The 72,089-nt window shown below is 40.0% G+C and overlaps 1 pseudogene and 1 gene segment (V, D, J or C); both read right to left on the reverse strand.

Moving 5' to 3' along the window:
- Positions 1 to 18,939: 18,939 nt before the first annotated feature.
- Positions 18,940 to 32,944, reverse strand: LOC131837290 (Ig heavy chain V region 5A-like; annotated as a pseudogene).
- A 2,179-nt stretch (positions 32,945 to 35,123) lies between these two features.
- Positions 35,124 to 38,923, reverse strand: LOC131837291 (immunoglobulin heavy variable 3-23-like). The segment is given in 3 exon segments: positions 35,124 to 35,212; positions 38,383 to 38,709; positions 38,811 to 38,923. Coding segments are annotated over 3 exon segments (462 nt in total).
- Between the last annotated feature and the right edge of the window lie 33,166 nt (positions 38,924 to 72,089).

Below are 72,089 nucleotides of genomic sequence, written 5' to 3' on the forward strand. Positions count from 1 at the left end.
GCAATTGCACTATTGGGTATTTACCCTAAAGATTCAAACGTAGTGATCCAAAGGGGCACATGCACCCGAATGTATATAGCAGCAATGTCCACAATAGCCAAACTATGGAAAGAACCTAGATGTCCATCAACAGATGAATGGATCAAGAAGATGTGGTATATATACACAATGGAATACTATGCAGCCATCAAAAGAAATGAAATCTTGCCATTTGCGAAAACATGGATGGAACTAGAGCATATCATGCTTAGCGAAATAAGTCAAGCAGAGAAAGACAACTATCATATGATCTCCCTGATATGAGGAAGTGGTCATGCAACATGGGGGCTTAAGTGGGTACGAGAAGAATCAATGAAACAAGATGGGATTGGGAGGGAGACAAACCATAAATGACTCTTAATCTCACAAAACAAACTGAGAGTTGCTGGGGGGAGGGGGTTTGGGAGAAGGGGGTGGGATTATGGACATTGGGGAGGGTATGTGCTTTGGTGAGTGCTGTGAAGTGTGTAAACCTGGTGATTTACAGACCTGTACCCCTGGGGATAAAAATATATGTTTATAAAAAATTAAAAAAATAAAATAACAATAAAAATAAAATACCAAAATGAGCAAAAGAAAAAAAAAACACTTCATAATACTGGCTTAGAGAGGACATTCCTGAACTTCATAAAATCTATCTATGAAAGACCCACAGCAAATATCATCCTCAATGGGAAAAAAGCTTGCAGTCTTCCCATTGAGATCAGGAACATGACAAGGATGCCCACTCACACCACTCTTCTTCAACATAGTATTAGAAGTTCTAGCAACAGCAATCAGACAACAAAGAGAAATAAAAGGTATCCAAATTGGCAATGAAGAAGTCAAACTCTCTCTCTTTGCAGATGACATGATTCTTTATATGGAAAACCCAAAAGACTCCACCCCCAAACTACTAGAACTCATACAATTCAGCAACGTAGCAGGATACAAAGTCAATGTGCAGAAATCAGTGGCTTTCTTATACACTAATAATGAAAATACAGAAAGGGAAATTAGAGAATAGATTGCATTTACTATAGCACCAAGAACCATAAGATACCTGGGAATAAACCTAACCAAAGAGGTAAAGGATCTGTACTTGAGGAACTACAAGACACTCAGGAAAGAAATTGAAGAAGACACAAAAAGATGGAAGACCATTCCATGCTCTTGAATTGGAAGAATAAATATTGTTAAAATGTCTATACTGCCTAGAACAATCTATACTTTTAATGCCATTCCCATCAATATTCCACCAGTATTCATCAAAGAGCTGGAGCAAATAATCCAAAAATTTGTATGGAATGTGAAGAGACCCCGAATTGCTAAGGAAATGTTGAAAAATAAAAAGAAAACGGGGGGCATCACGTTACCTGATTTCGAGCTTTACTACAAAGCTGTGATCACCAAGAAAGCATGGTACTGGCATAAAAACATAGACCAGTGGAACAGAGTAGAGAGCCCATATATGGACCCTCAACTCTATGGTTAATTAATCTTCAACAAACAGGAAAAAACATACAGTAGAAAAAAGACAGTGGGAAAAAAAAATGGTGCTGGGAAAACTGGGCAGCTATATGTAAAAGGATGAAACACGACCATTCTCTTATACCGTACACAAAGAATATCTCAAAATGGATAAAAGACCTCAATGTGAGACAGGAATCCATCAGAATCCTAGAGGAGAACATAGGCAGTAATCTCTTCGATATCAGCCACAGCAACTTCTTTCAATATATGTCCCCAAGGCAAAGGAAAGAAAAGCGAAAATGAACTTTTGGGACTTCATCAAAATCAAAAGCTTCTGCATAGCAAAGGAAACAGTCAAGAAAACAAAGAGGCAACCCACGGAATGGGAGAAGATATTTGCAAATGACAGTATAGACAAAAGGTTGATATCCAGGATCTACAATGAACTCCTCAAACTCAACACACACAAAACACACAATCCTATCAAAAAAATCGGCAGAAGATATAAACAGACACTTCTCCAGTGAAGACATGCAAATGGCTATCAGACACATGAAAACATGTTCATCATCACTAGCCATCAGGGAGATTCAAATTAAAACCATATTGAGATATCACCTTAAAACCGTTAGAATGGCCAAAATTAGCAAGACAGGAAACAACATGTGTTGGAGGGGATGTGGAGAAAGGGGAACCCTCTTCCACTGTTGGTGGGAATGCAAGTTGGTGCAGGCTCTTTGGAGAACAGTGTGGAGATTCCTCAAGAATTTAAAAATACAACTTCCCTATGAACCTGCCATTGCACTCCTGGGTATTTACCCAAAGTTACAGATGTCGTGAAAAGAAGGGCCATCTGTACCCCAGTGTTTACAGCAGCAATGGCCATGGTCGCCAAACTGTGGAAAGAACTAAGATGCCCTTCAACGGACAAATGGATAAGGAAGATGTGGTCCATATACACTATGGAGTATTATGCTTCCATCAGAAAGGACGAATAACCAACTTTTGTAGCAACATGGATGGGACTGGAAGAGATTATGCTGAGTGAAATAAGTCAAGCAAAGAGAGTCAATTATCATATGGTTTCACTTATTTGTGGAGCATAACAAATAGCATGGATGACATGGAGATATAGAGAGAAGGTAATTGGGGGAAATTGGAAGGGGTGGTGAACCATGAGAGACTATGGACTCTGAAAAACAGTCTGAGGCTTTTGAAGGGGTTGGGGTGGGAGTTCGGGGTACCAGGTGGTGGGTATTATAGAGGGCATGGATTTCATGGAGCCCTGGGTGTGGTGCAAAAATAATTAATTCTGTTATGCTGAAAATAAATTAAAAAATAAATTAAAAAAAAAAAGAAATGCAACAGGGCAATAGGAGTGTGCATGCACAGACAAATCATCATGTAAAAATACAGTGAGAAACAGCCATCTAAAAACCAAAAAGAACGTTCTCAGTAGAAACCAACCCTGCTGACACCTTGATCTCAGATTTCCAGCCTCCATAATTGTGCAAAAATAAATTTCTGTTGTTTAAGTTACCCAGTCGATAGTATGCTTTTAGGACAGTACTAGCAGACTAATACAGAGACATAGACATATTATTTTCTAAAAAAAGAATATGAAAAACTCTAATAGATGGACAAATATATGGGAAGAATAAATTCTAACTTACTTTAATAAAAGTATGAAGATGTTACAAAATAAAAAATAAATAAATAAAATAAATTAAAGTTATGGATGTATTGCTGAAGACAGTGGATGGTATTGAATAAGCATTTAGAGTGATTATTCATATATATATATATATATATATATATATATATATATATGAGTTTGTCATAAATCAGTGATATTTTTCTGATCAAAAAAGATATATTTAATCTGAAACATTTTTAAAATATATTGCTCATTATTCTTATAAGTTTGGTTATTCACAGTAGTCAAGACATGGAAACAACCTAAATGTTCATTAGTGGATGAATCCATAAAGACAATGTACCGTATACATAAAATTAATACTATTCAGCCTTAAAGAAGGAGGAAATGGGAGCACCTGGGTGGCTAAAAAAATTTAAAAAATTTAAAATTTTTTTTAATAAACACATAATGTATTTTTATCCCCAGGGGTACAGGTCTATGAATGCCAGGTTTACACACTTCACAGCACTCACCATAGCACATATCCTCCCCAATGTCCATAACCCCACCCCCAATACTACGCACTCCTGGGTATTTAACCCAAAGATACAGATGTCGTGAAAAGAAGGGCCATCTGTACCCCAGTGTTTACAGCAGCAATGGCCATGGTCGCCAAACTGTGAAAGAACCAAGATGCCCTTCAACGGACGAATGAATAAGGAAGATGTGGTCCATATACACTATGGAGTATTATGCCTCCATCAGAAAGGATGAATACCCAACTTTTGTAGCAAAATGGATGGGACTGGAAGAGATTATCCTGAGTGAAATAACTTAAGCAGAGAGAGTCAATTATCATATGGTTTCACTTATTTGTGGAGCATAACAAATAGCATGGAGGACAAGGGGTGTTAGAGAGGAGAAGGGAGTTGGGGGAAATTGCAAGGGGAGGTGAACCATGAGAGACTATGATCTCTGAAAAACAATCTGAGGGGTTTGAAGTGGCGGGGGGATGGGAGGTTGGGGTACCAGGTGGTGGGTATTATAGAGGGCACAGATTGCATGGAGCACTGGGTGTGGTGAAAAAATAATGAATACTGTTTTTCTGAAAATAAATTAATTAATTAAAAAAAGAACTCTTAATTGTATATCATAATAGCTCAGTTACAGTTCATTGAGGAGAAGAGCAAACATCACAAAAGAGCCTGACCTAATCCTCTGGAAAGGGGTTTCACGTTTTTGTTTATATGCAGGATATTTATTTCATATAAGGTGGAATTACGACCATGTTATTTTCTCTATATTCAGAATAAGTTTGATTTAAGAAGACGCATACTGATGCCCACATTTATAGAAGGCTAATATGTGATGGTGAAGTCTATATGTCAAAGTGACTGGGTCATGGATGCTCAGATTAAACATTACTTCTGTGGGTTCCTATAATGTTGTTCCAGAAGAGACTGGTATTTGCAGCCATGGTCTCTGGCCAGTGGGCTGCATCCAATCTATTAAGGTTCTGAAAAGAATAAAATGCATAGGGAGGAATTCTCTCATTCTTCTTTCCTATATTCTGGATCTGGAACATGCTTGATCTAGAAAAGGAATGGTCCTGTTCTTCTGCCTTTGGAGACAATTATTCTTTCATATCTCCAGGTTCTCCAACTTAGGCTATTTCAACAAAGCTAATATATTCGACCAATGCATCCCTTTCCCTGAAGCTTGGCAGACCCTGCTCATCCTGTACCTACTGAAGGTGAAGCCACAGCTTGCACAAGAATGTTTCAGGGACTCCAACGATTTCAGCAGGTCTCCTGTCCCCCAGACTCCACCAACCACACTTCACATGGACACCTGCAGACACGAGATATCCACTGTTTCTCTCCCTCATATCCAGTCAAATACTCACTGTCTCTTGTTCATTATAAATTAGCTTTTAAAATAGTAACTAGGGAAACCCAGCCAAACACAAATTCCAGGGTGAGTTGTTTGTGTTCTGCCTTAATCACTGCATGGGATCACCTTGGATTCCTGGACTTGGTGCTTCTCTCTCATTTTTAGCATCAGGGCTGGGCTGCTTTAATCAGCAGAAGGAGGGCCTTATTTTCATGTATTCTGCCTATACAGCTAGCTTAGGATCTGTGTTTACAGAGTTGGCAACGACCAGATCAGATGTGATTGCTTTTGACTTGGTGGTATTGACAACATTTGCAAAGTAGGATTTTTGATTAAATGATTTTCCAGAGTACACACTTGGGGTTCATGTGATATGTAGTTTTTACATATTCACAGAAATCTTGGTGCATAGACATCATGTTAACACATAAAGAGATGTGAACCTACATCCAGAATTGTAGAGGGTTTTTGAGACGTCCAAGAGCACATATGGTGTGAGAGTGAGCCTCAGGGTGTGTACCTGTGCTCCTCCCTATGGGACCTCCTGCCTTTTTGAAACAATTGCAAAACAAAATAGCAGGGTCATGAGGAATGTGGAACCCATCCTGTATGGGGCAAGGTGGTTTTGCTTACTCTAGAGTTTCTCTGAAATAGAGTGAATCAGGTTCTGAGGAGTGTTTTCAAGTCTCTGGCATTGCACTATCTCTGCTTTCCTCCTGAGTCATCTCTGGGATTATCTGTATTAGCTGTGGTGTGTGTATTTGACCCAGTGTGTAGTATGTGATATGGGAAACACTGCGGTCTAAGTCAACATTCTCAAGAGTGAGAAGGTCATGTGCCCTTAGAATTTTCCCTGGAAATACTCCTCCTTCTCTTCCTTTCTTCACCCTGTCCCCACATAACTATTGATCTTTCTCATGTTACCGTACACTAGGTTCAATTTTCTAGAATGTAAAAATGTTAGTTTTACTTTCTCTCCTTTTATTTTTAGGACTTACTTTTCTCAGCATCAATCCTTGGGAATATATCCATGTGGTTGCATATAGCAAAAATCATCAGTTTTATTTATTGGCAGCATTTCAGACAATGAACACAGAAGAATTTTATTTTTTCATAAGGTTTTTGAATTGGGATCATTTCCAGTTTCAGTTATTTGAATAGATTTGCTTCCTAGCCTAGACTTGAAGGTGGAGTGTTCAGAGAATGTGTTATTTATACACTTTCCACCACAGCTAACTGGAAGTAGTGTGGAGGTGCACATTTTCTTCAATGTGGGAGTTTATCTGACTGGGGAGGGATTTCTTATTATTTAGTTGATCTTCTGAAAATTAATTTAAAAATTTTCAGTGTTCCAGAATTCATTGTTTATGCATCACACCCAGTGCTCCATGCAATATGTGCCCTCCTTAATACCAAGCATCAGAGTCAACTAACCTCTGCCCCATCCCTTCCTAAACCCTGTTTGTTTCTCAGAATCCAGTCTTTCATTGTTCAAGTCCCTCTCCGATTTCCCCAATTCACTTTTCCTTTCCATCTCCTAATAACCTCCAAGTTATTCCTTATGTCCAAAACTAAGTGAAAACACATGATAATTAATTCTCTCTGCTTGATTTATTTCACTCAAAATAATTTCCTCCACTCCTTCCATGTTGATACAAAGGTTAGGTATTCATCCTTTCTGATGGAGGCATAATACACCGTAGTATATATGGACCACATCATCTTTATCTATCTATCTATCTATCTATCTATCTATTTATTTATTTATTTTTAATTTATTATTTTTTAATTTCAGCATAACAGTGTTCATTATTTTTGAACTACACCCAGTGCTCCATGCAATCCGTGCCCTCTATAATACCCACCACCTGGTACCTGAACGTCTAACCCCTGCCCCTTCAAAACCCTCAGATTGTTTTTCAGAGTCCATAGTCTCTCATGGTTCAAGTCCCCTTCCAATTTCCCCCAACTCTGTTTTTCTCTCTATCTCCCCATGTCCTCTATGCTATTTGTTATGCTCCACAATTAAGTGAAACCATATGATAACTGACTCTCTCTGCTTGACTTATTTCACTCAGCATCATCTCTCCCAGTCCTATCCATGTTGCTACAAAGGTTGGGTATTCGTCCTTTCTGATGGAGGCATAGTACTCCATGGTGTATATGGACGACATCTTCCTTATCCATTTGTCCGTTGAAGGGCATCTTGGTTCTTTCCACAATTTGGCGACCATGGCCATTGCTGCTATAAACATTGGGGGTACAGATGGCCCTTCTTTTCACGACATCTGTATCTTTGGGTAAATACCCAGGAGTGCAATTGCAGGTCATAGGGAAGTTCTATTTTTAAATTCTTGAGGAATCTCCACACTGTTCTCCAAAGAGGCTGCACCAACTTGCATTCCCACCAACAGTAGAAGAGAGTTCCCCTTTCTCCACATCCCCTCCAACACATGTTTCCTGTCTTGCTAATTTTAGCCATTATATCTGGTGTAAGGTGTTATCTCAATGTAGTTTTAATTTGAATCTCCCTGATGGCTAGTTATGATGAACAATTTTTCATGTTTTTGCTAGCCATTTGTATGTCTTGATTGGAGGAGTGTCTGTTCATATCTTCTGCCCATGTTTTGATATGATTCTCTGTTTTTTTGTGTTGAGTTTGAAGAGTTCTTTATAGATCATGGATATCAACCTTTTGTTTGTATTGTCATTTGCAAATATCTTCTCCCATTCCATGGGTTGCCTGTTTGTTTTCGTGACTGTTCCCTTTCCTGTGCAGAAGCTTTTGATTTTGATGAAGTCCCAAAAGTTTATTTTCACTTTTGTTTCATTTGCCTTTGAAGACCTATCTTGAAAGAAGTTTCTGTTGCTGATATCGAAGAGATTACTGCCTATGTTCTCTTCTAGGATTCTGATGGATTCCTGTCTCACGTTGAGGACTTTTATCCATTTTGAGTTTATCTTTGTTTACGGTGTAAGAGAATGGTCGAGTTTCATTCTTCTACTTATAGCCTCCCAGTTTTCCCAGCACCATTTATTGAAGAGACTGTCTTTTTTCCACTGTATATTTTTGCTGTTTTGTCGAAGTTTATTTGACCATAGACTTGAGGATCCATAGCTGGGCTCTCTACTCCGTTCCACTGGTCGATGTGTCTGTTTTTATGCCAGTACCATGCTGTTTGGTGATTACAGCTTTGTAGTAAAGCTTTTAATCAGGTAATGTGATGCCCCCCCCATTTTATTTTTATTTTTCAACATTTCCATAGCAATTCGGGGTCTCTTCTGATTCCATACAAATTTTTGGATTATTTGCTCCAGCTCTTTGAAGAATACCAGTAGAATTTTAATCGGAATGGCATTAAAAGTATAGATTGCTCTAGGCAGTTTAGACATTTTAACCATGTTTATTCTTCCAATCCAAGAGCATGGAATGGTCTTCCATCTTTTTGTGTCTTCTTCAATTTCTTTCCTGAGTGTTTTGTAGTTCCTCAAGTACAGATCCTTTACCTCTTTGGTTAGGTTTATTCCCAGGTATCTTATGGTTCTTGGTGCTATAGTAAATGGAATCGATTCTCTAATTTCCCTTTCTGTATTTTCATTATTAGTGTATAGGAAAGCCACTGATTTCTGCACATTGACTTTGTATCCTGCCATGTTGCTGAATTGTTGTATGAGTTCTAGTAGTTTGGGCGTTGACTCTTTTGGGTTTTCCATATAAAGGATCATGTCATCTGCAAAAAGAGAGAGTTTGACTTCTTCATTGCCAATTTGGATACCTTTTATTTCTCTTTGTTGTCTGATTGCTTTTGCTAGGACTTCTATTACTATGTTGAACAAGAGTGGTGAGAGTAGGTATCCTTGTCGTGTTCCTGATCTCAATGCAAAGGTTGCAAGCTTTTTCACATTGAGGATGATATTTGCTGTTGGTGTTTCATAGATAAATTTCATGAAGTTCAGTAATGTACCCTCTATCCCTATACTTTGAAGCGTTTTAATCAGGAATGGAAGCTGGATATTGTCAAATGCTTTTTCTGCATCAATTGAGAGGACCATGTGGTTCTTCTCTCTTCTCATATTAATTTTTTCTATCACGTTGATTGATTTGCAAATGTTGAACCATCATTGTAGCCCAGGGATGAATCCCACCTGGTCATGGTGGATAATTATTTATTTTTTTAGTTATTTTTATAAACATAGAATATATTTTTATCCCCAGGGTTACAGGTCTGTGATTCGCCAGGTTTACTCATTCACAGCACTCACCATAGCACATACCTTCCCCAATGTCCATAACCCCACCCCGTTTCCTCCAGGCCCCCTCGCCCCAGCAACTCTCAGTTTGTTTTGTGAGATTAAGAGTCACTTATGGTTTGTCTCCTCCCCAATACCATCTTGTTTCATTCATTCTTCTCTTAACCCCTTAAACCCCTATGTTGCATCTCCACTTCCTCATATCATGGAGATCATATGTTAGTTGTCTTACTCTGATTGACTTTTTCAGTAACCATGATACCCTCTAATTTTATCTATGTCATCACAAATGGCAAAATTTAATTTCTTTTGATGACTGCATAGTATTTCTTTGTATATATATACCACATCTTCTTTATCCATTCATCTGTTGATGGACATCTAGGTTCTTTCCATAGTTTGGCTATTGTAGACATTGCTGCATAAACATTCGGGTTCACATGCCCCTTCAGATCACTACGTTTGTATCTTTAGGGTAAATACCCAGTAGTGCAATTGCTGGGTCATAGGTAGTTCTATTTTGAACATTTTGAGGAACCTCCATGCTGTTTTCCAGAGTGGTTGCACCAGCTTGCATTCCCCCCAACAGTGTAGAAGGGTTTCCCTTTCTCTGCATCCTCACCAGCATCTGACATTTCCCGAGTTGTTAATTTTAGCCATTCTGACTGGTGTGAGGTGATATCTCATTGTGGTTTGATTTGTATTTCCTTGATGCCGAGTGATGTGAAGGACTTTTTCATATGTCTGTTGGCCATCTGGATATCTTCTTTGCAGAAATGTCTGTTCATGTATTCTACCCATTTCTGGATTGGATTATTTGTTCTTTGGTTGTTGAGTTTGCTAAGTTATTTATAGAGTTTGGACACTAGCCCTTTATCTGATATGTCATTTGCCAATATCTTCTCCCATTCTGTGAGTTGTCTTTTGGTTTTGTCAACTGTTTCCTTTGCTGTGCAAAAGTTCTTGATTTTTTTTTTTTACATTAAATTTATTTATTTTCAGCACAACAGTATTCATTATTTTTTCACCCCACCCAGTGCTCCACGCAATCTGTGCCCTCAATAATACCCACCACCTTGATCTTGATGAAATCCCCATAATTCATTTTTGTCCTTGCTTCCCTTGCCTTTGGTGATGTTCCTAGAAAGATGTTGCTGTGGCTGAGGTCAAAGAGGTTGCTGCCTGTGTTCTTCTCAAGGATTTTGATAGATTCTTTTCTCACATTGACGTCCTTCATCCATTTTGAATCTATTTTCATGTGTGGCGTAAGGAAATGTTCCAATTTCATTTTTCTGCATGTGGCTGTCCAATTTTGCCAACACCATTTGTTGAAGAGGCTGTCTTTTTTACATTGGATATTCTTTCCTGATTTGTCAAAGGTTAGTTGACCATAGAGTTAAGGATCTATGTCTGGGCTCCCTATTCTGTTCCATTGATCTGTGTGTCTGTTTTTGTACCAGTACCATGCTGTTTTGATGATGACAGCTTTGTAATAGAGCTTGATGTCCGGAATTGTGATACCACTGACTTTGTCTTTCTTTTTCAACATTCCTTTGGTTATTCGAGGTCTTTTCTGGTTCCATATAAATTTTAGAATTATTTGTTCCATTTCTTTGAAAAAAAAATGGATGCTATTTTGATAGGAATTGCATTAAATGTGTAGATTGCTTTGGATAGCATAGACATTTTCACAATATTTATTCTTCCGATCCAGGAGCATGGAACGATTTTCCATTTCTTTGTATCTTTCTCAATTTCTTTCATGAGTACTTTACAGTTTTCTGAGTATAGATTCTTAACCTCTTTGGTTAGGTTTATTCCTAGGTATCTTATAGTTTTGGGTGCAATTGTAAATGGGATTGACTCCGTAATTTCTCTTTCTTCTGTCTTGCTGTTGGTGTAGAGAAATATAACTGATTTTTTGCATTGATTTTATATCCTGACACTTTACTGAACTCCTGTACAAGTACTAGCAGTTTTGGAGTGGAGTCTTTTGAGTTTTCCACATATAGTATCATATCATTTGTGAAGAGTGATAGTTTGACTTCTTCTTTGCCTATTTGGATGCCTATAATTTCCTTTTATATATGATTGCTGAGGCTAGGACTTCTAGTACTATGTTGAATAGCAGTGGTGATAATGGACATCCCTGTCGTGTTCTTGACCTTAGCAGAAAAACTTTAAGTTTTTCTCCATTGAGAATAATTGCAGTAGGTTTTTCATAGATGGTTTTTATAATATTGAGGTATGTGCCCTCTATCCCTACACTTTGAAGAGTTTTGATCAGGAAGGGATGCTGTACTTTGTCAAATGCTTTTTCAGCATCTATTGAGGGTATCATATGGCTCTTGTTTTTCCTTTATTGATGTGCAAATGTTCATTGATTGATTTGCAAATGTTGAACCAACCTTGCAGAACTGGAGTAAATCCCACTTGGTCATGGTGAATAATCCTTTTAATATACTGTTGAATCCTATTGGCTAGTATTTTGGTGAAAATTTTCACATTTGTGTTCATCAAGGATATTGGTCTATAGCTCTCTTTTTTGATGGGATCCTTGTCTGGTTTTTGGATCAAGGTGATGCTGGCCTCATAAAATAAGTTTGGAAGTTTTCCTTCCATTTCTATTTTTTGGAACAGTTTCAGGAGAATAGGAATTAGTTCTTCTTTAAATGTTTGGTAGAATTCCCCCGGGAAGTCGTATGGCCATGGGCTTCTGTTTGTTTGGAGATTTTTGATGACTGTTTCAATCTCCTTACTGGTTGTGGGTCTGTTCAGGTTTTCTATTTCTTCCTGGTTGAGTTGTGGTAGTTTATATTTCTCTAGGAATGCATCCATTTCTCCAGATTGTCAAATTTGTTGGCGTAGATTTGCTCACAGATTGTTCCTATAATTGTCTGTATTTCTTTGGTGTTAGATGTGATCTCTCCTCTTTCACCCATGATTTTATTTATTTGGGTCCTTTCTCTTTTCTTTTTGATAAGCCGGGTCAGAGGTTTATCAATCTTATTAATTCTTTCAAAGAACCAGATCCGAGTTTCGTTGATTTGCTCTATTGTTTTTTGTTGTTGTTGTTGTTGTTTGTTTGTTTGTTTGTTTTTTATTGATTTCTTCTCTGATCTTTATTATTTCTCTTCTCCTGCTGGGTTTAGGCTTTCTTTCTTGTTCTTTCTCCAGTTCCTTTAGGTGTACGGTTAGTTTTTGTACCTGAGACCTTTCTTGTTTCTTGAGAAAGGCTTGTACCACTATATATTTTCCTCTCAGGATTTCCTTTGTTGTGTCCCACAGGTTTTGAACCGTTGTGTTTTCATTATCATTTGTTTCCATGATTTTTTTCAATTCTTCTTTAATTTCCTGGTTGACCCATTCATATTTAAGAAGATTCCCGTTTAGTCTCCATGTATTTGGGTTTTTTCCAAATTTTCTCTTGTGATTGAGGTGTAGCTTCAGAGCATTGTCGTCTGAAAATATGCAGGGAATGATCCCAATCTTTTGATACCGGTTGAGACCTGATTTAGGACCAAGGATGTGAACTATTCTGGAGAATGTTCCAGGTGCACTAGAGAGGAATGTGTTTTCTGCTGCTTTGGGTTGAAATGATCTGAATATATCTGTGATGTCCATCTGGTCCAGTGTGTCATTTAAGGCCTTTATTTCCTTGCTGATCTTTTGCTTGGATGATCTGTCCATTTTAGTGAGGGGATTGTTAAAGTCCCCTACTATTATTGTATTATTGTTGATGTGTTTCTTTGATTTTGTTATTAATTAGTTTATATAGTTAGGTGCTCCCACGTTGGGAGCATAGATATTTAAAATTGATAGATCTTCTTGTTGGACAGACCCTTTGAGTATGATATAGTGTCCTTCCGCATCTCTTCTTATAGTCTTTGTCTTATAATCTAATTGATCTAAGTATTGCCAATCCTGCTTTCTTCTGATGTCCATTACCATGGTAAATTATTTTCCACCCCCTCACCTTTAATCTGGAGTTGTCTTCGGGTTTAAAATGAGGTTCTTGTAGGCAACATATAGATGGGTTTGTTTTTTATCCATTCTGATATCCTGTGTCTTTAGATTGGCGAATTTAGCCCATTAGTATTCAGGGTAACTATTGAGAGATATGAATTTAGTGCCATTGTATTGACTGTAAGATGACTGTTACTGTATATTGTCTCTATTCCTTTCTGATCTACCACTTGTAGGCTCTCTCTTTGCTTAGAGGATCCCTTTAAATATTTCCTGTAGAGCTGGTTTGGTGTTTGCAAATTCTTTCAGTTTTTGTTTGTCCTGGAAGCTTTTAATTTCTCCTTCTATTTTCAATGATAGCCTAGCTGGATATAGTATTCTTGCCTGTATGTTTTTCTCGTTTAGTGTTCTGAATATATCATGCCAGCTCTTTCTGGCCTGCCAAGTTTCTGTGGAAAAGTCTGCTGCCAATCTAATATTTTTACTATTGTATGTTACAGACTTCTTTTCCTGGGCTGCTTTCAGGATTTTCTATTTATCACTAAGACTTTTAAATTTTACTATTAGGTGATGGGTTGTGGATCTATTCTTGTTGATTTTGAAGAGGGCTCTCTGCACCTCCTGGATTTTGATGCTTGTTCCCTTTGCCATATTGTGGAAATTCTCTCCAATAATTCTCTCCAGTGTACCTTCTGTTCCCCTCTCTCTTTATTCTTCTTCTGGAATCCCAATTATTCTAATGTTGTTTCATCTTCTGGTGTCACTTGTCTCAAATTCTGCCTTCGTGGTCCAGTAGCTGTTCCTCTTTTGCTTAGCTTCTTTATTCTCTGTCATTTTGTCTTCTATATTGCTAATTCTTTCTTCTGCCTCATTTTTCCTAGCAGTGAGAGCCTCCATTTTTTATTTAACCTCATTAATACCTTTTCTGGTTTCAACTTGGTTAGGTTTTAGTTCTGAAATTTCTCCTGAAAGGGCTTTTATATCTCCCGAGAGGGTTTCTCTAATATCTTCCATGCCTTTTTTGAGCCTGGCTAGAACCTTGAGAATTATAATTCAGAACTATAGATATGACACATTACCAATATCTGTATTGACTAGGTCCCTAGCCTTCGGCAATGCCTCTTGTTCTTTTTTTGTGGTGAATTTTTCTGCCTTGTCATTTTGTCCAGAAAAGAGTATAATGAAGGAGCAAGTAAAATACTGAAACGGTGGCAATGACCCCAGAAAAACACGCTTTAACCAAATCAGAAGATATCCCAAATTGTGAGGGGGAAGAAAGGGGATAAAAAGAGGTTCAGACACACACAGAACAGACAATCATAAAAAATGGGCAGAAGATATGAAAAGTCACCTCTCCAATGAAGACATACAAATGGCTATCAGACACATGAAAAAATGTTCATCATCACTAGCCATCAGGGAGATTCAAATTAAAACTACATTGAGATATCACCTTACACCAGTTAGAATGGCCAAAATTAGCAAGACAGTAAACAACATGTGTTGGAGGAGATGTGGAGAAATGGGAACCCTCTTCCACTGTTGGTGGTAATGCAAGTTGGTGCAGCCTCTTTGGAGAACAGTGCAGAGATCCCTCAAGAATTTAAAAATAGAACTTCCCTATGACCCTGCCATTGCACTCCTGGGTATTTACCCCAAAGATACAGATGTCATGAAAAGAAGGGCCATCTGTACCCCAATGTTTATAGCAGCAATGGCCATGGTCGTCAAACTGTGGAAAGAACCAAGATGCCCTTCAACAGATGAATGGATAAGAAATATGTGGTCCATATACACTATGGAGTATTATCCCTCCATCAGAAAGGACGAATACCTAACTTTTGTAGCAACATGGTCGGGCCTGAAAGAGATTATGCTTACTGAAATAAGTCAAGCAGAGAGAGTCAATTATCATATGGTTTCACTTATTTGTGGAGCATAACAAATAGCATGGATGACATGGGGAGATAGAGAGGAGAAGGGAGTTGTGGGAAATTGGAAGGGGTGATGAATCATCAGAGACTATGGACTCTGAAAAACAATCTTAGGGTTTTGAAGGGGGCATCGGAGGTCGGGATACCAGGTGGTGGGTATTATAGAGGGCACGGATTGCATGGAGCAATGGGTGTGGTGAAAACATAATGAATACTGTTATGCTGAAAATAAGTAAAATATTTAAAAAATGAATAAAGAAAAATATAAAAAAGAAAAAATAGATATATATTAGATAAAATTTTTTTAAAAACCTTAAAAAATGAAAAGGGTAAATGTTAAAAAAATTAAGCAGAAAAAGAAAAAATTGAAAAAGAAAAAAAAAATTAAAGTAACTGCAAGACTAAATAATCATTGGGAGAAAGCCATGAGTTCAGTACTTTGCTTTCTCCTCCTCTGGAATTCTGCTGCTCTCCTTGGTATTTAACCTGGACTCCTTGGTAAGTGAAATTGATCCTGACTGTATTTTTTATTGATCTGGGGGAGGGGCCTGGTATAGTGATTCTCAAGTGCCTTTGCCCCAGGTGGAATTGCACTGCTCTTACCAGGGCTGGGCTGAGTAATCCATTCGCATTTGCTTTTGGGAGCTTTTGTTCCCTGAGCACTTTCCGTAGAGTTCTGGAGGACAGGAATGAATTTGGCGGCCTCCTGGTCTCTGGCCCAGAGGAAGCAAAAGCTTAGGCCCCACTCCTCAGTGCGTCTTCGGAGAACAGCCCCCATTTACTCCCATCTGCCTGGGCTCTGGCCATGCTCAAAGCTCACCAAGCCTGAGACTGGCTCAAGGTAACTTCAAGCTGTGAGCTCACTCCTCGTCTCCGTCTCTGTAACCGGCTTCCCCATTCTAATACCTGCAAGCTATGTGACACTCAGCCACCCCTGATCCTTCTGTGACCCTGAGGGACCTGAGGCCATGCTGACCCCACGTGGGCTTCACTCCTGCTTAGCCTCTAGAGCGATGTCCCTCAGCCTAACAGACTTTTAAAAGTACCGATTTTGTGCTCCGTTTCTCCTCCGCTTGCTGGGACCCGGCCCATCCCCAGTGGTCTATCTTCCTGTCAGTTTGGATTCACTTCTCTGCTAGTCCTACCTTTCAGAAAGTGGGTGATTTTCTATTTCTAGAATTGCTGTTCTTCTTCTCTTCGATCTTCCATTGGATTTGTAGGTGTTTGCAATGTTTAGATAAGCTATCTAGCTGATCTCCTGTACCTGAAGTAGTCTAAGCCTGCTACTTCTCCACCATCTTGACTCCTCCCGGGCCACATCATCTTTATCCATTTATCTGTTGAATGGCATCTCAGTACTTTCCACAGTTTGGCAACTGTGGCCATGTGGCCAACTGATATGAACATTGGGATTATGTAGTTGTTTTTTGAAGCTTAGTTTCACAGATGGGAATTAGTATTTATTTATTCATTTCCTTAAGAGTGTTATGTTTAAGTATTAGTGTTTGAGTTAGGTTTAGATTACAGGATTAGGGGATAGGGACTAAGAGTTAGGGCTCAGTACAAGTTCCGGGTATTTTGAAGTTTAGAACATCCCTAGAAAATAAATATCAACCTTTCTTAAGATAAGAATGGTCCTATAAGCCATCTACTGAACTGAGTAAGAAGGGGATTTGGTACTCTACATGTTTTTAAAAATGTTGATTCTAGAGGGGGGCAAGATGGCAGAGGTATAGGGGACCTTATTTAAATTGGTCCCCTGAATTGAGCTGGTGACATACCAGAGCATTCTGAACACCCACAAAATCAATCTGAGATGTAAGAGGATATATCAGGATCTATACCTACAGAATACCTACGGTTGCTGGTTTTGAGATATGAAGTGTGGAGCCATGATTCTGTGGGTAGATAACAGAAGATAAATGGTAGGGGGAGGAAGCTTCCAAGGTCTTGCAACCCTGGAGTGCAAAATTTTCCTGTGCTGCTGGTAGCGCACAGACTTACAGACAAGTAGTAGCAGAAAAAGGACTTTAGGGTAGGCACTTCTCTGAAATATGGAGCTTCAGTGTCTGACATGCAAACTTGGGATGACTGGTTGTTTTAGAAGCACAATGGGTAGAGATGTTCCTGGACTTTGTAGCAAGAGCTAGGAATGCAGGTATGGTGTGCACAACCCACAGAAGACCCGCTAATGAGTTTCCCTCTTCTTGGGAATGACCATCCCAAGATGCTTCATGCTGAGGTGAGGAGTGGGCCTGACCCTCCTCCAGCTACAGGCAAATAGACTCACCTCAGACACAGAAGATGCATTCCATGCAGACCCTCCCACAATGTTACAAGAATAGAATGACTCTGAGTGGAAGGGCCATTCCTGTGACTCCTCTGATGTGTGGAGATCAGTACTGGTTTCACAGGAAATCAAGAGAGCAAACAGCCCAAAAGATATTTATGAGTTATCTAGGGGAAATCCTGGCCAGTTCAATGGGACAAATGCAGGGATATGAGAGGAATTGACAGTATTGTCTCATATAGTACCTGCTATATTATTTTATTTCTGGATCATGATTTGAGCCATATATCCCCATTCCAGCCCCACTTTAGAGCCCTCCCATCATGGTAGACATTTATTATTGAACCTTTCTCCATATGACACTTGGTGAAGATCTGGACAGTGTAACAGGACACCAGTTCCATGGGGCTCAGGATACAGGACAGGTTGAGGGAGAAGTCAGAAGAAGGAGAGAATGAGGTTGGGGGGTGGTTTCTGATGGATATTCAAAGGATAGCACAGGGAGGGTAGGGATCTGGGACCTGCAAGCTGGACCTCAGGATTCTCATAAATTCCCTGTGTGGAAGCCAGGAAACATGTCTCAAACACAGTCACCAAAGACGCTCTCATGGACTCTCCCCACCAGAACAGGACCCAGCAGTAAAGGGATGGGTTTCCTTCTCTGAATTGTCATCCCACCAGTTTCATGGGGAAATCTGAGCGTCCCTCATAGCAGGTGGACTCCTTTTCCATTTAGGAAATGGAGCAGTGCCTACAGAAGGGCAGTTCCTGATCACCTGTGTCCGCCTACATGTACAATGAGCCAGAGGATACACTGGAGCCAGGAGGACTAGAACTGACTTGGGCAGTCATCCTGGGAAAAGCTCATAAACATGTGGGGACAGTGTGTGCCCCGCTGAGGGCAGAGAACAGGCATGCAGCATGCAGAGAGCCTGGGCTGTGCAGGTGTTTCTCAAGGACAATGGGAATTTGCAGCATGTGCTTCTGTGGAGAACGGAAATGGGACATAGAAGAGGTTGATGAAGGGAAGTTCCCCAGAGACTGGAGAGATCTCTGCTCTGTGGAGGCAAAGTTATATTTTTGTGGTTGGTTTCATGGAGAACACGAGGTATTAGAGATGAAAGGAAAAAAAAAATATATCTCTCTGGACAGCTGAGAGTGTGGAGAGGAAATCCCTGATCTCAAAAGGAAGTCCTACCCCACTGCACCTGCTCCTGGGTCTGATCTCTGCTGTGGATGCTGAGCAGTCTCTGCTGCCCTGAGTGCCCCATGCAGCTCAGCACATCCTGTGTCAATAGGGAGGTTTCTGTCCTGGCTTACACTGAGGTCCCCTCACAGTGTCCTTCGCACGGTAATACAAGGCTGTGTCCTCAGTTCTCAAGCTGTTCATCTGCAGATACAGTATGTTCTTGCCGTTGTCTCTGGAGATGGTGAATCGGCCCTTCACAGAGTCTGCATAGCTTGTGCTACTTCCATCATAGCTTATACATGCGACCCACTGCAGTCCCTTCCAAGGAGCCTGGCAGACCCAATGCATGTAGTAGTTGCTGAAGGTGAATCCAGAGGCTGCACAGGAGAGTCTCAGGGATCCCCCCAGGCTTCACCAGGTCTCCCCCAGACTCCACCAGCTGCACCTCATACTGAGCACCTGCAGACGGAAGACATCTTGGTCAGGAAACTATCACATATCCTGTTTTTCTCTCACTCTCATTCACTCACATACTCAATTTCTTTTTTGTCCATAAGTTACCTTTTAAAAGAGCAAGAAGGAAAACCCAGCCAAGCACAAATTCCATGGTGAGTTGTCTGTATTCTGTCCTGATCACTGAATGAACATCTGGGTATCCCGGGCCTGGGGCTCCTCTCCCAGCTGCAGGATCTTGGCTGTGCTGGTTAAATCAGCAGAAGGAAGGCCCTATTTTCATGTCCTCTGGCTATATATTCAGCTTGGAGATCTATTCTGACAGAGAGGCTGTGACCCTAGCCATTATGAATACCTTTAATTTAGTGCCAATGACAAATTTTGAAAAAAAATATATTATATAAGTTTCCAGTGTGTATACTTGTGTTTGTAGGGTATCCATGAACATATATGGGGAAAGACTGACCCAAGGATGTAGGTCAGTGCTCCCCCCACAGGAATTGCTGCCCCCCACCCCGAATCATCTGCAGGACAGAGTGTCAGGTTATGAGGCATATGGAAACCATCCTGTAATGGGGATATATTGATTTTGCTTATTTTATACTTTACCATAAATATAGAGAAAATCAGCAGTGTGTAGGTGTGTTTTAATGTCTTTAACATTCTGATCTCTCTATGTCCCTCCAGAATCACCTTTGCTATTACCTATAATTAAGTTCAATGTGTATACTCAACACAAGATCAACGGCCCACAAACGGAGTGTGTGATATGATAAACACAGGTGTTGCAATTAACATTATTGACAGTGAGCGCACCAATTCTCCCTAAAATTTCCAGCATTTCCCCCTGGAATTTTTCCTTTCCTTTCCCTTGACCACCCTGTACCCACATAACTATTGTTCTTTCTCATGTCACTTTATACTAGCTTTAATTCTGTAGAATTCATAAATGGGACATTGCACTCTCTGTGCTTTCTCTGTAGGGCTTCTTTGCCCCAGAATCAATCCTTGTGGACACAGTCATGTTGCTCTCTCTATCAGGAATTACTGGTTTTAATGACTGACAGCTCTGAAGGCATGAGTTGGAAGCACCAGCTGGAGGAAGATCTGAAAGAGCAGAAAGAAGCCACTTGCTTCAGCCTCATCCAAACACCCTCTTGACCCAGGAGTTCTTTGTTCTAAAAAAGAGAACTCCTGTGTTGTTCAGGAACCGTTTCTGCTGTCTGTGGAGAAGAGAACTAAAGGCAACAAGAAGTGGACCAGAGAAGGTTGAGTTAGAAGCTCAGAAAGACCTGTCCATGGAAGCTGTGAGGCACCATAAGGAAGAACAGCATAAGGGAGCTGTCCTGCTGCACAAGAAACCTGTGCACAAACAAATCCGACACTCAGGCACCAGGCTGTGGATGTCATGTCAAGTGGCCAGCCTCTGACTATGCCCATAACTCCCATATTCTTCACTCAGTTCCACTGCTAACCTCAGCTGTGACCTGCAGTCACCACATGGGAACAGCAGCTGCTCTTTTTCTCAAACTAGGAACCTTCTTTCCTTGTCACCATTGTATGGAGAGAACCCATTTCTGCAGCCACACCTGCCCACATTGCTACAAAGTGTACTGGATATGTGTGGAATCTCCTTTTTTTGAGAATTGTTTTCCTGCATTACTGAAGCTCATTAGGAAGCTCAACACATGCGTGTCTCCTACTGTTCCAAGAACTTACTTACATTGAGCCATCATGGATCTTGACTGTGGGTATTAACTGTGACTAGAATGTAATCTCTGTCAAAACAGTGCAAATGTATTGCCACTCTGTCACCCTCCTGGTTTTCTATTTTAATCAGAATATAAGAACCAGTATGCTTACCTGAAAACATGATCTCTTTTTAGATACTATCTGTATCTTTGTTCAAAGTGCATTTAGAACAAAGGAGTGGAACTCCAATTGGAATGCTTCAGGAGCTGCACAACCAGGAAGAAAACTGTGTTGCCTCACATGGAGCCTCCCAGAAGCCATGTCATGCTTTGGGACAGAGCTGGTGTGAACCCACATTGTTCCTTGAATGTGCTGATGGTAACAGGGAACACCATGCTCTACACATGCATCTGTCCTCCCATAAACTGGAGTGGGAGCTATATAGTTGATTCCCTTCTCTGATTTCTGCCTCCCCATATTTTCAACTCTGTTAAGCCCCTTTATTGGTCACCTTTCCAGGGGGAAATGGTAGTTTCAGAGGAGGAGTGTCCATGAGCATTGGAAAGTACAGGTACTGTTCTTAGAGAAATGTGTGCTATAAGGGTTTCCTGTCCTTGCCTGTTTTGTTAACTTCTTCCCAGGATCAACTTGGGAAGGCAACCATGTGTGCTAGGCTTCACACAATCTCTTCATTTTTTGGTCAATGTGCTTTTTCTCATCTGCTAGACATCGTACTAAGCCTTGGTTCAGCTCAGGTAAAAACTTTCTCATAAATCCTTCCTTGACAACGTGGCCTCGTTACCTAAGATGCTCACTTACTTCTTCATGGCTCCCAATGTTCCCCGTGTGAATCTCCCTCAGAACACGTACGTATACCACCATGGTACTTGTTCACAAGTTAGAAGAAGCAGAGATGCCTACATTTTTCTTAGTCCTCAAAGACAAGAGTTATCTTCGTCACCTCTGCACTGTGTGTCATTGGTGCAGAATTCTTTCAGCCCATGTTGAATAGTGGTTTTCCTGCAGACTCGCCGTTGCTTAAGACCTCTACTCTTTACATGTACCTGCTCTTGTACGTGGGAACAAAACAGCATCCGTTTTCTGTCCAGGCCAGTTCTTGGCACCATGTAGTGTAGTCAACCTATCGGATATTCTTTCCACTAGTTCATGCAGTGAATGTTATGAAGAGGCCATTGTAGTCTCAGTGATGATGACCAAAAAAAAAAAAAAAAAAAAAAAAGAGAGAGAGAGAGAGAGAGAGAGAGAGACATGATTTCTAGACCCCGACCGTTCTGAAAACCCACAAATGAATACAAAATGCAGATCCTTTATTCTTTACCCAGAAATCTAGTGTACTGTTCTATAAATGTTTGTGTAATTCACTAATGAATATTTATTTGGTTCTAACTGCACAAAGTATAGCCTTGCCTGGTCTCTGTGAATACAGCAATGAGCAGAAATAAAAGAACTTGCCTTCATGGGGCTTGCCTTTGAGGAGGGAAGACAAACCACAAACCAGCAACAACCCTCTCTTTCTCCACATGGTAAATGATTCTCTGGCTGCCTCTGATGTGGAGAATAGTTAGGAGTGGGATAGGGATATGGGAGATTGGAATCTGGAAGGTGAGGAGATTCTTGAGGGCGGCCAAGTGAAAACTGATAGGAGCCCAGTCCAGGGTGGCAGCAGTGAAGGGGTGAGAACTGGTTGATTTCTGGGTGTGTCCTGAACTTGTAACTAGTAAGACTTACTGAGTAATTGGCCATGGAGTGAGAGAAAGAGGCAGTTAAGGGAGCACTCAGCTCTCAGCCCCAGAGTTTAGGTCTCCATCCTTCATCCTGTGAGATGGCCAGTTCCATTCTAGTCCTCTTATCTCTTGTGGATTCATGGAGGGTTTTTTCACTGTGTCTCATTATCTCTGGCTTTACTGTTTCTCCTTCTGTCCATGTTTTGTTCCCTTCTGTCTGTACTCTCTAGCATGCTCATCCCCATCCATCACCTTGTATTTACAGTTTTCTGTTGCATCACTGTCATTCATGTATTTCCATCTGGTTTAATTTTTGTAATATATTTTGCCAACTTTTTTTGTTTTTGGTTGATTCAGGTAGGAGAATAAATGCATCCCTTATGTTGAGGGTGCTGGGAATAGTGTCATTGATAAGTATGATAGGAAGGATATTTCTACCCCATTCTCTCCATTCCAAACTACCCCCTCCAGACACAACCATGATGACATTGTCATGTGTGACAGTCCCAAGGGTTTACATTAGAGCAAACAGCTTAGAATTGAGACACAGTCATCCTTTGCCTCTTGCTTTCCATAGTCCTTCTGCTTCTGATTTGCCATCTATGTCTCCCCATCATGTTCTGCCTAGAATTGGGTTCTCTCTCTCAGGACCACCTCAGATTACCTTCATTTATGGTGCAACCTCCCCTTCATCCTGAAGCTCAGAATCTGCATTTTTATCTACCAGAGACTGTCAAGGTCTTGTTCCTTCAGGCTGTATTCTAGATGAAGCTTGTCTTGGAATACTCGGAGGTCATTCTGAAATTGTCCTGAGCAATAAACATGTCCTTAATAGGAATTTAATAACTTTTCCTAAAAAATAATGTTTGTCACTCTATGCTCCATTTTTGCAAAGGTCCTAGCTCATGCACATATGTAGATTGTCAGAATTCCCACAATTCCTGGGAAGGACTCTCTGTTTTTCAATGTTGTTTTGACTTGGCCATGGTTTCCCCCTTGCTCATGGTGTTGTTCTTATTAACAACCTTGCAAGATGACTGTGCACTCTTATTGGTTGGTTCTTTTCTCTTATGTGATGGCTTGTTGCAAACTTGACTGCTGTTTTGTTCTATCCAGGGGTTCTCCACAGTTTGTCCCTGCAACGTGGAGATTTGCTTGATAGACAGGACTTGATTCAGTGTTTAATGGAGAGGAGACCTGGACAACCCACTGGAACACAAGATAAGATGTCATTGAATAAGTGAGACAGGAAAAGTACTGGGGGAAGTGTAGAGATTCCTGTTAGAGGTGTGATTTCAGTTCTTACAGTTCTTTCTTTCTTTTCTAAGTAAAAACTATTGAAGTACAATGTAGTTTTGAAACAATTAATATAATGCAGACATTAAAAAAGAATTACTGGTTTTAATGATTAGCACCTTTCCAAAGAATGAACATAGCAGGATTTTAATTTTTTAAGAAGTTATTTGGGGTTCGAATAGTTTCCAGCATCTGATGTTGCAATAAAGTTGCTTCCCCCCTAGATATGTAGCTGAGGAGCTCAGAAAATGTATTATTTATGTGCTTTTCAGAAGAAACATGAACCTGAAGAAGATGCAGAGGAACAGTTTTACATCAATATGCGAGTTTCTATGCCCTGTTAAAATTCTGCTTTACATAAGTGTTTTTGAAAGATTATTGTCAATTATGGGAATATAAATAAAACATAATTAAAATGAAGTTTCTGTGAGGATGCTATAAGGACATATGCAATATGTTTATGTAATACGTTTAAGGTATATTTTGAAAAGCTTGATGCCCAAAATAACTACTCTAGGGTGTAACCATGGAGCAGAAATCTGGAGTAACATTTATAGCCATGGATTGAAGAATCAGCATATTATTCAAATCCTTTTATTAAGGGATTTTGTGAGTCTAATTTTATGTGGAAATAATATCAGCCTTGTGGGCACAATCTTATTTCCAATGTGGGATCTGTGTCTCTGTGGCAATGAGACGATTTTGGTCAGGGAAACAGAAGGCCTTTTGGGACATTCATGATTCTCCTGAAGATATTTTCAGAAGAATCTCTCCCTTCTCCCAGTCCCTGTTTGGGTCTGCCTGTCACCTTTTGGAATGCTGCCACTATGTCCACCCATGATGGGGGTTACCTGGCATTTGGAAGTGCCATAAAATTGATTTTACATCAAGATACTGGAGGCAACCTGGATGTCATTTCTTTCAGATAATCTGCAGTCTCTCACCTTTTTGGTGTCACTAGGTGCTATCAAAGCCTGGTAGTTAAATGTTCTGTTGTAACATGGTGTGAATTTGAGACAAATTGGTTACAACCTCGATTCAGTACTTGGAAGGAAACTCAGAAAGAGAGTCAGAATATTTCCTTCTCGTGTGTCATCTTCAGCAGCAACTTTCTGGGGAACCTGAAAGGTGGAACATTGTGAGAAAACAGTCTTCAGGAGCCCACAGAACACAGGTAGATGACTTAATCCCATGTCCACCCTCCATGGCACATGCATATGTTTTATTTCTTGTATGTGCCCTTTCCTACATTGTGAAGACATTCCTGAAGCAAAGCCTCCATTCCTTCCTGCAGATGAAAGTCTTATTGATTTGTGTTTCCATCCAGGGTTATACCAGCTTTTATATCCAATAGCTGAGGTTCACACCTGACAGCTGTCTTGGTGGGACAATGGTGCACGGTGTGGTTCAGAGTCAGATACCACAAGATCGTCATACCTACAGTCTCCTGGAAAGCTTGAGAAAACAGCATCCTTAAAGTAAATTTACACAATCTCTCAGAGATTCAGGGACTCTGTTCTCCAAATATACTCCCACTGGCACTGATGGGTAGTGGTCAATGGACTCAAGAGCACATGCCTAATCTCCCTGTGACATGGTACCTGATGAGGCCATGCATTTAGGAATATTTCCTCCAATTCTAGTCTCTACCATATTGCATTCTGCTGTGGTGACATTTAAAAATTATTCATGTATCATACCCCTCAGTGGACAGGCAGACAAAATCAGTCTGCCTGTCCACTGTGAGTTTTTGATGATTCTTTGACTTTCTTTTTCCAAATATTTTTTCTCAGTGTTCCAAGGCCTTTGCCTTCCACTTAGTAAATTCAGTATAATGGGAGAGCAGTAAATAAGTAAGTAAGTAAATAAATAAATAAATAAATAATAAATGCTGCCCTTCAACCTCTTACAAGAATTTACAAGGACTGTTGACAATAGACACAGCAGGGAAATTCAATTCCAATTCAACTCCAGGTTGCAGCTCTGATATACCTGTGTTTTCATTTTCTCAGATCAGACTCTTTGACCTTGCTGCATGAGTTCAGGACATCTGTTCTTCTCCACATCCCCCAGTTTCCATCCCTGAATGCATCATGTGCATCAGGAAGACTGCAAACTTGCCATGACATCCAAAATGCACCTGTGTTCACTGCACGGAGACATGGAATGGTGCTTGTAATATTCCTGTAATTTTTGTCCTTGGGGAGCCCCCTCACTACTTTCTCATAGCCCAGGGCTCACTGCCAGGAGGTGCACTCCTCTCTGAGTCTCCTAGTGAGGGAGGTTATGTAGGTGGATGAAATATGTCAACCATTAATGCAAAATAATATAATAATTGCATAATATTTAATCAATTTGGTCATTCAAAGAGCAAGTGAACCATAAGACAACTGGATCAGAGCAAAGAGAGAAATAAATTAGGATATTCTGAAATAAAACACTGGATTTCAACTTTGAGCTTCAGCATATACAGAGGAAGGAATTGCTACAAGAAAATGTGGGATGGAGTAGTTACGATGGTGGAGAAGGGGTTGCTATGCTTGGATTTCTGGAACACAGCTATGTAGTCATCAAGTCATTCTGAGCAGCCAAGAAGACAATCAGAGGTCTGAGAGAACAAAACCCACTAGTCTTCAAATAAAACACCGACCTCCTTTTGTTATGTAACAGGTGCAGAGAGTTGTCTTGGGACAGATAAAGCTGTGGGGGTGACATCAGGGATGGAGCCTGCTTCTGGAAGCTACCCAAATGAATTGTAGCAGCAGAGCACAAAATATGAACTTTTAGAAGTGTGCTACTGTGGGGATGTGGCTGGCATAAAGGTGCTGATGTGGCAAAGTGGGGCAGAATTCCAGGGTCTGAGGTCTGCTGAGGTACAAGAAGGATATGTGGCACCATTGTGATGCACAGATGCTAGGCAAAGAACCAGGAACCCGGTTGAACAGTGAGTCTAAGTGCGGGCTTTCTGCTCTGACGTGCCATAAATGGTGAACCACAATCTGGTCATGGGATGTCTTTCCTGAGACCTGTAGGAAAATGGAAAAAGATATAATACTCTCCCCTGGAGGAATAGCATGGGTCCACACCATAGGAGTCCCTAGAAGTTTTGAAACTCTATCATGTGCCTGAGATACAGCAGCTCGGTTACAGGTAGGGTGAACATGGGTTTCAGATGGAAACATTGGAGAGAAAGGGGTTGATTGCTGTTCTGTGAGGGCTCACTGAAGAGTGGGGTGTATGTGAAATTTCAACCTCTCTCTGCTTGACTTATTTTACTCAGCATAATCTCTTCCAGTCCCGTCCATGTTGCTACAAAAGTTGGGTATTCGTCCTTTCTGATGGAGGCATAATACTCCATAGTGTATATGGGCCACATCTTCTTATCCATTCATCCATAGAAGGTTTCACTTATTTGTGGAGCATAACAAAAAGCATTGAGGACATGGGGAGTTACTGAGAAGGGGTTGGGGGTAAATTGGAAGGGAAGGTGAATCATGAGAGAATATGGACTCTGAAAAACAATCTGAGGGGTTTGAACTGGCGGGGGGGGGGTAGGAGGTCGGGGTACCAGGTGGTGGGTATTATAGAGGGCACGGATTGCATGGAGCACTGGGTGTGGTGAAAAAATAATGAATACTGTTATGCTGAAAATAAATAAATTTAAAAAAAAAGAAAAAGAAATTTCAACCTCTGCCTAGAGAGAAGATGGCATATTCAACCTACCCATCAGTGCCATCAGGAAGCAAAACAGTGGCACCTAGTGGAGGCCAGACACAACTACAGGAAGCCCTGTCCTCTGCTCCCAAGATGTGCCTTTCCATGAGGGCAAAACCCCTGAGAATAATCATAGCAGGCACCTCCCCCAGAAGATCCTCAGAACAATTCCATCTCAGCAAGTTTAATGATCATAGAATGTGGCACACTTTCAGTTCCCAGGGAAGTAGGCTTAGCTTTCATCCTTTTTATTCTTGAGTTTTTTTATTTTTATTTTTGATTTCTTTTCTTTTTTTCATTTATTTATTTTCAGCATAACAGTATTATTTTTTCACCACACCCAGTGCTCCATGCAATCCGTACCCTCTATAATATCCTCCACCTGGTACCCAGACCTTCCACCCAGCCCCGCCACTTCAAACCCCTCAGATTGTTTTTCAGAGTCCATAGTCTCTCATGATTCACCTCCCCTTCCAATTTACTCCAACCCCCTTCTCTCTAACTCCCCATGTCCTCCATGCTTTTTGATTTATTTTCTGATTTATCTTTCTTTATGTTTTCTATTACTTCCTCCTTATTTTTTAGGTTTAATTTTTATAAATATGCATTCTTATTTTTTTCTATTTTTAATTTTTTCATTGATATATATTTTTGTGTGATCTATATTCTATTTAAGAAGCATTCATTATGACAAATCCTCAATTTATTTGTCTTAATTTATTCTCCTCATCTTATTTTATTCTCCAGAAAAAAAAAAAAAATGAACGGATGAACAGACACTTCTACACTGAAGACATACAAATGGCTAACACACATATGAAAAAATGTTCATCACCCTTAGCCATCAGAGAGATTCATATAAAAACCATATTGAGATACCACTTTACACCAGTTAGATTGGCTAATATTAACAAGACAGTAAACAACTTGTTTTGGAGAGGGTGTGTAGAAAGGGGAACCTTCTTACACTGTTGGTGGGAATGCAAGTTGGTGCAGCCACTTTGGAAAACATTGTGGAGGTTCCTTAAGAAATTAAATACAGAGCTTCCCTATGACCCTGAACTTGCACTACTGGGTATTTACGCCAAAGATACAGATGTCGTGAAAAGAAGGACCATCTTTACCCCAATGTTCATAGCAGCAATGGCCACATTTGCGAAATTGTGGAAAGAGTCAAGATGCCCATTAACAGATGAGTGGATAAAGATTTGCTCCATATATACAATGGAGTATTATGCCTCCATCATAAAGGATAAATATCCGACTTATGCATCAACATGGACACGTCAAGAGGAGATTATGCTGAGGGAAATAAGTCAAACAGAGAGAGTCATTGTTTGGTTTCACTTACTTGTGAAGTATAAAGAATAACATGGAGGATTTTTAGAGAAGGAGAGGAGAACAGAATTGGGCAAAATTGAGGGTGAGATGAATCCTGAGAAACTGGACTCTGAGAAAGAAACTGAGGGTTTTGGAGTAGGGGGTAGTGAGGGTTAGGTGAGCCTGGTGGGGGACATTCTGGAGGGCACATATTGCATGGAGCCCTGGGTGTTGTGCATAAACAATGATAATTGGAGCACCGAAAAAATAAAATAAAATTTGAAAAAAGAAGATATTGAAAAGAAATGAGAGAATGGAAAAATTCACCATAAAAGAATGAGTCAGATGTAGATTTCATTCCCAGATTTTTAATCAATAAAAACATAAATATGAAGTCTGTACTAGAATTTAAAGTGGTGATCTTAAGTATACTAGCTGGCCTTGAAAAAAGGTTAGAAGACAATAAGAATCGCTTACTGCAGTGATACATGAACTAAAATTGAATCAGGTACAAATTAAAAACAAACAGAATGGTTAAAATTAACAAAACAGGAAACAACATGTGTTGGAGAGGATGTGGAGAAAGGGGAACCCTCTTCCACTGTTGGTGGGAATGCAAGTTGGTGCAGCCTCTTTGGAGAACAGTGTGGAGATTCCTCAAGAAATTAAAAATAGAACTTCCCTATGACCCTGCAATTGCACTCCTGGGTATTTAACCCAAAGATGGAGATGTCGTGAAAAGAAGGGCCATCTGTACCCAAATGTTTATAGCAGCAATGGCCATGGTCGCCAAACTATGGAAAGAATCAAGATGCCCTTCAACTGAAGAATGGATAAGGATGATGTGGTCCATATACACTATGGAGTGTTATGCCTCCATCAGAAAGGATGAATACCCAACTTTTGTAGCAACATGGATGGGACTGGGAGAGATTATGCTGAGTGAAATAAATCAAGCAGAGAGAGTCAATTATCATATAGTTTCATTTACTTGTGGAGCATAACAAATATGGAGGACAAGGGGTGTTAGAGAGGAGAAGGGAGTTGGGGTAAATTGGAAGGGGAGGTGAATCACGAGAGACTATGGACTCTGAAAAACAATCTGAGGGGTTTGAAGTGACAGGGGGTGGGACATCAGGGTACCAGGTGGTGGGTATTATAGAGGGCATGGATTACATGGAGCACTGGGTGTGGTGAAAAAATAATGAATACTGTTTTTCCTGAAAATAAATAAATTAATTAAAAAAATAAAACAAGCTCTAAAACCAAGATACAATCCCAAGTGGGGGCCATAAAACATAAGGATGGATGGAGAGGAGCCAATTTGTGGTATACAAGACAAAATTATAGAAAATAATGACTGAAAAGATGATGGAATCCAAAATAATGGACCACAAAGGTAGACTTAGGGAACTCGGGGACTTTTTAAAACATAATAATTTTGGATCATAAGCATCTCTGGAGATGGACAGAGAGAAAAGGAGGGATTAGGTTTATTCTGTAAGATAGTAGCTGAAAAGTTCTGTAATATGCAGAAGGACACAGACATCAAAATCCAGGAATTTCAGGGAACTCTTGCTAGATTCAACAAATGCTGGTGATCTCTAAAGCATATCATAGTCAAACTCATAAAATACAACACAGAGAAGGAAAGAGTCCTGAAAGGAACTAGGGAACAAAAAAGCTTAACCTTTAAGGCTTTCAGTACAGCACAACTCTGTTATGTGATGATCTGAATCAAATCCCACAGAGTCATCTTCTGGAAAGTTTGAAAAATCGTCACCCTTAAATACAAGTTCCAGAAATTCTAGGAAACCCTGACTCCCTTGTACCAAGGTTCTCCTTGTGCGTGTCCACTGCATTATTTCACAGAGCCCTAGGATAGTCAACTCGTTAGTCCTGTCTGTGGGAGGGAACATGTGACAAGCCCACTCTGAATCTCACTGAAAGAACTTATCAGGTACTTTTCACAACAAAAGCAGCAGAGAAACTTCAGAGCATCCGTGCTTGGGTTCATGTGTCACTAATGTCTTCATCTGTTCCAGCTGCTGTAACAAGGTACAAAGACTGAGTGACTTAAAACAACACACACTTATTTCCCACATTCTCTTCTGTAGTCTTGGAAGTTGAGTGTCAAGGTGTAGACAGATTTGGTGACTGGAGATCCTACATATCTTAGAGTGTCCTTTCCCTGTCACCTCACATGGGACCAGGAGGCAAAGGTCTTTCCCAGTCCTGGTGTGTAAAGGCTCTAATACCATCATGAGATTGCTGTCTCCTGACCTAAGTGCTTCCCTGAGACCCCTCTTCCTCATCATCATCCCGTCACATTGTCATTAGGATTACCTGTGATGGTAGAGGTCACACACATTGAGCTGACAGCAACAACTAAAGGATCAGTTAGTTATTCCCTGAAGGTGGAAGGCCCCTCCAATCCAGCATCTCAACCTGAGGATTCTCATGGATATAGTAGAAGCTTCTGGACTCTGTGTGCACACAGGGAACACAAGACTTTCAGAACCACCTGGTGACCTTGGGGAGTGGACACCTCCCCCTGCAGACACTGGGTAGAGAACAGTCTACTTCTATCATTATTTTTTACTGTGGTGCTTCTATGGATTATTCTAATTTTCCAAGGATTCGTACTATTTTATACTTAGAATGGTTAGTTTCCTCTTTCCTTCTTTCAGTTTCACACATGTTTAGTGAAATTAGTGCCTTCTAGGTCCTTGACCTTCATTCCTCTCTCTTTTCTTTCTGCCTCACAGATGAAAAATCTAACAAGAAATCACCTGTTCTCCCTCTTTTCATGCAGATGGGAGTCTGACTCCACAAAAGCCCCTCTCATGAACAGGACCCCATCCCCACCACTGACCCACAGTACAAAAGTCCTTCACTGTCCTTCACTGACTCCTTCTATGGATTTATGTCTTGCTGAGAGACAACCCTTATCTTGAAAGACATGACTGTGAAGGTGATGATGGTTTTATACTCTTGTGTGAGTGTGTGTGTGTGTGTGTGTGTGTGTACACATGTGTGTGTGTGTGATCTTTGACTCCACATCCACACCATGTCCTGGTGGGAGTCCATCAGTTTCCCACGGTGCTATTAACATTGCTGTGAACATGGTTCAAGACAGTGAACCCCATCTGAGACATTTCATCTCTTGCTTTGGTTTGTTGATTCCCTTGTAGCCTCCTGTCCGGCATGCATGTTATTCCACTTTTGGCAACCTTGCACTTTGAGCTAGATGTTCCTATGATGCACAGTGTGTTCTGCTGGGTGATGTGCATGGAGACATTCATAATTCATTCCAGTTTAGGGCCAGGAACAAACAAGTGCAAGTGACACTGACTTCTGCACTTGTTACTATAGTAGTTCTTCAACTTTTCTTTTTTTTTTTTTTTATGTCTGAGAATGAATAGGTAAGCACATAACCATGTGTCCAGAGAGGTTCCCTGAGGGAAACAACTACAAAGAGAGAGGAAGCACGAGATTCTGAGAGGAAACCTGCTCATAACCAATATCTGTATCTGCTCCTAGGGCTAAAGATAGAATTGATGAGTAGCATGCACCCCCTGGTGGTCCATATCCCTTCCTACTGTGAGGTTTGTGTCTGGGATCACACTGATGTCCCCTCACTGTATCTCTTGCACAGTAATACACGGTTGTGTCCTCGGCTCTCAGACTGTTCATCTGCAAATAGAGCGTGCTCTTGCCATTGTCTCTGTATAGTGTGTGTAACTACCACCACTGCCAATATATGCAACCCACTGCAGCCCCTTCCCTGGAGGCTGTTGGACCCAGTACATGTCATTATTACTGAAGGTGAATCCAGAGGCTGCACAAGAGAGGCTCAGGGAACCCCCAGACTTCACCAGGCCTCCCCCGGACTCCACCAGCTGCACCTCACACTGGACACCTGCAGACACAAGACATCCTCATCAGGACACTATCACACAGCTAGTATTTCTCTCATTCATATCCACTATCACACTCAAGGTCTCTTATTTTCTGTAAATTACCTTTTAAAAGAGTAATAAGGATAATCCAGCCAATCACAAACTCCATGGTGAGTTTTCTTTATTCTCTCCTGATTAGAATATCTAATGGAAACATCTGGAAATATGGTGGCTGGGGCTCCTCTCCCAGCTGCAGGGGTTGGTTTAGGCTGCTTTAATCAGCAGAGTGCAGGCTCTATTTTCATGTCCTCTGAGTATATATTCAGCTTGGAGTATGTGAACAGGAAGAACAGTTCCCAGAGCAAGTATGATTGCATTTTAGATTTTCCCTAAAAATAGAGAGAATTAGTGTTTGTGCAGTTCTATTTTTAAGTCTCTAACATTTCACTATCTCTACATTCCTCCCAAATCATCTCTGGGATTATCTGTAATAGCTGTGATGTGTGTACTTGACACAGGATGAAATGCACGTGTGTGGACTGTGTGATATGGTAAACCCTGCTGTCAGAATCAGCAATATCCAGAATATCCAAATCAATTCTCCCTAAACCTTCCTGTACTTCCCTTGGAATTCCTCCTTCCCCTTTCCTTCTTCACCCTGTCCCCACCTAGCAATTGATCTTCCTTATGGTCCTTTAGACTAGCATTCATTTTCTACAGTATGTAATTGTGTAATTGTGTTATATATAGTTTCATTTTAGGGTTTCTGTTGCTGAACCAAATACTTGACATTACCACCATGGTTCTGTGTGTACGATGAACTGTAGCTGTCCCCCAGAAAAACATACTGCTTAAAATATGACCCATGAGAAATTTTACTAGCCATTAAGCATGCTTAGATGCAGCTTTAAGGAAAACATGTACTGGAGCGGGTCATACGTTGCCTGCTACATTTTTCCGTTATGTCCCCTACCCCAGAGAGTAATTGCAGTTAGTCAAACAATCCTTTTATTTGGGCTTGGTCACTAAAGGTCATGTATTATGTGACCAGACACATTTCTCCTTTCTTCTGACTTATCTACAAGACTTATGGTCAATGTGTAACCTATTCCATCTTCTTTGTTGGTTGTTACCTACTTTCTAATATATACGAGACTGAGGAGTTGTTCAGGGTGACAGTCATTTCTACTGTTGCTCCCTGGTACCATTCTCTTGCAGCTGACTTGCTTGTGGCTCATTCTTCTCCTATGCACCATCAGGAAGCTGCAAAAAACTATTCTTTTAATGATGGGCAACATTTCAAAGATAACATAGAGCACAATGTGTCCATTTTTAAGCTGGTGATTGGGCTTGGGATCGTTCCCAGGTTTTTGTATTATGATACGTCATGCCTCAGATTGGAGCTGCAAGAGCTAAGAAAATAGGACAAGCTGTAGATCAACAAATTTTAATAAGTCTATCCAATAATTGTGGTCATGAGACAAATAATGAAATTAAAATCTGGGGAGAGACAAGTGCTTAGGGGGGATCGTGAACCACCATCTTAGCGTATTGTGGACACAGACTACTGATGGCAAATAAACTGTCACAAGATTTAACTAGACTATGTAATGGGTTTCTTGACATTGAGTGTGCTATAGTGATATATTTTGAAGTTCTCAAGGACCACATCAATAATTCATGCTTTTTTGTGTGAGATGGGGACAAATCCAAAAACACCTCCCAGTGGTTGTGGAAGAATTGGAGGAAGATGACTCAGAGCAGGAATGCATGGAGACCCATGACCCCTGTGTCCACCACAGAAATAAAGACTTTATCTGTAGAGGAAAACCCTCAGAAGTGGCATCTTGGGGTCACAGGTGGAACCTTGTAGGGTCCTGGAGAGGAACTGATGTCACCACTGGTTCTCAGTTGAGGACCAAACATGATTTTTACCTGGAATGAAAGCCCTAGTCTTCAGGAGAGGGTTGGAAAACAAAGCTGAGGACACCCAGGGACAAGTGGAGTTGCGGGAGGGAACCAAGGGGAAGAACAGAAATGACTGTGTACCCGGAGACAGGCAAGAATACATGGACTTGGATCTCTAGCAGAGGAGCAGGGCATGTTCAAGCCTTTCCCAGACCTGGATTCCTAGTGAACGCCGGAAGCTAAGGTGGGGTCATCAAGTCAGAGCATCCTTGTGGTCCCACCCCTTCCCCCACATTAACGATTGTCACCTGGAAAGAGCAGAAGTAGATTCTATATGGGAGAGCTCAAAGGGATCACAGTGCCAGTCAGGGAACAGAAATGGGATTTCTAGAGGGATCTGGACTCTCGCTTGGCCACAGCACAGACACATTTCACTGCTACTACCCAGACAACTCCAGCTTGGCAATGGAGCCAGGAAGAGAGTCACACCCAATACAGCAAAGGCCTTTCAAAGAGAGGACATGATCATCTACAGGTGGAAACAAAACCATAAAACATAATAACAATCTAATACCAAGTGCCCTATGCAACTTCAGCATTTATGAAACCCCAGCACAAACTGGGAGCTCCACACTGCTGGGGAGCCTCTTTGTACTACTCCTTCCTCTATCCTTTCATGGTTCAAGTCCTGCATGTACAAGTTTGGGGAGAGCAGCTACATGTACAAATCCTGTTGAAATTTGTCAATGCTGGTTATTACACTGCATCTGGTAAGTCAGAGCTGCTCCACTGCTCCACTGACTCACGTATTATGAATGGACTTCAACCCTCTGAAGCAGCTTCGCCACCAGGTGCGTTCGTGTGTAGAGTAGCTAGTAGGATGGCAGGGCTGTTACATTTGTCATTGCTGCAATCAGTGTCACCTCCCTGTAGTTTTCTGGGTGAACCCTTGTCTCTGAGTGACACATTTACACATTAACACCTTCTCTGGTTCTGCAATGACACTTAACACCTCTGTAACAGAGGTGGGTCAAACCCTTTAACCTGTGTACTCATCACTGCTCTGAGTGATTTAAAAATCTCTCGTTAAAGCCCTTATCACTGTGTCTTCATGAACAGAGCCATGGTTACAGCATCTTGTCTCCTGGCTCCCTGTAGATTGTTAGTGTATATTTAATAATAAATAAAGTACCACATGATGAGTGGATTGGAGACCGTGAAATGTTGGAATTTCCAATTATGATGACACATCTAGACCCTGTGCTAGGTCCTGGAAGACTGGGCTTACCTGCTGTCGGACTGCAGAGGGGAGGAGACCATCTTGACCTCCAGGTCCACAGGGGAGTCTCATACTCACTAGGTGTTCTCTGGAACTTAATCTGCACAGACAGAGGTGAGTGTCCACTCTGACTCCAGGGTGTGTGTGAACTTGCATGGAGAGCAGCTGACATCACGGCTCACAGAGAAGGAAATTTAACAGTTATTCTTATGTTTATGTCGGTGTGGATGGTTTTCTAGGGGTGCTCATCCCCAGGAACCAAACAACATGCATGTGTGGCTAATGGGAGTCTGTGATTTTTGTGCACATTGCCACAATGTCTGGTTTGAGCCTAGGACATATTCCATGGTTAGTGCAGTAACCCATTAAAAAAAGGATTCCACACTAATAAAATGAGTAAATTTCAACAGGTATTTTGATGGTTTCCAGTAACAAACATGGCCAGTGGAATCTACTCTTTCAATCTGATGGAGAATCACAGTACAACACCACTCTGTAAGGAGATGCTCAGACTCAAATCCCATAGACTTATCATGTCCACATCTTCTGGAAAGTTTGGAAAAATCGCATCCTTCAATGAAGTTTCACACTTTCTCCAAAACTGTGATTCCCCTATGTAAAAGTTCTTCTTCAGTGTGCACTGTGTCTTTTTCACAGAGTCCTAGGATAGTCAATTGGTTAGTTCTACATTCAGGAGGAATATGTGAGAAGTCTACCCTTGTCCCTATTGGAGGACCTTATCATGTACTTTTCAGAACAAACACAGCAGAGAGACTCTAGAGCATCCATGCTTAGGTTTATGTGTCATTTATGTCTTTATTCAAGCTGCTATAACAATGTACACGAACTGGTTGGTTTTAAACAACAGACACTGATTTTATACAGTTCTGGATTCTGGCAAGTCCCAGGTCAGGGACAGACAGATTTGGTGTTTGGAGAGCACCCACATCCTAAGCTGTCCTTTCACAGTCACCTCACATGGGTTCAGAGTGCAGGGAGGATTCCCAGTACTGGTGTATAAGGACATCGATCTCATAATGAGTCTGCACCCTCCTGATCTAAGGTCTCACCTAGTTTCCCCATCATATTGACATCTAGGTTTCTACCTAGAGATAGTAAGGTCACACACAATGAGCTGATGTCAGCAATTGAAGGATCAATTAGCTATTTCCTGCAGGTGAAAGGTCCCTTCCATCCTGTAGGTCTACTTAAAGATTCTCATGGATCCAGCAGAAGCTGGTGTTTACATGCACATAGTGAACACATAATCTTCAGAACCATATGGTGACCTTATGGAGTGGACAGCTTCCACCTGGGACACTGGATAAGACCCCTGTCCACTTCTACTTTGATTGTATAACTTGGGCTGCTTCCCTATGAAATTCTTCTTATTTTCCAAGGATTTGGCCCATTGTCTACTTAGAACAGCAATCTCTCTAGTTTATTCTCCTAGTTTTCATCCTCGTTTAGTGGAGTCAGTCATCACGAAGTATCCTTGGATTATTGCCTGCAAGTTCCTTGATCTTCATTCCTCACTCTTCTCCTCCCACCTCACATATGGGAAAACCAACAAAAACCCCTGAGTTCTCCCTCCTTTGATGAAGGTGGGAGATTGGCTCTACAGAAGGGCCTCCAATGAGCATGACCCCATCCCTGCCACTGACCCACATCACACACAGTGAAACAGTGTCCTTCCCTGACTCATGAAGAATTTATGGCTTGATAATAGGCCTTCCTTGTTTTCAGAAGACATAGTGGAGAAGGTGGTGAAGGTTTTATGTTCTCGTGCCTGTGTCGTCTGTGTGTGTCTCTTTGTGGTCTTTAGACTCCACATCCACACCATGTCCTGGTGGGTTTCTCTCTGCTTTGCCAGTGTTTCAATAATATTGATGCTGTGAGAATGATTCTAGGCAATGACACACAGGGATATTACTTCCCTTCTTTGGATTGTTTATGCCTCCGTAGCCTCATATCCTGCATGTACTTTAGGCTGTTACTAGCAAGCTTGAATGTTTAGCTGGGTGCTCCCTTGATGCATAGTGATTGTACCTGGGAATTCTGAAAATAGTCAGATGATGTGCATGGAGATGCTTGAAAATCATTGATATTTAGGGGGACAGGAACAAGCAAGTGCAAGTGACACAGAATTTTGTTCTTGTTAATACAATTGTTCTCCAACTTTTATATATTTATTTATTTTTTAAGTCAGAGAGGGAAGGGGTTAGCATGGAATCACATGTCCAGGGATGTTCCCTGGGGGAAACATTGTAAATAGAGAGGAAACACCGGACCCTGACAGGAAACCTGCCCATAACCTCCATCTGCAGCTGCTTCTGGTGCTTAAAACAGAAAGGTGAGTAGTGTGCACCCCCTGGTGTGATCGGATCCCGTCCTACCATGAGGTTTGTGTCTGGGCTCACATTGGAGTCCCTTCACAGTGCCTTTTGCACAGAAATACATGGCTGTGTCCTCGGTTCTCAGGCTGTTCATCTGCAGATACAGCGTGTTCTTTGCATTGTCTCTGGAGATGGTGAATCGGCCCTTCACAGAGTCTGTGTAGCTTGTGCTACCTCCACCAGCATCAATATTTGAGACCAACTCTATCCGCTTTCCCGGTGCCTGGCGGACCCAGCTCATTCCATAGCCACTGAAGGTGAAACCAGAGGCTTCACAGGAGAGTCTCAGAGAACCCCCAGGCTTCACCAAGTCTCCCCCAGACTCCACCAACTGCATCTCACACTGGGCACCTGCGGACACAAGACATCCTAGTTAGAAAATTGTCAAATACCACAGTTATCTCCATCCTATCCATTCTCATACTCAATGTCTCTTGTTCTCCACGAATTACCTTTTAAAACTGAAACAAGGAAAAGCCAGCTGAGCACAAACTCCATAGTGAGTTTTCTGTGTTCTGTCCTTAACAGTGAATGGAAAACCTGAGAATACCAGGGCTGGGGCTCCTCTCCCAGCTGCAAGATCTGGCCAGGGCTGTTTTAATTATCAGAGGGTGGGTCTTATTTGCATGACGTCTCACTATAAAGGAAATTTGGCAAGAAACATCCTCAAGACGTCAGACACTCCAAGTAGGTGTGAGGATCCTGGCAGAATTTTATAGACATGATATCTTTCACAACATTGTCTTTCTCATTATGCAATTTTGATATTGTCATTACATAGCAACCATTATATTTTTTATTTCCACTTACATCCTCCAATCGTGTGAGAAAGGTGCCAATTAATCACCATTTATACAGGTGGATCATTACACACTGGATAACAGGTGGGCTTTGAATGTCCAAGAGCACACAACAGGTGAGAGTGAGCCTGTGTCTGGGCCTGTGCTCTCCACCATGGGACGTGCCAGTTCCCCTGCACCACCTCCAGGTCAAGGGTGGCCATATGTAGTGAAGTTTGCAGTCTTCCTCAGATTCATGATTCCCAAATAGATGGGTCAATACCACTTTTTTCTGTCTCAGAAACATGGAGACACTGAGAATCCTATCTGGAGAATCAAAGAGATGATGGAAACACTGCATTTTTCAACAACCAAAAAGATAATTTACAATTGATCTTTTTATACTCATCCATGGAAGTCTCAATAAAAATAAATTGGTAGAGTAATTAGTAAGCAATAAAACTCAGAATCACTGAGAAAACAATGGATGCTGTTATTTAGGGAAATTCATCTATAAAGTGGAGATGATAGTGTTTCTTTTTTAAAAATTTTATTTGTTTATTTGACAGAGAGATAGAGAGAGAGCACAAGTAAGCAGAGCAGCAGGGAGAGGGGGAGAGAGAGAAGCAGGCTCTCTGCTGAGCAGGGAGCCCGATGTGGGGCTCGATCCCAGGACCATGAATCATGACCTGAGCTGAAGGCAGCCACTTAACCAACTGAGCCACCCGGGTGCCCCAATGATTGTATTTCTAATCTCAAAATTATTGTCAATATCATACAGTTAAAATTTTCCAAATACTTCGCACTTTGCAAATTTTTGAATTTTCGTATGATGATTGATTCCAAGAAAGGAAGGCACTTCTGTGTTTCAACAACTTTTCCAAATTACTTACTGTGTTTGTGTCAGGAAAGAGTTCACAGAGCATGGAGATGAAAACTCTTGAGAGAAGACAGCCTTCAGCCAATCATTGCTCTGGACCATGGGCTCCATGGTCCAGAACCCCTGGTGTTTGGGAGCACCCCCAGATGGTCCTACTACACCAGCTGATTAGGGCATCAATTTCCTTGATGCTTATTTGTATATTCAGCTTGTATGTTTCTTCCTATTTCAGTCTCGGTAGTTTGTAACTTTCAAGGAAGGCATCCATTTTTACAGGATGTTTGAATTGCTGACATTAGGTTGATGGTAATAATTTCTCTTATTTATTTATTTTTTACTTACTTATTTGATTGTTTGTTTATGCATACATTATTTTATTCTTTTTCAGTGTTCCACAATTCGTTGCTTATGCAACACACCCAGTACTCTATGCAGTTCGTGCACTCTGTAATATCCAAAACTAGACTCATCAAACCTTCCACCTCTCACCCATACAAAACCTTCAGTTTCTTTCTCAGATCCCACAGTCTCTCATGGTTTTCCTCCCCCTCCAGTTTCCCCAAATCCCTTCTACTCTCCATCTCCCCATGTCCTGCGTGTTTTCTTATGCTCCACAAGTAAGTGAAACCATATGATAATTGATTCTCTCTGCTTCACTTATCGCACTCAGAATAACCTCTTCCAGTCCCGTCCATGCTGACACAGAAGTTATTATTCATACTTTCTGATAGAGGCATAATACTCCATAGTGTATATGGACCACATCTTCCTTACCCATTCGTCCATTGAAAGGGATCTTGGTTCTTTTGACAGTTTGGTAACTGTGGCCATTGCTGCTATGAACATTGGGGTACAGATGGCCCTTCTTTTCAATACATCTGAATCTTTGGGGTAAATACCCAGTAGTGCAATTGCAGGGTCATAGGGAAGCTCTCTTTTTAATTTCTTGAGGAACCTCCACACTGTTCTCCAAAGTGGCTGCACCAATTTGCATTCCCAACAACAGTGTAAGAGGGCTCTCCTTTTGCTACATCCTCTTCAACACACGTTGTTCACTGTCTTGTTAATTTTGGCCATTTTAACTGGTGTAAGGTTGTATCACAATGTGGTTTTGATTTGAATTTCCCTGATGGCTAGTGATGATGAACATTTTTTTATATGTCTGTAAGCAATTTGTATATCTCCATTGGAGAACTGTCTGGTCATGTCTTCTGCCCATTTTTTGATATGATCATCTGATTTGTGTGTGTTGGGTTTGAGGAGTTCTTTATAGATCCTGGATATCAACCTTTTGTTTGTACTGTCATTTGCAAATATCTTCTCCCATTCCATGAGTTGCCTCTTTGTTTTCTTGACTGTTTCCTTTGCTATGCAGAAGCTTTTGATTTTGATGAAGTCCCAAAAGTTTATCTTTGCTTTTGTTTCCTTTGCCTTTGGAGACATATCTTGAAAGAATTTGTGGTGGCTGATATCGAAGAGGTTACTATCTATGTTCTCCTCTAGGATTCTGATTGATTCCTGTCTCACATTGAGATCTTTAACCATTTTGAGATTATCTTTGTGTACGGTGTAAGAGAATGGTCTAGTTTTATTCTTCTACATATAGCTGCCCAGTTTTCCCAGCACCATTTATTGAAGAGACCGTATTTATTCCACTGTATATATTTTTCATGTTTTGTCAAAGATTATTTGCCCATAGAGTTGAGGGTCCATATCTGGGCTCTGTACTCTGTTCCACTGGTCTATGTGTCTGTTTTTATAATAGTACAATGTTGTCTTGGTGATCGCAACTTTGTAGTAAAGCTTGAAATCAGGCCACGTGATGTCCCCAGTTTTGTTGTTCTTTTTCAATGTTTTCTTAGCAATTCGGGGTCTCTTCTGATTCCACACAAATTTTAAGATTGTTTGGTCCTGTTCTTTGAAAAAATACTGGTGGAATTTTGATCATAATCTCTTTAAAAGTATAGATTGTTCTAGGAAGTATAGACATTTTACAATGTTTATTCTTCCAATCCAAGAGCATGGAATGGTCTTCCATCTTTCTGTGTCTTCTTCAATTACTTTCATGAGTATTCTGTAGTTCCTCAAGTACAGATCCTTTGCCTCTTTGGTTGGGTTTATTCCCAGGTATCTTATGGTTCTTGGTGCTATAGTAAATGGAATTGATTCTCTAATTTCCCTTTCTGTATTTTCATTGTTAATGTATAAGAAAGCCTCTGATTTCTGTAAATTGCTTTTTGTATCCTGCCACATTCTTGAATTGCTGTATGAGTTCTAGCATTTTGGGGGTGGAGCCTTTTGGGTTTTTCATATAAAGTATCATGTCATCTGCTAAGAGAGAGAGAGTTTGACTTCTTCATTGCCAATTTGGATAGCTTTTATTTCACTTTGTTTTCTGATTGCTGTTGCTAGGACTTCTAATACTATGTTGAACAAGAGTGGTGAGAGTGGGCTTCCTTGTCGTGTTCCTGGTCTCAATGGGAAGGCTGTGAGCTTTTTCCATTGAATATATTTGCTGTGGGTTTTTCATGGATAGATTTTATGGAGTTGAAGAATGTTCCCTGTATCCCTATATTTTGAAGCATTTAATCAGGAACGGATTCTGGATTTTGTCAAATGCTTTTTCTGCATTGATTGAGAGGACCATGTGGTTCTTCTCTCTTCTCTTATTGACTTGTTCTTTCACATTGATTGATTTGCGAATATTAAACCATCCTTGTATCCCAGGTGAGATGAATGAATGAATGAATGAATGAATGAATCTCACCTGGTCATGGTAGATAATCTTTTTAATGTGCTGTTGGATCCTGTTTTCTAGGATCTTATTGAGAATCAGCATCCATATTCATCAGTGATATTGGTCTGAAATTCTCCTTTTTTGTAGGGTCTTTGCCTAGTTTGCAGATAAGGGTAATGCTGGCTTCATTAAGAGTCTGGAAATTTTCCTTCTGCTTCAATATTTTGAAACACCTTCATGAGAATATGCATTATTTCTCCTTTGAAAGTTTGGTAGAATTCCCCAGGGAATCCATCAGGTCCTGGGCTCTTGTTTTTTTGGGGGAGGTTTTTGTTCACTGCTTCAATCTCGTTACTAGATATTGGTCTATTCAGGTTGTCAATTTATTCCTGGTTCAATTTTGGGAGTTTATAGTTGACCAGCAATGCATCTATTTCATCTAGGTTGCTTTACTTATTGGTGTATATCTGTTGATAATAATTTCCGATGATTGTTTCTATTTCCTTGGTGTTAGTTGTGGTCTAGCCCTTTTTATTAATAATTTTATTAATATGGCCTTCTCTCTTTTCTTTTGGATTAGTTTGGCCAGTGGTTCATGCATCTTATTGATTCTTTCAAAAAACCAGCTTCTAGCTTCATTGATACATTCTACTGTATCTCTGGTTTCTATTTCATTGATCTTTTCTCTGAACTTGACTATTTCCCTTCTTGTGTGTGGAGTTGGTTTAATTTGTTGTTTATTGTCCAGTTCTTTAAGGAGCAATGACAGCTGGGTAATCTGGATTTTTCAATTTTTTTAAGGGGGGCTTGCATGGCTATGTCTTTCCTCTTTAGGAACACCTTTGCTGTATCCCATAGGTTTTGTACCGATATGTCTGCATTCTCATCATTTTTCATGAATTGTTCAAGTTCTTCTTTGATTTCTTGGTTTATCCAAGCATTCTTAAGCAAGGTGGTCTTTAGCTTCCAGGTGTTTGATTTCCTTCCAATCTTTCCCTTGTGGTTTAGCTCCAGTTTCAAAGCATTGTGATCTGAGAATGTCGAGGAATTGTCTCAATCTTTTGGTATCAGTTGAGTCATTATTCGTGACTCAATATGTGGTCTATTCTGGAGAAGGTTCCATGTGAACTCGAGAAGAATGAGTATTATGTTGTTTTAGGGAGGAATAATCTGAATATATCTATGAGTTCCTTCTTGTCCAATGTGTCATTCAATGCTCTTATTTCTTTATTGATTTTCTACTTCAATGATCTATTACTGAGAGTTTTAAGATGCCTTACTATTAATGTATTCATATCAATATGACTCTTTCTCTTCATTAGCAGTTGTCTGTTGTTGGCTATTCCCAATATTGGGACATAAATATTTACCATTGTTAGATATTCTTGGTGAATAGACCCTTTAAGAATGATGTAGTGTCCTTCTCTATCTCTGACTACAGTCTTTAGTTTAAAATCTAATTTATCTCATATGATAATTGCTACCTCAGCTTCCTTTTGAGGGCCATTGGCATGAAAAATGCTTCTCCATCCTTTCAATTTCAGTCTCTCCTTAGGTTCAAAATGGGTCTCTTGTAGACAACATATGGATGTGTCCTGTCATTTTATCCAATCTTCAACCCTGTGCTTTTTTATGGGTACATTTAAGCCATTCACATTGAGAGTGATAATTGATATGTTTTTATTGACATCATGTTACCATTGAAGTCTTTGTTTCTGTACATTGTCTCCATATATTTCTGTTCAATGATATTCTTTGAATTTTTCCTCTTTTATAGAATACCCCTTAATATTTCCTGCAGTGTCAGCTTGGTGGTCACATACTTTTTTAAGCATTTCTGGTCTTAGAAACTCTTTATCTCTCCATCCATTTTGAATGTCAGTCATGATGGATAAAGTATTCTTAGTGGCATGTTCTTATCATTTATTTCCCTGAATACGTATTGTTAGCCCTCTGTACATAAGGAATTTCGTTGCCCTAGCTTCTTTCAAGAGCTCCTGTCTACAATTGTGATTCATCATTTTCACTATTAGGTGCCTCAAGGTCTTTGTAGATTCTATGATCCTGGGGCAGACCTTTCTACTACTAGTAGAGGAACCCTTGTTCCATTCGTGAGAGTGGGAAATTTTTCATGGAGAATTTGTTTCACTATATATTCTAGTCTTCTTTCTTTCTCCTTCACCTCAGGGATTCCAATAGTTCTGATGTTGGGACATTTAATGGCATCAATTATTTTTTTAAATTTATTTTTATTTATTTTCAGCATAACAGTATTCATTATTTTTGCACCACATCCAGTGCTCCATGCAATCTGTGCCCTCTCTAATACCCACCACCTGGTTCCTCCAACCTCCCACCCCCCGCCATTTCAAACCCCTCAGATTGATTTTCAGAGTCCATAGTCTCTCATGGTTCACCTCCCCTTCCAATTTCCCCCAACTCCCTTCTCTTCTCTAATTCCCCTTGTCCTCCATGCTATTTGTTATGCTCCACAATAAGTGAAATCATATGATAATTGATTTTCTCTGCTTGACTTATTTCACTCAGCATAATGGCTATCAGACACATGAAAAAATGTTCATCATCACTAGCCCTCAGGGAGATTCAAATTAAAACAACATTGAGATATCACCTTACACCATTTAGAATGGCCAAAATTAGCAAGACAGAAAACAACATTTGTTGAAGGGGATGTGGAGAAAGGGGAACCGTCTTCCATTGTTGGTGGGAATGCAAGTTGGTGCAGCCTCTTTGGAGAACAGTGTGGAGGTCCCGCAAGAAATTAAAAATAGAGCCTCCCTATGACCCTGCAATTGCACTCCTGGGTATTTATGCCAAAGATGCAGATGTAGTGAAAAGAAGGACCATCTGTACCCCAATGTTCATAGCAGCAATGGCCACAGTCGCCAAACTGTGGAAAGAACCAAGATACCCTTCAACTGATAAATGGATAAAGAAGATGTGGTCCATATAAACTATGGAGTATTATGCCTCCATCAGAAAGGATGAATACCCAACTTTTGTAGCAACATCGATGGAACTGGAAGAGATTATGCTGAGCGAAATAACTCAATCAGAGAGAGACAATCATAAATTATTTTCTTAATTATGTTTTTGTGGCTTCTAAGAAGTTTGTTCCAGGCTTCCTCCTGATTTTTTTTTCCTCTGTTTATCCTCCAGATCACTACTTCTATCTTCTGCCTCAGTTATTGTAGCTTTTAGAGAATTTAGATTAGATTGGAACTCATTGAGAACATTGTTAACATAAACCCTGGTTGCTTTCACTTCTACCCTAATCAATTCCATTTTGTCATCCATGGATTTCTCCGACCTAGCTATTTCCTGAATAACTGTTAGCCTGTGTTCCCTTTCTGACATACTGTCTGTGTCCATATCCAGTAGCTCCAATGCAGTAGGCCCAGCCTCTGAATTTTTCTCCTGTTGGACATTGCACATTGAAAGAGCAACTGAACAATAAGACAACTGGATCAGAGCAGAGAGAGAAATAATTTGGGATATTCCCAAATAAAACACCAGATTTCAAGTTTGAGCTTCAGCATATACAGAGGAAGGAATTTATCACACCCTCTTTGCTACAAGAAAACTTGGGATGCAGGAGTTAGGATGGCAGAGGAGAAGGGGTCCCTAGGATTGGATTCCTGGAACACAGGTATGTAGTCTTCAAGTCATTCTGAGTAGCCAAGAAGTCAATCAGAGGTCTTAGAGATCAAAACCTGCAGGTCTTTAAATAGAAAATCGACATCCTTTTGGAATGTAGGATGTACGTAGAGTTATCTTGGGACAGATAGAGCTGTGTGAGTGACATCAGGGATGGAGCCTCCTTCTGGAAGATTCCACAATGTATTGTAGCAGCAGAGCACAAAATATGAACTTTTAAAAGTGTGCTTCTGTGGGGATGTGGCTGGCATAAAGGTGCTGATGAGGAAAAGTGGGGCAGAATTCCAGGGTCTGAGGTCTGCTGAGGCACAAGAAGGATATGTGGCAACATTGTGATGCACAGATGCTAGACAAAGAGCCTGGAAACCGGTTGAACAGTAGTCTAAGTGCAGTCTTTCTGCTCTGACTTGCCATAAACATTGAACCACAATCTGGTCATGTGATCTCTTTCCTGAGACCTGTGGGCAAATGGAATAATGTATGATACTCTTCCCTGGAGGAATAGCATGGGTCCACATCATTGGAATTCCTAATTTTAAAGTTTTGAATCTCAATCATTTGCTTGAGATGCAATAGGTCAGACACAGGTAGGGTGAACATGGGTTTCAGAAGGAAATATTGGAGAGAAAGGGCTTTGTTTCTCTTTGGTGAGGGCTCACTGAAGAGTGGGGTGTATGGGAAATTTCAACCCCTGACTAGAGAGAAGATGCCATATTCAACCTACCCATCAGTGCCATCAGGAATCCAAACAGTGGCACCTAGTGGAGGGCACAATTGCTTACAGCAAGCCCTGTCCTCTGCTCCCAAGATGTGCATTTCCATGATGGCAAACCCCTGAGAATAAGCACAACAGGCACCTCGGCCAGAAGATCCACAGAACAATTCCATCTCAGTAAGTTTAATGATCATAGAGTGTAGCACACTTTCAGTTCCTGGGGAAGTAGGCTTAGATTTCTTTCTTTTTATACTTAAGTATTTTTATTATTTTTATTTTCAATAATTTTCTGATTCATCTTTCTTTATTTTTATATTACTTCATTCCTATATTTTTAATTTTTAATAAACATATATTTTTATCCCCAGGGGTACAGGTCTGTGAATCGCCAGGTTTACACACTTCACAACATTCACCATAGCACATACCCTCCCCAATGTCCATAACCCCACCCCCCTTCTCCCAACCCCCTTCCCCCCAGCAACCCTCAGTTTGTTTTGTGATATTAAGAGTCACTTATGGTTTATCTCCCTCCCAATCCCATCTTGTTTCATTGATTCTTCTCCTAACCCCTTAACCCTCCATGTTGCTTCACCACTTCCTCATATCAGGGAGATCATATGATAGTTGTCTTTCTTCACTTGACTTATTTCGCTAAGCATGATACGCTCTAGTTCGATCCACGTTGTCGCAAATGGCAAGATTTCATTTCTTTGATGGCTGCATAGTATTCCATTGTGTATATATACCACATCTTCTTGATCCATTCATCTATGGATGGACATCTAGGTTCTTTCCATAGTTTGGCTATTGTAGACATTGTTGCTATAAACATTCGGGTGCATGTGCCCCTTCGGATCACTACATTTGTATCTTTAGGGTAAATTCCCAGTAGTGCAATTGCTGGGTCATAGAGTATTTCTATTTTCAACTTTTTGAGGAACCTCCATGCTGTTTTCCAGAGTCGTTGCACCAGCTTGCATTCCCACCAACAGTGTAAGAGGGTTCCCCTTTCTCCGCATCCTCGCCAGCATCTATCACTTCATGACTTGTTAATTTTAATCTGACTGGTGTGAGGTGATATCTCATTGTGGTTTTGATTTGTATTTCCCTGATGCCGAGTGATATGGAGCACTTTTTCATGTGTCTGTTGGCCATCTGAATGTCTTCTTTGCAGAAATGTCTGTTCATGTCCTCTGCCCATTTCTTGATTGGGTTATTTGTTCTTTGGGTGTTAAGTTTGCTAAGTTCTGTATAGATTCTGGACACTAGTCCTTTATCTGATATGTCGTTTGCAAATATCTTCTCTTATTCTGTCAGTTGTCTTTCGGTTTTGTTAAATGTTTCCTTTGCTGTGCAAAAGCTTTTGATCTTGATGAAAACCCAATAGTTCATTTTGGCCCTTGCTTCCCTTGCCTTTGGCAATGTTCCTAGGAAGATGCTGCTGTGGCTGTGGTCGAAGAGGTTGCTCCCTGTATTTTCCTTAAGGATTTTGATTAATTCCTTTCTCACATTGAGGTCCTTCATCCATTTTGAGTCTATTTTCGTGTGTGGTGTAAGGAAATGGTCCAATTTCACTTTTCTCCATATGGCTGTCCAATTTTCCCAACACCATTTATTGAAGAAGCTGTCTTTTTTCCACTGGACATTCTTTCCTGCTTTGTCGAAGATTAGTTGACCATAGCGTTGAGGGTCTATTTCTGGTATTTCCATTCTGTTCCATTGTGTGTCTGTTTTTGTGCCAGTACTATCATGTCTTAATAATGACAGCTTTGTAATAGAGCTTGAAGTCCGGAATTGTGATGCCATCGACTTTGAATTTATTTTTTCAATATTCCTTTGGCTATTCAAGGTCTTTTCTGGTTCCATATAAATTTTAGGATTATTTGTTCCATTTCTTTGAGAAAGATGGATGGTACTTTGATAGTAATTGCATTAAATGTGTAGATTGCTTTATATAGCATAGACATTTTCACAATATTTATTCTTCCAATCCAGGAGAATGAAACACTTCTCCATTTCTTTGTGTCTTCTTCAATTTCTTTCATGAGTACTTTATACTTTTCTGACTGTACATTCTTTGCCTCTTTGGTTAGGTTTATTCCTAGGTATCTTATGGTTTTGGGTGCAATTGTAAATGGGATAGACTCCTTAATTTATCTTTCTTCTGTCTTGTTGGTGTAGAGAAATGAAAGTGATTTCTGTGTATTGATTTTATATCCTGACACTTTACTGAATTCCTGTACAAGTTCTAGCAGTTTTGGAGTGGAGTCTTTTGGTTTTTCCACATATAGTATCATATCATCTGCGAAGAGTGATAGTTTGACTTCTTTGGCAATTTGTATGCCTTTAATTTCTTTTTTGTTGTCTGCTGAGGCTAGGACTTCTAGTACTGTGTTGAATAGCAGTGCTGATAATGAACATCCCTGCCGTGTTCCTGACCTTAGCGGAAAAGCTTGCAGTTTTTCTCCATTGAGAATGATATTTGTGGTGGGTTTTTCATAGATGGCTTTGATGATATTGAGGTATGTGCCCTCTATCCCTACACTTTGAAGAGTTTTGGTCAGGAAGGCATGCTGTACTTTGTCAAATGCTTTTTCAGCATCTATTGAGAATATCATATGGTTCTTGTTATTTCTTTTATTGATGTGTTGTATAACATTGATTGATTTGTGGATGTTGAATCAACCTGGCAGCCCTGGAATAAATTCCACATGGTCGTGGTTGATAATTATTTTAATGTACTGTTGAATCCTATTGACTAGTATTTTGGTGAGAATTTTTGCATCTGTGTTCATCAGGGATATTTGTCAGTAGTTGTCTTTTTTGATGGGATCCATGTCTGGTTTTGGGATCAAGGTGATGCTGGTCTCATAAAATAAGTTTGGAAGTTTTCCTTCCATTTCTATTTTTTGGAACAGTTTCAGGATAATAGGAATTAGTTCTTCTTTATCACTGATGAATATGGATGCTAAGATTCTCAACAAGATCCTAGCCAACAGGATCCAACAGCACATTAAAAAAATTATCCACCATGATCAGGTGGGATTCATCTCTGGGCTACAAGAATGATTCAACATTCGCAAATCAATGTGATACAACAAATTAATATGAGAAGAGAGAAGAACCACATGGTCTTCTCAATTGATGCAGAAAAAGTATTTGACAAAATCCAGCATCCATTCCTGATTAAAACGCTTCAAAGTATACAGATAGAGGGAACATTCCTGAACCTCATCAAATCTATTTATGAAAGACCCACGGCAAATATCATCCTCAATTGAAAAAGCTTGCTGCCTTCCCGTTGAGATCAGGAACAAGACAAGAATGCCCGTTTTCACCACTCTTGTTCAACATAGTAGTAGAAGTCCTAGCAACAGCAATCAGACAACAAAGAGAAATAAAAGGTATCCGCATTGACAATGAAGAAGTCAAACTCTCTATTCGCAGGTGGCATGATTCTTTATATGGAAAACCCAAAAGACTGCACTCCCAAACTACTAGAACTCATACAGCAATTCAGCAACGTGGTAGGATAGTTATTCTTTAAATGGTAGAATTCCCCCAGAAAGCCGTCTAGCCCTGGGCTTTTGTTTTTTGGAGATTTTTGATGACTTTTTCAATCTCCTTACCAGTTATGGGTCTGTTCGGGCTTTCTATTTCTTCCCGGTTCAGTTGTGGTAGTTTATATATCTCTAGGAATGCATCCATTTCTTCCAGATTGTCAAATTTGTTGGCATAGTGTTGCTTATAGTATGTTCTTATAATAGTCTGTATTTCTTTGGTGTTAGTTGTGATCTCTCCTCTTTCATTCATGATTTTATTTATTTGGGTCCTTTCTCTTTTCTTTTTGATAAATCTGGCCAGGGGTTTTTCAGTCTTATTAATTCTTTCAAAGTACCAGCTTCTAGTTATGTTGATTTGGTCTATTTTTTTTCTACTTCATTGATTTCTGCTCTGATATTCATGATTTCTCTTCTCCTGATGGGTTTAGGGTTGTTTTCTTGCTCTTTCTCCAGTTCCTTTAGGTGTACGGTTAGGTTGTATACCTGAGACCTTTTTTATTTCTTGAGAAAGGCTTGTACTGCTATATATTTTCCTCTCAGGACTGTCTTTGTTGTGTCCCACAGATTTTGGACTGTTTTGTTTTCATTATCATTTGTTTCCATGATTTTTTTTTCAATTCTTTAATTTCCTGGTTGACCAATTTATTCTTTAGAAGGATGCTGTTTAGTCTCCATGTATTTGGGTTCTTTCCAAACTTTCTCTTGTGATTGAGTTCTAACCTCAGAGCGTTGTGGTCTGAAAATATGCAGGGAATGATCCCAATCTTTTGATATCAGTAGAGACCTGATTTAGGACTGAGGATGTGAACTATTCTGGAGAATGTTCCATGTGCACTAGAGAAGAATGTGTATTCTGTTGCTTTGGGATGAAATGTTCTGAATATATCTGTGATGTCCATCTGGTCCAGTGTGTCATTTAAGGCCTTTATTTCCTTGTTGATCTTTTGCTTGGATGATCTGTCCATTTCAGTGAGGGGAGTGTTAAAGTCCCCTACTATTATTGTATTATTGTTGATGTGTTTCTTTGATTTTGTTATTAATTGGTTTGTATAGTTGGCTGCTCCAACGTTGGGGGCATAGATATTTAAAATTGTTAGGTCTTCTTGTTGGACAGACCCTTTGAGTATGATATAGTGTCCTTCCTCATCTCTTATTGTTGTCTTTGGCCTAAAATCTAATTGATCTGATATAAGGATTGCCAGTCCTGCTTTCTTCTGAGGTCAATTAGCATGGTAAATTGTTTTCCATCCTTTCACTTTAAATATGGAGGTGTGTTCAGGCTTAAAATGAGTTTCTTGGAGGCAATATATAGATGGGTTTTGTTTTTTTTTATCCATTCTGATACCCTGTGTCTTTTGATTGGCGCATTAACCCATTAACATTCAGGGTAACTATTGAGAGATATGAATTTAGTGCCATTGTATTGCCTGTAAGGTGACTGTTTCTGTATATTGTCTCTGTTCCTTTCTGATATACCACTTTTAGGCTCTCTCTTTGTTTAGAGGACCTCTTTCAATATTTCCTGTAGAGCTGGTTTGGTGTCTGCAAATTCTTTCAGTTTTTTGTTTTTCCTGGAAGCTTTTTATCTCTCCTTCTATTTTCAATGATAGCCTAGCTGGATATAGTATTCTTGGCTTCATGTTTTTCTCGTTTAGTACTCTGAATATATCATGCCAGCTGTTTCCGGCCTGCCATGTCGCTGTGGATAGGTCTGCTGTCAATCTAATATTTTTACCATTGTATGTTACAGACTTCCTTTCCCCGGGCTGCTTTCAGGATTTTCTATTTATCACTAAGACTTGTAAATTTTACTCTTAGGTGACAGGATGTGGATCTATTCCTATTGATTTTGAGGGGTGTCCTCTGCATCTCCTGAATTTTGATGCTCGTTCCCTTTGCCATATTGTGGAAATTCTCTCCAATAATTCTCTCCAGTATACCTTCTGCTCCCCCCTCTTTCTTCTTCTTCTGGAATCCTAATTATTCTAATATTGTTTTGTCTTATGGTGTCACTTATCTCTCGAATTCTCCCCTTTTGATCCTTTTGATTATGAGCTACTGGACCACGAGGGGAGAATTCAAGAGATAAGTGATACCATAAGATGAAACAACATTAGAATAATTGGGATTCTGGAAGAAGAATAAAGAGAGAGGGGAACAGAAGGTATACTGGAGAGAATTATTGGAGAGAATTTCCCTAATATGGCAAAGGGAACAAGCATCAAAATCCAGGAGGTGCAGAGAGCCCTCTTCAAAATCAACAAGAATAGATCCACATCTATTTGCAAATGACACTACAGAAAAATGGTTGATATTCAAGATTGATAAAGAACTTACCAGACTGAACTCCCAAAAAACAAATAACCCAGTCAAGAATGGGCATAAGGCATGAGTAGACACTTCTCCAGAGAGACATACAACTGGCCAACAGACACATGAGAAAATGATCCACATCTCTTGTCACCATGGAAATATAAATCAAAACCACAATGTGATATTACCTCTCATGAGTTAGAAAGGCTAAAATTAACAATACAGGGAACAACAAATGTCAGAGAGGATGTGGAGAAAGGGGAACCCTTTATGCTGTAAGTGGAATGCAAGTTGATACAGCCACCTTGGACAACAGTGCCTAGATTCCACAAAATTTAAAAACAGAACTATTACTGTTATGCTGAAAATAAAAAATAAATTTAAAAAAATTCTATTTGTTTATTTAAATGTCTTTTCAGTGTTCAGAATTCATTGTTTCTGCTCCACACCCAGTGGTCCATGCAATAATTGCCCTCCACACTACTCAACACCAGATTCACCCAACCTCCCACCCCTCTCCCCTGAAAACCCCTCAGTTGGTTCCTCTGAGTCCACATTTTCTCATGGTTTGTCTTCCCTCCAATTCTCCCAACTCCTTTCTCCTCTCCAGCTCCCCATGTCCTCTGTGTTATTCCTTATGATCCACAAATAAATGAAACCATATGATGATTGACTCTCTCTTTTTGACTTATTTCACTCAGCATAATCTCTTCCAGTCCCATCCATGTTGCTACAAAAGTTGGGTATTCGTCCTTTCTGATGGAGGCATAATATCCATAGTGTGTATGGACCACATCCGCTTTATCAATTCATCCATTGAAGGCGATCTTGGTTCTTTCCACAATTTGATGACCATGGCCATCGCTGCTATGAACATTGGGGTACAGATGGTCCTTTTCATCACTAGATATATATACTTTGGGTAAATACCTACTGGTGCAATTTCAGGGTCATAGTGAAGCTCTATTTTTAATTTCTATTTCTTTTTTTTTTAAATTTTTCAATTCATTTTTTTTTTTCAGAAAAACAGTATTCATTATTATTCACCAAAATTGAACCAGGAAGAAATCAACAACCTGAATAAACCGATATCTAATAACGAGATTAAAGCAGTGATCAAAAACCTCCCCCCCCCAAAAAAAAAAAAAAAAAAAGAGCCCAGGACCTGACGGATTCCCTGGGAAATTCTACCAAGCCTTCAAAGAAGAAATAACATCTATTCTCATGAAGCTGTTTCAAAAAATTGAAGCAGAAGGAAAACTTCCAGACTCTTTCTATGAATCCAGCATTACTCTGATCCCCAAACCAGGAACAAGACAAGGATGCCCGTTTTCACCACTCTTGTTCAACATAGTATTAGAAGTCCTAGCCACAGCAATTAGACAACAAAGAGAAATAAAAGGTATCCAAATTGGTAATGAAGAAGTCAAACTCTCTGTCTTCGCAGATGACATGATTCTTTATATGGAAAACCCAAAAGACTCCACCCCCAAACTACTAGAACTCATACAGCAATTTCTGTTTCTTATTAACATAAAATGTGTTATTAGCCCTAGGGATACAGGTCTGTGAAGCTCTTTTAACTTCTTAAGGAATCCCCACACTGTTTTCCAAAGTGGCTGCACCAGCTTGCATTCCCACCGATAGCATAAGAGGGCTCCACTTGCTACACATTTTCTCCAACACTTGTTGTTTAATGTCTTGTTAATTTTGGCCATTCTAAGTGGTGTAAGTGGTATCTCAGTGTGGTTTTGATTTGAATCTCCCTGATGGCTAGTGATGATGAATATTTTTCCATGTGTTTGATAGCCATTTGTATGTCTTCATTAGAGAAGTGTCTGTGTTCATGTCTTCTCCTCATTTTTTAATTTATTTTTTATTTATTTTCAGCATAACAGTATTCATTATTATTGCACCACACCCAGTGCTCCATGCATCCGTGCCCTCTAAAATACTCACCATCTGTTAACCCGACCTCCCACCCCCCAACCCTTTAAAACCCTCAAATTGTTTTTCAGAGTCTATAGTCTCTCATGGTTCACATCCCCTTCCAATTTACTCCAACTCCCTTCTCCTCTCTAACTCCCCATGTTCTCCATGCTATTTGTTATGCTCCACAAGTAAGTAAAACCATATGGTAATTGTCTCTCTCTGCTTTACTTATTTCACTCAGCATAATCTCTTCCAGTCCCGTCCATGTTGGTACAAAAGTTGGGTATTCGTCCTTTCTAATGGAGGCATAATACTTCATAGTGTATATGAACCACATCTTCCTTATTCATTCGTCCATTAAAGGGCATCTGGTTCTTTCCATAGATTGGCCACCGTGGCCATTTCTGGTATAATAATTGGGGTACAGATGGCCCTTCTTTTCACGACATATGTATCTTTGGGGTAAATATCCAGGAGTGCAATTGCAGGGTCATAGGGAAGTTCTATTTTTAATTTCTTGAGGAACCTCCTCGCTGTTTTCCAAAGAGGCTGCACCGACTTGCATTCCCACCAACAGTGGAAGAGGGTTCCCCTTTCTCCACATCCCCTCCAACACATGTTGTTTCCTGTGTTGTTAATTTTGAATAAACATTGTTAAAATGTCTATACTGCCTGGAGCAATCTATACTTTTCATGTTATTCTGATCAAAATTCCATCAGTATTCTTCAAAGAGCTGGAGAAAATAATTCTAAAATTTGTATGGAATCAGAAAAGACCCCGAATCGTTAAGGAAATGTTGCAAAACAAAAATAAAACGGGGGGCATCACATTACCTTATTTCAAGCTTTACTACAAAGCTTTGATCACCAAGACAGCATGGTACTGGCATAAAAACAGACACATAGACCAATGGAACAGAGTAGAGAGCCCAGATATGGACCCTCAAGTCTATGGGCAAATAATCTTCGACAAAACAGGAAAAAATAGACAGTGGAAAAAAGACAGTTTCTTCAATAAACTGTGATGGGAAAACTAGGCAGCTATATGTAGAAGAATGAAACTCAACCATTCTCTTACACCATACACAAAGATAAACTCAAAATGGATAAAAGAAATCAATGTGAGACAGGAATCCATCAGAATCCTAGAGGAGAACATAGGCAGTAATCTCTTCGATATCAGCCACAGCAAATTCTTTCAAGATATGTCTCCAAAGGCAAAGGAAAGAAAAGCAAAAATGAACTTTTGGGACTTCATCAAAATCAAAAGCTTCTGCACACCAAAGGAAACAGTCAAAAAAACAAAGAGGCAACCCATGGAATGGGAGAAGATATTTGCAAATGACAATAGAGACAAAAGGTTGATATCCAGGATCTATAATGTATTCATTATTTTTTCACCACACCCAGTGCTTCATGCAATCCGTGCCCTCTATAATACCCACCACCTGGTACCCCGACCTCCCACCCCCGTCCCTTCAAACCCCTCAGATTGTTTTTCAGAGTGCATAGTCTCTCATGTTTCACCTCCCCTTCCAATTTCCTGCAACTCCTTTCTCCTCTCTAACTCCCCTTGTCCTCCATGCTATTTGTCTCCCCATTTTTTTACATGATTATTTCTCTAGTGTATGTTGAGGAGTTCTTTATAGATCTTTGATATCAGCCTTTTGTCTGTATTGTCATTTGTGAATATTTTCTCGCATTCTGTGCATTGCCTCTTTTTTTTTGTTGACCGTTCCCTTTGCTGTGCAGAAGTTTTTGATCTTGATGAAGTTATAAAAATTCATTTTTGCTTTTTTTTTCCTTTGCCTTTGGAGACATACCTTGAAAGGAGTTGCTCTGACCTATGTTCAGGAGGTTACTGCCTATGTTCTCCTGTAGGATTCACTTATTTTTTTTTAAAGATTTTATTTATTTATTTGACAGAGAGAAATCACAAGTAGATGGAGAGGCAGGCAGAGAGAGAGAGGGAGGAGGAAGCAGGCTCCCTGCTGAGCAGAGAGCCCAATGCAGGACTCGATCCCAGGACCCCGAAATCATGACCTGAGCCGAAGGCAGCAGCTTAACCCACTGAGCCACCCAGGCGCCCCTAGGATTCACTTATTTTTAAAAATAATTCTATTTAATTTTTTAACTTTTAAAATTTCTTTTCAATGCACCCGAATTCATTGTTTATGTACCATGCCAAGTGTTCCATGGAGTATGTGCTTCCATAATACCCACCTAACAGGATCACAAAATCACCCACCCTATGCCACTTCAAAACCCTCAGATTGTTTCTCAGAGTCTACAGTTCCTCATGATTAATTTCCCCCTCCAATTTCCCCTAACTCCTTTCTACTCCCCAGTTCCCCATGTCCTCAGTGTTATTTCTTATGCTCCACAAATACTTGAAATCATATGATAATTGGCTCTTTCTGCTTGACTTATGTCACTCAGCATCATCTCTTCCAGTCCTGAAAATGTTGAATCAAAAGTTGGGTATTCATCCTTTCTGAAGGAGCCATAACACTCCATAGTGTGAATGGGCCACATCTTCCTTATCCATTCATCTGTTGAAGGACATCTTGGTTCTTTCCACAGTTTGACGACTGTGACCATTGCTGCTATGAACATTGAGGTATACATGGCCCTTCTTTTCATTACATTTGTATTTTGGGGGTAAATACCCAGAAGGGCAATTGCAGGGTCATACAGAAGTTCTATTTTTAATTTCTTAAGGAATCTCCACACTGTTCTCCTAAGTGGTTGTACCAACTTGCATTCCCATCAACAGTGTAAGAAGGTTCCCCTTTCTCCACATCCTCTCCAACACTTGTTTACTCTCTTGTTAATTTTGGCCATTCTAACTGGTATACGGTGGTATCTCAATGTGGTTTTGATTTGAATCTCCCTGATGGCTAATGATGATAAGTATTTTTCCATGTGTCTGTTAGCCATTTGTGTGCTTCATTGGAGAAGTGTCTCTTCTTGTCTTCTGCCCATTTTTTGATGTGATTATCTGTTTTTTGTGTGTTGAGTTTGAGGAGTTCTTTATAGATCTTGGATATCAGTCCTTTGTCTAACGTCATTTGCAAATATGTTATCCCACCCCATGGTTTGCCTCTTTGTTTTGTTGAGTGTTTCCTTTGCTATACAGAAGCTTTTGATATTGACAAAGTCTCGAGTTCGTTTTCGCTTTTGTTTCCTTTGCCTTTGGAGACATGTCTTGAAAGAAGTTGTGGTGGCTGATGAAATAGAGGTTAATGCCTATGTTGTCTTCTGGAATTTTGATAGATTCCTGCCTCACATTGAGGCCTTTTATCTACTTCCAGTTTATCGTTGTGTATGGTGTAAGAGAATGGCCAAGTTTCATTCTTCTACACATAGCTGTCCAATTTTCCCATTTATTGAAGAGACTGTCTTTTTTTCCACTGGATATTTTTTCCTGCTTTGTTGAAGATTATTTGACCATAGAGTTGCAGGTCCATTACTGGGGTCTCTGTTCCACTGGTCTATGTGTCTGTGTTTGTGCTAGTATCATGCTGTCTTTGTGGCAATAGGTTTGTAGTATATTTTGAAATCAGAAAACATGATCCGTCCTGATTGGTTTCTCTTTTTCAACATTTCCTTAGCAATTCAGGGTGTTTTCTGGTTCCACACAAATTTTAGGATTGTTTGTTTCAGCACAAAGTAATGAAAAACATTCCATGCTCTTGTATTAGAATAATAAACATTGTTAAAATATCTATACTGCCCAGAACAATTTGTACTTTCAGTGCCATCCCAATGAAAATTAAACTGGCATTTTTCAAAACAAGGACTTTGAATGACACACTTGAGCAGACTTATTTCTTATATTATACTTTAAAGTATTTTAATTCAAATTCAGTTCAGTTAACACATGGTGCATTACTGGTGTCAGGGGCAGATTTAGTGATTCATCAGTTGAATGTAACAGCTAGTGCTCATTCCATGAAGTGCCCTCCTTAATGCCCTTGGCCAGTTAACACATCCCCCACAGCCACCCCTAGTTTAAACACAAAATTTTGAGGATAATTTCAAGATTTGAATTGGAGAATGTTGAGCCTAGAATTATAAATTTTTATTTATTTTGTCACAACATTATCCGTTTAAATTCTTTTAAAAATTATGTTCAGTTAGTCACCATATTCGTCATTCATTTTTGATGTAGTGTTCATCAATTCATTATTTGTGTGTAACTCTCACTGCTCCTCCCAGCTTGTGCCCTCTTATTGCCTATCCCCAAGTTACCCCATCCCCTGAGCCCAACCCCTCCTAAACCCTGTTTGTTTCACAGAGAAACATATTGATTTCTGATTTTATTTATTTGGGTGTTTTCTCTTTTCTTTTTGATAAATCTAGGAAGAGATTTCTCAATTTTATTTTATTTTTTCCAATGAACTAGATCTTGTTTTATTTTTAATATTTTATTTATTTATTCGACAGACAGAGACCACAAGTAAACAGAGAGGCAGGAAGAGAGTAAGGGAAGCAGGCTCCCTGCTGAGCAGAGAGCCTGATGTGGGGTCTGATCCCAGGACCCTGGGATCATGACCTGAGCCGAAGGCAGAGGCTTAACCCACTGAGCCACCCAGGTGCCCCTAGACCTTGGTTTTTTAAATCTGTTCTGTTGATTTTTGTTTTTTTTTTATATCATTTATTTCTGCTCCAGTATTTAGTATTTCCTTCCTTCTGTTGTATTTAGGCTTCAATCATTGCACTTTCTCTAGCTCCTTCAGATGTAATGTTAGGTGGTGTCTTTTAGATTTTCCTTACTTCTTGAGGTCTTCTTGTATGCTGTGTATTTCTGTCTCAGGACCACCCACGCTAATTAGGTGAAAGTGATGAAGGTCTTATACTCTTGTGTGAGTGTGTGTGTGTGTGTGTGTGAGAGAGAGAGAGAGAGAGAGAGAGAGAGTGTGTGTGTGTGTGTGTGTGTGTGTGTGTGTGTGTTTAATGTTCAGGCTCCACATCCACACTACACCTGGTGGGATTTCAATGCTTTCTGATGTTATCACTAATGTTAATGCTCTGAGCATTGTTTAATACAGTGACACCCACTCTCCAAAGACCCTTTCTTCTTTTTCTTTGGATTGTTGATGCTTTTGTGCCCTCATGTGCAATATGCACTTTATGCTCCTTCTATCAAGTTTGTATAATTTGCTGGGTGGAACTGTGATGCATACTGAGTGGCTCTTGGATTCCTGTAAGGGTTCAGTTGATGAGCTTCAGGATATGTGTGATTCATTGGTATTTAGGGACAGGAATAAACAATGTGAGTGACTCTGTATTTTGTGCATTTTAGTATATTGTTTTTCCATTAGAACAAATTTTCGAAGTTAGAGAGTGAAGAGTTAAGCACAGAATCATGTGTGCAGAGAGGGCCCTGAGGGGAAGTGTTCTCAGGAGAGAAATCACCAGATCCTGATAGGAAAATTGCCCTTAACCTCCATCTGCATCTTCTTATGGGCTTAAAGACAGAATTGGTGAGGAGTGTGCACCCTCTAGTTGTCCCTATCCTCTCCTACATTGAGATTTCTGTGTGAGCTCACACCAATGTCCCCTCACTGTGTCGTTGCATAATAATATATTGGCAGTGCTCTTGGCTCTCATGATGTTCATCTACAGATACAGTATATTATTGCCATTGTCTCTGAAGATGGTGAATTGGCCTTTCACAGAGTCTGTGTAGCTTTTGCTACTTCCATCATTGCTAATGCATGTGACCCACTGCAGCCCCTTCCTTGGAGCCTGGAGGACCCAGCTCATGTGGAAACTGCTGGTGAATCCAGAGGCTGCACAGGAGAGTCTCAGGATCCCCCTGGCTTCACCAGCTCTCCCACAGACTCCCCCAGCTGCACCTCACACTGGACACCTGAGGACACAAGACATCCTGGTCAGGAAATTGTCGCAGACCCACTGTTTCTGTTACTCGTATTCACTCTCACACTCAAGGTCTCTTGTTCACCATGAATTAATTTTTAAAAGAGCAACAAGGAAAACCCATCCAAGCACAAACTCCATAGTGAGTTGTCTGTGTTCTGTCTTGATTACTGATTGGAACACCCAGAAATTCTGGTGCTGGGGTTCCTTTCCCAGTTGCATGGTCAAGGCTGGGCTCTTTTAATAGGCAGAGGGAAGGCCCTATTTGCATGCTTTCTGAGTGCATAACAAATTTTCCAGATAGTATCCTCATGATGGCAGTGACTTAGACCAATTGTGAGGGTCCTGGGGGAGTTTGGTCACCATGATATCTTTGATGAAGCCACACTCTTTTATTTTGTGATTTTGCTAGAGAAACTGCTTAGCACCCATTATTTTCCTTTTTCCACATATGAACCTCATCATTGTGATGTAGGTTAACAGTTTTACCACTATTTTATAGGTGGATATGTACACAATGCAGCACAGAATGGTTGTGTGAATCTCTAGGTGAGCACAACAGGTGAAATTGGGCCCCAGTGTCTGAGTCTGTGCTCCTCACCATGGGAACTGTTTGCTCCCTTGAACCTCCTGCAGGGCAGAGCTGGACATGAGATTTTCAAGCTTCCTGAATTTCCATAATTCCCAGTAGACTGATGTGTGGAGATCAGGTCTTTCTGTCATAGAAAAGATGGAGACATTGAGAAGCCTTGACAGAGACTCACAGAGCTTCTGAAGATGCTGTGGGTTATCAACAACCACAAGTGGCATGTACGCCTGTTCTGTCTATACACATCAATGGACCTTTTTTTTTTTTTCATTTATTTATTTTCAGCATAACAGTATCATTATTTTTTCACCACACCCAGTGCTCCATGCAATCCGTGCCCTCTATAATACCCACCACCTGGTACCCCGACCTCCCATCCCCCACCACTTCAAACCCCTCAGATTGTTTTTCAGAGTCCATAGTCTCTCATGATTCACCTCCCCTTCCAATTAAATGGACAATTTTAAAAAAGATAAAAGAATGGAATTATTAGTTCAACAATTAATGCCAAAACACCTGAGATAAGGCATGCTGTTAGTTAAAGACAATTCTTTATTTCTGAAATGGTGATTATTGTACTTCTACACTCATATGTATTGCTATGATGATATCAATTACATTTATCCCAATGATTCATCCTTGCAAGTTTGTTTTTTGTCATTATGACGGTTTATTCTGATAATGTAGGACTCTTCTGTATTTCTACAGATTTACAAACTGTTTACTGTGTTTCTGTCTTGGAGAAGTTGTCAGAGCATTTAGCTAGAAACTGTAGGGAGGAGACCAGCCCTCAACCAACCTCTTGTGCTGGATCAGGAGCTCCGTTGTTCTTGAGTGAGAGGAATTGTGAGTGCACCCTGATGGTCCCAGTGCACCAGCCGGTGTCACAGACCCTAGCAGAGATACAGGGACTCCTCTTTTCTCTTCCCCATTTATACAGCATGAGAGGAGTTACCCACTCAGCATAACCACTACAGATTGTCCTGTTGAAAGGCTATGTCCTCATACTTACCTCCTTTTCTTGAGCTCCTCACTCAGCTCCTTAGGCTACAGCATCCAGCTGTATTAATTGTATTCAGAGGTGAGCAGGAACCTTGGATCAGGTCCCTACAATATATAAGATGCCCACACACTGTGAGGTTTCCCTTCTGATGGTATAAATTCATGGGTTCTATTGTATGGGAAATGTCTCCTGTTTCAGTAAAGTGAGGGTCAGCGGTTTGTCCTTGGATGTGTAGTCCTAGAAACCATGTCCCTATATGTTTCCAATTATATTTGTCGTGAATCACTAATGAAATTGACATTGGTCTGAGAATTGTGTTCAGCAGGTATGGGATTTGTCATTCTGACAGGTATGAGGTGACATCTTTCCATGGTTTTGATTTGTGCTTTCCTGATGATGACTGATATTGAGTGTCTTTTCATGTATGTGATATTGATCTGGAAGTTTTCCTTCAAAAAATGTTTATTCCTTTCTTCTGCCCATTTCTTAACCACATTATTTGCATGTTGAGTGGGGGAAAGTCTTAAGAGATTATGGGTATTAAACTTTATCAGATATGTCTTTTGCAACTATCTTCTCCCCTTTATGACTCATATGTGGAATTTATGAAGGAAAATAGATGAACATAAGAGAAGTGGGAGAAGAAAAAAGAGGAGGGAGGGAAACAACCATAAGTGACTCTTAGTAATAGAGAATAAACTGCAGGTTGATGGAAGGAGATGAGTGAGGACTGGGGAGATGGATGATGAGAATGAAAGAAGTCACTAGTTTTGATGAACACTAGGTGTTGTATGTAGGATGAATCAGTGAGTTAGTCTCAGGGGTCACAGGAGTTCCTGCTTGTACCCAAGTACTGCTAAACTGCAAGCAGTATTAGTCCATAGAGCTGGCTTCTAAGGCCTGCCTTTGCCATGACTATCTGGGCAGGTCCAGACCACTGGAGAGATCTCAATCAGATAGAACATGCTGAGATTTTCCTGTGGGCAGGGGCTTCGAGTGTTCAGGCTCTTGCTGGTCCTTGAGAGCACCAGAAAGTTGCCTGCACAGACCTCTATCAAGAGAGGGTGTGGAGCCTGACTCAAACTATGGTCACAGGGTGCGCATGCAGAGTGCAAAAGGCTGGGGTTCTAGAGATTGATGGCTGGCCTCCACAGCAGATTCTTTCATGTGCTCTGCAAACCAGACACTCTCACATGCACTGGCAGCTCAGGGACCATGGCTTGGATGCTTCGCCGCACTCTCTCTGGCAGGGCACTGGTGGTGGCAGTCCTGGGTATGTGGGCTTAATAAAGCCCGCGCCCCTAATTGCCTGATTCCACCAATTTCACCTTAAGATCTTTTGGTCTTTTTGAATGATTTTAACCAGACTCCAAGTTAATACTGGTTCCCAATCACAGGGTACTCTTGTATTGGGGTATTACTTTCTAATGGGTCTCTTCTGGTGGCTCCCTCCCCCTTTCCTTTATCTTCCATATCAGTCCACATTCCTACTCCACTTTACCTGTCCACTGGTATATTCTACCACTGTAGATATCCAGAAGTCTATAATCCTACACCTCACTCTGATTTCATGTGTGTTCAGAGTGATCCAGTAGATAATTAGCTCACTTTAGGGGACCAGTTGAAACAGCATCTCCTACTTCTCCACCATCTTGCCCCCTCCTGCCAAGTTTTATAATTCTTAAATTTACATCATAATAGTTCAATAGCTTAATTGCAGGATATTGAGGAGAAGGGTAAAACTTCCCCAAGAGCTTCACCTACTCTACTCTGGAAAATGTTGGTGTATTTTTGGTTGTATTCAGGATACTTGGCTCATATCAGGTGAAATGAAGAACTTCTTATTTATTTTCTTTTTAAAATGAGTGTGGTTTAAGGACATGCATATGGATGCCCAAGATTGCAGCAGATCAACTTGTGATGGTTCACTCTGCATGTCAAAATGACTGGACCATGGGTGCCCAGAGTAAACATCATTTCTCTGGATGTCTGTGATGGTGATTACAAACAGATGGGTATTTGCATCCATGATCTCTGGGTATGCGGACATTATCCAATCCTTTAAGCTTCTAAATAGGATTAAATGAAGAGGGAGGAGAAATTCCATCATTCTTCCTTCCTACATGCTTGATGTGGAAGCTTCATATACTACTGCCTGTGGAGACAGTTACACATTCATGTCCCCAGGTTCTCAGATGAAAGATTAGTTCAGGAATAGTTGAGGACTACTCCATTGGCTTTCTGGGGACACCAGCATGTAAGAGTAGATCATGGGACTTCCCAGACTATTCAGTCATGTATGACAGTGGGCTTTGGCATCTGTTCCTCAGGAGAACCCTCAATAATACAAGGAGATCCTAGTGTGTCTTGTGGATTATGGCAACTGAAAAAATAGGTCACACATACAAAGGCTTGAGATGCAAAGTGCTATGAATGGAGTGTCATGCTTTGTGTTTTGGATAAGTGCTGAGTGAGGATAAGAGTGAGGATAATGAGGATCTACATGATCCTGAAGAAACCATGTACTCCAAGAAGGGAGAGATATCAGGTCGTTGGACTCACTTGGGGGATGCCTGCTTCTCTTCATCCTGGGGGCAATTCCTAGAACCTTGAAGAAACAGGAGTGTAGATGAGAATCTCAGCTCAATATAATAATTTAGGAAATATAGGGCACTAAACATTGACTAAGGAATAGTTGAATAAAATGAGTATAGTTGAAGTGAAAAGCTAAAACCTATCCATGTAGGGGCGCCTGGGTGGCTCAGTGGGCTAAGCCTCTGTCTTCAATTCAGATCAGGGTCTTGGGGTCCTGGGTCCTTCATCAGGTTCTCTGCTCAGCATGCAGCCTGCTTCCCCCTCTCTCTCTGCCTGACTCTAAGCCTACATGTGATCTCTCTCTCTCTGTCAAATAAATAAAATGTGAATATTAAAAAAACATAAAACTTATCCATGTAAAGTATATTTATGTATTGAAGTCAGCTGTGGATAATGACAAATACTGATATTTGTTTCATCATTAAATTTTATTATTTAGGGATTATTTGTGGATGTATATTTTTTAAAAAAAATCAAAACTGATGATGTACTAGGGTGGTTATCTGAACATAATAAAAAAACATAAATTAAAGTGCCTCTCTCAAGATGAAAAAATAAATCTTTACATAAAAACAAAATCAATATTAAAAAAAAGAAATCTTTACATGTCCTCTATAGATTTGGGCTCCATTACATTTATTTATAATTATGTATTAAAATCCAAGACTTTGTACTTAGATATATCACTATGCTTTCACAAAATGTGGAAGGATAAATGCAAATCTTTACAAATAATGATTTCCTCAAATATACACTTTCCATCTTTTATTTTCAGAGATATTCTTTTTTCCTGTTTTTAATTTTTTTTTCAGCATAAGAGTGGTTCACACTTCTTTTTTATATTTATTTTTTATTTATTTTCAGCATAACAGTATTCATTACTTTGCACCACACCCAGTGTTCCATGCAATCCATGCCCTCTATAATACCCACCACCTGGTACCCCGACCTCCCACCTCCCGCCCCTTCAAACCCCTCAGATTGTTTTTCAGAGTCCATAGTCTCTCATAGTTCACCTCCCCTTCCAATTTCCCCCAACTCCGTTCTCCTCTCTAACCTCCCATGTCCTCCATGCTACTTGTTATGCTCCACAAGTAAGCGAAACCATATGATAATTGCTTCTCTCTGCTTGACTTATTTCACTCAGCATAATCTCTTCCAGTCCTGTCCATGTTGCTACAAAAGTTGGGTATTTGTCCTTTCTGATGGAGTTATAATACTCCATAGTGTACATGGACCACATCTTCCTTAACCATTCATCCGTTGAAGAGCATCTTGGTTCTTTCCACACTTTGGTGACCATGGCCATTGCTGCTATGAACATTGGGCTACAGATGGTCCTTCTTTTCACGACATCTGTATCTTTGGGGTAAATACCCAGGAGAGCAATGGCAGGGTCATAGGGAAGTTCTATTTTTAATTTCTTGAGGAACCTCCACACTGTTCTCCAAAGAGGCTGCACCAACTTGCATTCTCACCAACAGTGGAAGAGTGTTCCCCTTTCTCCACATCCCCTCCAACACATGTTGTTTCCTGTGTTGTTAATTTTGGCCATTCTAACTGGTGTAAGGTGATATCTCAATGTGTTTTTAATTTGAATCTCCCTAAGGGCTAGTGAGGATGAACATTTTTTTCATGTGTCTGATAGCCATTTGTATGTCTTTATTGGAGAAATGTCTGTTCATATCTTCTACCCATTTTTTGATATGATTGTCTGTTTTCTGTGTATTGAGTTTGAGGCATTCTTTATAGATCCTGGATATCATCCTTTTATCTGTACTGTCATTTGCAAATATCTTCTCCCATTCTGTGGGTTGCCTCTTTGGTTTTTTGACTGTTTCCTTGGCTGTGCAGAAGCTTTTGATTTTGATGAAGTACCAAAAGTTTATTTTCACTTTTTTTTATTTTTTCAATTTATTTATTTTCAGAAAAACAGTATTCATTACTTTTTCACCACACCCAGTGCTTATTTTCGCTTTTGTTTCCTTTGCCTTTGAAAACATATCTTGAAAGAAGTTGCTGTAGCTGATATCAAAGATATTAGTGCCTATGTTTTCCTCTAGGATTCTGATGGATTCCTGTCTCACATTGAGGTCTTTTATCCATTTTGAGTTTATCTTTGTGTAAGGTGTAAGAGAATGGTCAAGTTTCATTCTTCTACATATAGCTGCCCAGTTTTCCCAGCACCATTTATTGAAGAGACTGTCTTTTTTCCACTGTATATTTTTTCCTGCTTTGTCGAAGATGATTTGCCCATTGAGTTGAGGGTCCACATCTGGGCTCTCTACTCTGTTCCACTGGTCTATGTGTCTGTTTTTATGCCAGTACCATGCTGTCTTGGTGATCACAGCTTTGTAGTAGAGCTTGAAATCAGGTAATGTGATGCCCCCAGTTTTATTTTTGTTTTGCAACATTTCCTTAACAATTCGGGGTCTCTTCTGATTCCATACAGAGTTTTGGATTATTTGCTCGAGCTCTTTGAAGAATACTGATAGAATTTTGATCAGGATAGCATTAAAAGTATAGATTACTCTAGGCAGTATAGACATTTTAACACTGTTGATTCTTCCATTCCATGAGCATGGAATATTTCTCCATATCTTTGTGTCTTCCTCATTTTGTATCATAAGGGTTCTGTAGTTATGAGTTCAGATGATTTACTTCTTTGGTTTGGCTTATTCCTAGGTGTCTTACGGTTTTGTTGAAATTGTGAATGGGATCAGTTCCTTCTCTCCTCTTTCTTAAGTCACAATTCTTAGTGTATAGAAATGCCACTTATCTCTCTGCATTCATTTTACATCCTGCCATGTTGGTGAACTGCTGTATGAAATCTTTCAATGTTGGGGTGGAGTCTTTTGGGTTTTCCACAGAAAGTATCATGTCATCTGCAAAGAGAGAGAGTTGATTTCTTCTATGCCAAGTTGGAATCCTTTTATTTCTATCTGTTGTCTGATTGCTGTTGCTGGGACTTCTAGTACTATGATCAGCAATAGTGGTAAAAGTGGGCATCCATGTTGTGTTTCTGACCTTAAGGGAAAATTTTTCTGTTTTTCTCCTTTAGGGCTGATATTTGCTCTGGGTATTTGTAGATGGCTTTTATTCTATTGAAGGTATGTTCTTCCATCCCTTCACTTTGAAGAGTTTTAATCAGGAATGGATGTTGTATTTTGTCAAATGCTTTTTCTGATTGTATTGAGAGGGTTAATGGCTCTTCTCTCTTCTTTTGTTAATGTGATCTCTTAAGGCCTTTGTTTTGCAAATGTTGAGATATCTTTACATACCAGGAATAAACCCCATTTGGTCCTGGTGAATAATCCTTTTAAGTATTATTGGATGGAGCACTGGGTATGGTGCATAAACAGTGAATCTTGGAACACTGAAAAAAAAAAAAAAAGTTGTGGCTCCCAGCAAAAAAAAAAAAAAATAAAATAAAATAAAATTAAAAAAAAAAACAGCCAACCAACCAACTGGCCAAACAAATGAACAAACAAAAAAATAAATGGTGAATTAAAAAAAGAACGTACTGTTGTATCCTCTTGATTAGTATCTTGGTGAGTGGTGTGGGAAACAAAGGCAGAAGAAAATAATTAAAAAATAATTAAATTCCTTACTTACTGACAAGCTCTTGAAACAGACAAAGTGGATCTCCTCTAGGGACTTAACTGCCCTCACCTTGAGGTTTTGCAAAGGACAATCCTACACTGACTATCCCCCTACCTTGACAGGTCAGGCCAAGATCCTGTAAGTCTACTTTAACAATTCTTTTAGGAAACTTTATCTCTAAACCTCCAAGATAGTGTCGAGAATCATTCACAAGCATATGGCCCACTGATATACATCTAAAGGGTCCCACGAGAAGATTTTTACTACTGGTAATAAATAACCTTTCTCCCAACAATAGCTAGCCCCTCAAGGTCCTAGAGACCTTGCTTCCAAAATTCTTTAGAAAATTCTTAATCCCCTTTGTTCTCACTCACCACCGAGTCCACCCCTACTCTGCCTTTAAAAACTCTGACTGTTTTCAACACTTTGAGGATCTCCATGCTGTTTTCCAGAGTGTTGAAAATAGAACTGCCCTATGACCCAGCAATTGCACTATTGGGTATTTACCTTAAAGATACAAACGTAGTGATCCAAAGGGGCACATGCACCCAAATGTTTATAGCAGCAATGTCCACTATAGCCAAACTATGGAAAGAACCTAGATGTCCATCAACAGATGAATGGATCAAGAAGATGTGGTATATATACACAATGGAATACTATGCAGCCATCAAAAGAAATGAAATCTTGCCATTTGCGACAACATGGATGGAACTAGAGCATATCATGCTTAGTGAAATAAGTCAAGCAGAGAAAGACAACTATCATATGATCTCCCTGATATGAGGAAGTGGTGATGCAACATGGGGGCTTAAGTGGGTAGGAGAAGAATCAATGAAACAAGATGGGATTGGGAGGGAGACAAACCATAAGTGACTCTTAATCCCACAAAACAAACTGAGGGTTTCTGGGGGGAGGGGGTTTGGGAGAAGGGGGTGGGATTATGGACATTGGTGAGGGTATGTGCTTTGGTGAGTGCTGTGAAGTGTGTAAACCTGGTGATTCACAGACCTGTACCCCTGGGGATAAAAATATATGTTTATAAAAAATAAAAAATTAAAAAAAAAAAACCAACTCTGACTGTAATCTGGTTCGGGGTCCAAGTCCGTACTCCACTGTGTAGGGTATATTTGGGCCCAAGCTTAAGCTTGTCAAATAAACCATCATGTGATTACATCGGTTTTGGCTCCTTGGTGGTCTCTCAGACACAAAACCTCAGGCATAACAGTGAGTATTTTGGCATTCATGTTCTGCATCCATTGGTCTGTAATTCTCCTTTTTGATGAGGCCTTTGTCTGATTTTGAGATCAGTGTAATACTGGCATCTTAGAAGAAGTTCAGAAGTTTTCCTTTCAGTTTTTGAAACAGTTTCAGTAAAATGGGTATGATTTCTTCCTTGAATGTTTGGTAGAATTCCCCTGGAAGTCATATAGCCCTGGACTCTTGTTTTTGATTACTGCTTCAGTGTCCTTGATGGCTGAGTGTCTGTCCATATATTCTGCTTCTTCCTGTTTCAGTATTGGTAGTTTATTAGTTTCTAAGAATGCACCCATTTCTTCCAGCTTGCCTAACTTGCTGGCTTATAGTGGATCATAATATGTTCTAACAATTTTCTGCATTTCCTTGGTGTTCATAGTGAGAAAAACTAAGAGTATGCTCAGGAAATGGGAGAAGATATTTGAAATGACATTATACATAAAGGGTTGGTATCAAAGATCTATAAATAACCCTGCTGTGCAGAAGCTTTTGATCTTGATGAAGTCAAAAAAGTCCATATTCATTTCTGTATTCTTTGCCTTTGGAAACACATGTTGAAAGAAATTGATATGGCTGATGTCAAAGAGGTTACTGCCTATGTCCTCATCTAGGATTTTGATAGACTCCTGCCTCACATTGAGGTCTTTTATCCATTTCGAGCTTATCTTTGGGTATAGTATAAAGAATGGTCTAGAGTCATTTTCTATACATATCTGTCCAGTTTTCCCATCACCATATATTGAAGAGACTGTCCTTTTTTCCATTGGATGTCTTTTCCTGCTTTGTCAAATATTACTTAACCATAGAGTTGAGGATCCATATCTGGACTCTCTACTCTGTTCCACTGGTCTGTGTCTGTTTTTCTGTAGGTACCATGCTGTCTTTGTGACCAAAAACTTGCAGTAAAGCTTGAAATCAGGCAACATAATGACCCCAGCTTTGATTTTTCCTTTTTAAAAATTTCCTTAGCAATCCGGGGTCTCTTCTGGTTCCATTCAAATTTTAGGATTATTTGTTCCAACACTTTGAAAAATGCCTGCCGAATTTTGATTGGGATGGCATTGAAAGTGTAGATTCCTCTGGGTGGTATAGACATTTTAACAATGTTTATTCTTCTGATCCATGACCGTGAAATGTTTTTATGTCTCTTTGTGTCTTTTTCAATTTCATTCATAAGTGTTCTGTAGCTTCTTGAATACACATCCTTTAGCACTTTAGTTAAGGTTTATTCCCAGGTGTCTTATGGTTCTTGTGCCATAGTAAATGAAATTGATTCTCTGATTTCCCTTTCTGTATTTTCATTGTTAGTGTATAAGAAAGCCACTGATTTCTGTACACTGACTTTGTATCCTGCCACATTGCTGAATTGATGTATGAGTTCTAGTAGTTTGGGGTTAGAATCTTTGGGTTTTCCACATAAAGTATCATGTCATCTGAGAAAAGAGAGGGTTTGACTTCTTTTTTTAGCATTTCAAATACATTTTTTTTTGTTGTTGTTGTTGTTGTCTCATTGCTGTTGCTAGGACTTCTAGTACTATGCTGAATAAGAGTGGAGAGAGTGGGCATCCTTGTCGAAGGCTGATCTCAAGTCGAAGGCTGTCAGCACTTCCCCATTGAGAATGACAATTGCTAAAGTCTTTTAAGATTTTTTAAAATATTTTATTTCAGAGTCCATAGTCTCTCATGATTCACCTCCCCCTCCAATTTACCCCAACTCCCTTCTCCTCTCCAACACCCCTTGTCCTCCATGATATTTGTTATGGTCCACAAATAAGTGAAACCATATGATAATTTACTCTCTCTGCTTGACTTATTTCACTCAGCATAAAAAAAAAAACAATCTGAGGGGTTTGAAGTGGCGGGGGGGGTGGGAGGTTGGGGTACCAGGTGGTGGGTATTATAGAGGGCACAGATTGCATGGAGCACTGGGTGTGGTGAAAAAATAATGAATACTGTTTTTTCTGAAAATAAATAAATTAATTTATAAAAAATATTTTATTTATTTTTAAAAAATATTTTCAGTGTTCCAGAATTCATTGTTTATGCACCACACCCAGTGCTCCATGCAGTATGTGTCCTCCATAATACCCACCACCAGGCTCACCCAACCTCCCATCTCCCACAACGAAGAAGCATCTTTCATGACAGCAGCCCTCAAAATAAAACTGGGGTAGCAGTTCTCATATCAGATAAAGTAA

This window comes from Mustela lutreola, chromosome 7 (genome assembly GCF_030435805.1).
Source record: "Mustela lutreola isolate mMusLut2 chromosome 7, mMusLut2.pri, whole genome shotgun sequence".
Lineage (NCBI taxonomy): Eukaryota > Metazoa > Chordata > Mammalia > Carnivora > Mustelidae > Mustela > Mustela lutreola.